Source organism: Oculina patagonica, chromosome 10 (genome assembly GCF_052425735.1).
Source record: "Oculina patagonica isolate OP01 chromosome 10, crgOcupat, whole genome shotgun sequence".
NCBI lineage: Eukaryota > Metazoa > Cnidaria > Anthozoa > Scleractinia > Oculinidae > Oculina > Oculina patagonica.
Window position 1 is genome coordinate 2,547,570 of NC_135767.1, and position 52,152 is coordinate 2,599,721.

Below are 52,152 nucleotides of genomic sequence, written 5' to 3' on the forward strand. Positions count from 1 at the left end.
TTACTTTGGTTATTTTTTAGTTAATTTGTTATTGACGTCAGCGGAGACGCCACGGTACAGCGAATGGGATCGAAGCTAGCAGACAAAATAATTTTACCATATACTGCTCATGCAAGAAGCTTGCCTGAACTGTGCGTGCGCGCATATTAATTAATTGTAGCTGGGATAAGATACCGCGTACGATTCCTATTAAAGCCCCCATCTACATCCTCCACATATAATCCCCCGCCACAGATCTAAGACGCAAAACTCCTTTCAACAATAATTACCCCCCCCCCCCCCATAACATAAGCCTTCAAACAGTTTTTTATGGGCTACATGTCATTACAGCCGTTATCGATACAGTGTGCTCGAAATAAAACTTCATCAGTCCGGGTAAGACGATTGTAGAACTTGCTTCGTGCTGCATACGCATGTCTGGAGAGTTTAATCATGTGTGGAAATGCAACGGAAAAAACGAACACAGCTTGGTATAATCTGTGGCAATAGACACGAAGCACGAAGCAGGCCAATGGAAAAACTGTTGTGTATGTTAACTTAGTGATAAAAAAATAAAGAACTATCAGGGACATTCATAAATTTCCCAAAAATACAGCAGACACGCGTCGCTGGAAAAATTCTGACGCGAGTAACTGTATGACAATATTAACTTACAGTCAAACCAGATGTTCTTTTGATGGGAACTTTGCGATGTTGTAGCGCAATGTTCCAATATCGATTGACAGTTTGCTCGTAGCCTGCGTAGCTGGCAGTATTGTTGGGTTTAAGCGCGCGCAAGCAAGCGGCGAAGCCGCGACAACGAGCGGCGCAGCAGCCGCGAGTGGATTTCAGCTTCTCTTCCCCAAGCCACTCGCGGCTGCGCCGCTTGCTTGCGCGCTCTTAAAAAAACCCAATACCTCCCCAACTAAGAGTTTTTTCTCTTAGTTTGAGTAAGGAGATCACCATTTCTCTGTTAAATGAATATACATTAGACCAATTTCTACTGCAAAAGAATAAATTTTCACTGAAATCGTGAACTTATCAAGTACTCGTAAATTCTGAAGATCTTGTTGTGGCTTCGAGAACAGTGAGTGCTTCAATATCAATTCAATTTACATGCCTTTATCATGAATCATTTGAATCAGTATAGTTCCTGGAGAACGTCTTTTGTTGTATTTCACGCTTTGCTTTTTCCTTATATTTCTGCACTCACAAAGCGCTAGTTCAGTGAACCGTGTTAAAAAAACACCTTTTCTGGAAACTCACAATTCAAGAAATTATTTGGTAGACAGTCAACTCTCTCTTAACGGACACCTCTATAAGACGGACACCCCTATAAGACGGACAGTGGCGATGGTCTAGTTCCTACCGTTTTTCAGTCATTTTACTGTAACTAAACTCCATATAAGACGGTCACCTCTTTAAGACGGACACCTGGTGTTGTTCCAGTCCCTGCCGTTTTTCAGTATTTTACTGTAACTAAACTCCCTATAAGACGGACACCTCTCTAAGACCGACAGCTGGAGCCAGGCCCGAAGGTGCATGTCCGTCTTAGAGAGAGTTGACTGTATATAAAATACACCTGTTCCTAAACGAATACGGTTCCCTCTTTTTTATTTCAAGATTTAGATAAATAACCAATAGGCAACGTTTCAGTGAAAAAAAAAAATGGCCTATGATATTCCAACAAAGAATCATTCAACTAGAATGTCAGTTCAAGTTTTTATTACAGCTCTAGCAAAGCATTTTTATCGTCGAATTTTACACAAAAGCTTATATGTTTTATTATTTGTCATGAGCTCTGACAACATGTACTAGTTTTAAAGCAGCGGAAGGGAATTAGTGTCCCTTGGTGAATATTTTCGACGAAAATACAAGTTGCATTGATTATATTATGCTATTATTAATTTGTAAGACTACCATGTCAGTGACTGGAAAAACTAGTTATTCATGACCTGTATTACCGGTTTGTCTATTTAGTTGCTTGCGTAAAACGATGGCGTTAGAGTATAGAGAAACATGCAGAAAAAAGAAATGATTATTTGATTTAAAAACTATAAGTGTGCGGGATAATGAAGCCTGTAAACATACTTCTTCTCTACAAGAAGAGTAGTTTTAATAAGAACGTGCTTAAGGCGCGGTTTTCTTGGTATCAGTAAAGATATCAACCCAGCAGTCTTCGCTGAATGTTCTCCAGCGCTTGTACCAAATCCTGTGGAGTGGATAATTCTGGTATTGACCTCTTTTGGAAGTTTCTCAGCTGAGAAGAACTGGGAGAAAATAACTGATTCTGCGCCTGTTGTAAAATCTGCAGCGTTTCATCTGTGAGACAAAAAAAAATCAATTTTTTTCCCCGACTGTGACTGGTTTGTGCGGGAACCACACACGGTACAGGACTAGACAGACGGACTACAGGACTACAAATTACATCTACAAAATAAATAACACAGAACGAACAAGCTTAAAGGGACACTGTCACCAGTTTCACTTCAAAAACTCAAGAGCCTAAAGACATATGGAAACTACGAATAGTGGTCCAATTTTGTTCAAAATCACCATGCAAGTTACTGATCGTGAAGCGATAAACAAGTGATATTAATATTAATGCGATGACATCAGACACTTTAGATCTCAACTTGAAAAAGTCAGGCTGATTTTTTCAAGTTTTGTTCTTGTGGACTGGAAAAACACCTAAAAATTATCATGGCTTCCTTCTTCCTTCAACAACAATTTACTTTATATCTCCATCTTGATGTACCAGGTGCAGTTCATGTACGACAAGACCTATTCGCCAATTTTAGTACTTTTTACCGAAAAGCATCAAAATCCCCGTGACAGTGTAAAGATGTCATCCCAACAATACTGGAAAAAAACTAGACAAAATATATCAAATAACTATGTTAACAAATTGACGTTTTGACTCCTATTGTCATGGTATTTATAATGGAATAGCTGCCCGTTTTCTCTGATGTTAGCTAAGTACATAGAAAACAAAATTGCTGGCTGATAATTGTCTTTGTTCTCACCACAGGTCTGTTTGACAATGTACTAATATTGTAAGGAGAAAATTAACTCTCATCACTCTCGCTGTATAATTTAACTACAAGTAGGTAACTTAGTGCAAGGTGTTCACTTACTTCGAAAGATTTCGAATTCAAAAGGAGAAAATGATCCTCCGAGAAGAGCTTGAAGCTAAAAAGAGAAAAGCGATTATTTAGTGAATGATCATGAGCGGCCAAAATAAACACGCGACTTTTACCGCGCGCTAAATAGACCTCTTTAGCTACGTATGTAAATTGTTTGCTTTGATTTGAGATTCAACCCGGGAAACCCTTTTTTTAAACTGTGTTAGGCTGTTAGGGCACTACTGCTAGGGCACCGTTACAAAATGATGCAGAGTTCAGACACTTGGTATCCAAGTACACAGGTATCCTTTAGGCCGTGTTAACTCTTAGTGCCAGAGCACTGGTACCTGAGCACCGACAAAAATAGCGTTGTGTTCACACACAGAAAACCAAAGTACCCAAGTACAAGTAAGTGCCCGAGTACAAGGTCGAGACCTTGTACTCGGGCACGGGCACCGTGCTTGAATTATGGCGTGAGTACTTGAAAAAAATAGATAGTATGTTCACATTAGTGTCCAGTGAGAATTGTACCCGGGCACCGTGAACACAGCCTTAGTGTTCAGCGTTAGTGCCCAGCGAGAATCATACGCGCGTACTAAGCGCAAACAAAGCCTTCAAATAAACCCACGTTTTGGGATAATAAGATCTGCCACTGCTAGCGCTCTACCTACTGGACGGCTTAGATATTTTGCAGAATAGACAATTTGTGTTCCAAAAACGAGTGTTGCTGGCACCGACACTACAATTCTATTCCTTACACGTCTTTCCTCTTGTTTGAAACATAATCGAATGAAATATTTACCCTCTGTATGAGTTGGATGAGAGATCGGAGTAGATCAACAAGTACCCTGAAAATTAAACGTAGATAATCCAGTTAATCCTCTCATGCTCATGAACTAGGAGGCATTAATAATAAACGTCCAGTCCTTAAGCTACTTAATCAGTCAATCGATCGATCTATCGGTTCATGGATCAGTAAGAGTTTGTCAAAGAAAAGCTTTTTACAGAAGAACGAACGAATAAACAAACCAATCTACCTACCTACCTACCTACCTACCTACCTACCTACCTTCCTACCTACCTACCTATCTACCTACCTACCTACCTACCTACCTACCTACCTACCTACCTACCTACCTACCTACCTACCTACCTACCTACCTACCTACCTACCTACCTATTAACCGACCGACCAACCGACCGACCAAACAAGCACAGAGCGGAGAAACGAACGAACAAACAAAATAAACAAAGAAATAAGTAAACCAACAATCAAATCAATTTATCTTTCATTGCACGATTGAGACTAATAAGGTTTTTAAAAGCACACACGCTTACAAACATCATGGAATAATGAACGTAGTTTCGCCTACCTTTGGATTTCAGGGGGAATGGTCACGGGTGGCACGACCGAAGATGACATCACTGGTGTACTGGTAACAGAGGGCTCCACTGTAAATATAAAAGAAAACGTTCAATGAGGCGGAAAAAAGCCCTTTAATATTTTCAAAATTGACATGCAGTAACAGTTGCATTGTCTGTAACTTTAGCTTCTTTAGCTTAAAGCGGGGGAACAGAGTTTCCAAATAAATTACTGAACTTTACCTTATTTAGTTTACCATTATTTTCCAGCTATTTAAGCCCAGGTGTCAAAGATTAACAAAAGAAAAGTTAACTTCAGACGGAGGGAACTTTATGCATTCGCTGTTTATATGTAATGATTTCATCAATATTTAACTAAATATATTTAAAGCATCTTTTGTTTTTGCACGTTGGTTTTTTTGAAAGTGAAAAGGTTAATTTATCGTGTTACATTTTACTCACCGACAGTAATGTTGTATTGAGCCAGGAAGCCCTGCCTTACGACAGAACCATCAGTGGTGAATCTGATGTTTAGCAACCGAGTTCTATCGCCACCAATTGTGATATTGAATCCCGACCTAGAACCATCAAGTCTCACTATTCTCCTGCCAAAGCTGTCGGTCAACTCAACAAAGTCAAATCTAAAAGAAAAAAAATACAATGCTGTTTACATATAAATGCAAGGAAAGAAACAGCCAATTACAACGACCATAAATCGACAAAAACATAGCGCTCAGAACCAAACAGAACAACGAGAGGATGGCCATCCTCTGTTATGAGAACAAGAAGAAAAAAGGTAGTCTGTGTCGAGAGCGGGAAAACATGTTAATGTTGCCAAAAGTGGAAAAATGTAACCGGAGTCAAACGCGGGAAAAAATGTAACCGCGGTGCCAAGCGCGGGAAAAATGTGACCGGTGCCAGGCACGGAAGAACATTCCTGGTCTAACTGTTGTCTACCGCTGAAAAAAAGTGCTAAGCAAGTCAAGGTTAATTACGGTTTTGAAGCACTTCCTTATATTAATGTCACAAGACTGAGAGGACTTTTAATTGTTAGGGTCCATCACTAGTCTAATTACGTCTCAGACTTACCCACGCTCTGTTTCGAATACTATAAACTGGAGCCTGAGAAATCCATTGGCGGGAATAAGCAACCTCCATAAACAGTTCAAGCGGTTAGTGTAAGACACGGGATATCCAGGAGAAGCAAATAATCCTGAAGTGCCGTTCAACAACCCGCCACATCCTAAAAAAATACGATAAGATAAATGTTTTATTATTATTATTTTAAAGAAAATTTAATGCTTTTCTGCTTCCACACCGAAATTTAGCAGAGACCAGTTAAGCAAATCGTGGGAATAATAAATATATCTCGTTTTGCAAAGCGCGAGCGCCATTCTTAGAGAATATAAGCGCTAGATCAAGACATTACCCATGTAGCTGACAGTTCTTACAGGAAAGACCAAGAGTCGACAAGAAACAGAAACTTGAACTCCAATCTGAACCATCTTTTCTTTTTTAGGTATAATTACTATTCCTCACATGTAAACACTGCATCATGGCACCAAACCTGCATTGGGGAGAAGGGGGAGGGGGGAAAGGACCTAAGTTTGTAAGCTTACAAGTCCCATTAATGATTTCGCTTCAGCCATCCAACACGTGGTACCCAAATAAGATATAAGATAAGAATTGAGCTAGCCATACGTACGCGGTAAATAATCAGATTGCAAGAGTCAACTGCAAGTAATCTTACCGATGAAGATTGGTGGCGTAGTCACGACCGATGATGTCACAACAATGGCTGATGAAGAGGGCGTGGGTGCTATCGATGATGATGGCGGGACTAAAGAAATTAAAAGGTTATAGTTGAAAATACTAATAAAACGTTTGCAGGATTTACGTAAGATTTCTACTATTTTCCATACATTGTTTTAAGATTTTCCAAAGGTTTAGCATGTTTCCGAACATTCTCCTAGTCACTTCCGAACCCTCTCCGAGTCACTTCCGAACATTCTCCGGGTCACTTTCGAATATTCTCCAGTTCACTTCCGAACATTCTCCGAGTCATTTCCGAACATTCTCCGGGTAACTTCCCAACAGTCTCCTGGTCACTTTCAAACATTCTCCGGGTCATTTCTAAATATTCTCCGGGTCACTTCCGAACATTCTCCCAGTCACTTTCGAACATTCTCCAGGTCACTTCCGAATATTCTACGGTTCACTTCCAAAATGTCAATTTTTCAACTAATAGGCGAAGAAATAAATGAAAGTAGGTAGGGATTTTGTTTGTCTGAATGAACTCACTTGTATTTGATGTTGATGTTTGTTTTATGGAAGTATTTAAATCAGATATTTAAAGTCTCAATTTTGTGTGTAGCTTAAATCTTAAATTCGCTGCCAATCAGTTATATTAACTTGAATATTACAGAGGTAATTAACTTACCAAAAGAAATGCTGTATTGAGCCAGGAAACCTTGCCTTACGACAGACCCATCAGAGGTGAATCTGATCCTCAGAAGCTGAGTTCTGTCACCCCTAACTGTGATAGTGAATCCCGACCTAGAACCATCGAGTCTTGCTAATCTCCCGCCAAGGATGTCAGTTAACTCAACAAAGTCGAAGCTACAAGAAAATAAACACAGTGCATATACAAATATACATTCGCTGTAATAAACATTCCACTCAGAGCCAATCATAACAAGGAAAGGATGATCATAATCTATTACGAGAACAAGAAGGAGGGGCCTGAAGGGTAAAATTGGAACTGGGATTTGCTTATTTATTTGTCACTGAGAAAATGGGACTAGGTCACTGGGACTGAGTCGATCACAAACAAAACAAATGTGAATGGGACTAGAATTTGGCAGGAGCTTGGCTGGGAAAAGGGTTTTAGACAAACGTTTGACTGGAAAATAGAATAATAGAATTTCTTCCCCATATTTCCCCACTTTTTTCAGAAGACGAATTGAGGAAGCATGTGTAAAGCCCGAGAAAACAGGTAAACTGCTGTTTACCTGATTTGAGTCAAACGCGGGAAAAATGTAACTGCGCCGGTGCCAAGCGCGGGAAAATGCTATTGGTCTCAAGTGCGGTTGATTACGGTTTTGAAGCACTTCCTTATGTTAGGGATCGTTCATTTTTTATGGCGTAGGGGGGGGGGGGCTGGTGGGATTTGATAGATAGTCACTGTTATATATGATGACCCCCCCTTCTTCATCGAAAATTTTTACCTGGCCCCCCCTCGAAATCCAAATTTTTTCCGATGACCCCCCCCCCCCCCAAAAAAAAAATTAGAATATGTCGAGCCTTGTGACTAAAGAATGTATCAGTGTACAATCCCCGAATAGCTGGCATTGCCTCAACTGTTTATTGTGGATGCCGTCTGTTAATATGGGTTCTCTGCATTTGTAACCAATAAGCTGTTGGGTTGAGTTGATAGCGTTTGGTACATAACAAAGTAGGGGGGTCCGGGGGCATGCTCCCCCGGGAAAATTTTGATTTTCAGAACCTCAGGAATGTCATTTTGGGCATTCTGGCAAGATTTTGTTTCTTACAGAAGCCTCGTTACAACACTTAAAAGTATAATTATTTTTAGTGACCCCCCCTTACAGACCATATTTTTTTGGCTGGCCCCCCCTTTGAAGCCAAATTTTTTTGGATGGCCCCCCTCAAATCCCACCAGCCCCCCCTACCTCATAAAAAATGAATTGTCCCTTACTGCCAAGAGAGGACTGTTAATAATGTCCATAAGTTAATTTTAATTACGTGTAGGACTTACCCCGACTCTGTATCGAAAACAATAAACCGGAGTGTGAGAGAGCCATTAGCAGGAATACGCAAAGTCCATAAACAGTTCAAGAAGTTTGTGTAAGACACAGGATATCCGGGAGAAGCAAATAATCCTGAAGAGCCACTTAATGTCCCGCCACATGCTAAAAAATAAAATGTCGTGAGGAAAAATGTGTCACTATGTTATATATTTTTTTTTAAAAATAAATGCTTTTATGCGTTCACACTGGAATTAGTCAGTTATTATAGGAACCAGTAAAGTTAATCGTGTAAAAATATTTCATTTGCATAGCGAGAGCGCTAGATCTCGCCATCACGCATAGAGCCTACCAACAGTCCTTACAGAAAAGACCGAGAGTCGACAGAGAACAGAAACTTGAACTCCAATGGTAAACAACTGTACTCTTTTTAAGCGTAGTTATTATTATTCTCATGTAAACGCTGCACCATAGCACATGACATGCATTTGTAAGTAGCGGGAACAGGACCTAATTTTGTAAAAGCACCTCTGGCTATTGCTATAAAACTCATGAATGACCTCGCTTCAGCTATCTAATAGTTTAACCCAGAAAAGATGTTGCATGAGATTTCAGCTAACCCTGGAGGTAAACAGTAAGAGTCAACAGCTAGTGTAGCTTACCGATGAAGATTGGTGGTGTTGATGACACGGCAACTGATGAAGAAGAGGGCGTGGGTGCTAGCGATGATCCCAGCGTGACTGAAGATAAAGGTTAATAGAGAATTAGTAGTTTAGTACACCATTGATGAGGTTTTTCATGAATATCTTTAGTGAATATTTAGGATTCAACAGCTAGCTAGCTTACCGACGGTGGGTGGTTGTGTTGTCCTTGGTAACACAGGCGTTGGTGTTGCAACAAAGGCTGATGAAGGGGGCATTGGTGCTAAAAGAAGGTTATAAACAGAGAATCAATATTATAACACTCCGTAAAATTCCCAAAATAAGCCCTGGGCCTATATATTTGCTCATTTTGCACCATTTTGGAATTATGAAAAAGATTACTCACCAAACGAAATGTTGTATTGAGCCAGGAAACCTTGCCTTGTGACAGAGGAGTCGGTAGTGAATCTGATCCTCAGAAACCCGGTACTGTCTCCACTGACTATGATATTGGATCTCGGCCTAGAGCCACTTAGCCTTGCAAGTCTCCGCCCAAAGCTGTCGGTCAACTCAACGAAGTCACAGCTACAAGAAAAAATATATAAGAAGTAGTGTACGTGTTAAATTTTGTTTGGCATCTGCAAGGTTCAAAAGGGCAAATAAAACAGTCATAAACACTGCACTAAACCAATCAAAATCAAGCAAGGAAATTGCAGCTGGCGGTAAAGCGCGGGAAAAAATGGACTGGGTGTCAAACGAGGGAAAACTTTATTAGCAAAGCATGGACATAATTACTTTCTAGTAAATGCCGTTATAAAAATTAAAACCATAATTAACATATCTGAATCAACACACGAATCGTAAATAACGCTACCACGGCTCAAAGCAAAACCACATTACCGGTGTAAAACGCTAGGAAACGCGTTTAGTAAGTCACGATTGATTATGACTTTGCTTTGTTGCAATGAAATATTTACTTCAGTTAATTACTTAGTTCCAATTATAACTGGTGCTTACCACGACTCTGTGTCGAATACAACAAACTGGAGCATGACAGAAGCCATTTGAGGGAATAAGCAAAGTCCACAAACAGTTCAAGTAGTTTGTGTAAAACGAAGGATATCCAGGAGAAGCAAATGATCCTGAGGAGCCAATTAATGTTCCGCCACATGCTAAAAGAGAAAATGTCGTGAGAAGAAATGTTTTACTCATTATTTCTAAAAAAAGAATTAAATGCTTTTCTACGTTCACACTGGAATTTGTCAGTAAGTAGGAACCAGTAAAGTTAATCGTGTAAATATATCTCATTTGCAAAGCGAGAGCACCAGAATTGGAAGATTATATTAGCGCTAGATCTGACTCGTTGACATTACGCATAGAGCCTACCAATAGTCCTTACAGAAAAGACTGAGAGTAAACAGGAAACAGAAACTTGACCTCAAATCGTAATCATCTGTACTCTTAAGCTTTACTTACTTTTTACCCTTTATTATTATTTATTTTTGATTTTTTTTTTTCTTTTTATTTTTTTTATCTTTTTTACGCGTTTTTTTTTTTTTTTGCATGGAAAAGGGGGTTTATAATTTTTTAATTTTTTTTTTTTTTTTTTTTTTTAATAAATATTTTTAAGTGTAATTATTAATCTTCACATGTAAACGCTGCTCTTTAGCACTTGACATGGATTTCTAAGTAGGTGGGAACAGGACCTAAGCTTCTTAAAAATGCCTCTAACCTTCGCTATAAAACTCATGGATGACCTCGCTTGAGCCATCTAACACATTTAACCCAGAAAAGATGTTAGATGAGAGCTCAGCTAGCCCCACGTGGTAATCAGTTAGCGTAAACAGCTAGTGTAGCTTACCGATAAAGATTGGTGGTGTTGATGATACAGCAACGGATGAAGAAGAGGACGTGGGTGCTAGCGATGATCCCAGCGTAACTGAAGATAAAGAGGTTAATAGAGAATCAGTAGTTTAGCACAGCATTAACGAGCTTTCCGTGAATATCTTTAGTGAATATTTAGGACTCAACAGCTAGCTAGCTTACCGACGGTGGGTGGTTGTGTTGTCCTTGGTAATACAGGCGTTGGTGTTGCAACAGAGGCTGATGAAGGGGGCACTGACGCAAAAAGAAGGTTAACAGAGAATCAATAGTATAACATACTGTAAAATTCCCAAAATAAGCCCCGGGCTCATCATATATTTGCTCATTTTGTACCATTTTGGAATTATGAGAAAGATTACTCACCAAACGAAGTGCTGTATTGAGCCAGGAAACCTCGCCTTGTGACAGAGGAGTCGGTAGTGAATCTGACCCTTAGCAGCCGGGTCCTGTCTCCAGTGACTGTAATAGCGAATCCTGACCTAGAACCACTAAGCCTGTCTATTCTCCGCCCTAAGCTGTCGGTCAGCTCAACAAAGTCACAGCTACAAGAAAAAATGTAAGAAAAGTTATAAATATTGCTTGGCATGTACAAGGTTGAAACATGCAAATATAGCGGTAATTAAAAACATTGCACTAAACCAATCAAACTCGAGCAAGGAGATTGCATTGCATTGGAATTGCATTGGAAAGCGTGTCAAACGCGGAGAAACTTTAATACCAAAGAATGCACATAATGACTTTCTAGTAAATACCGTTATTACAATTAAAACCATGTTGATCACATCTGAATCATCACACGAAACGTAAATAACGCTTCCAAAGCTTAAAGCAAAACTTTGTAACCTGTGTCAAACGCTAGAATTGACACTTTTAGCCGGCACACGTTTAGCAAGTCAAGATTGATTATGACTTTGCTTTCTCGCAATGAAGTATTTACTTCAGTGCCATCGATTATTAAATTCCAATTATAGCTGGTGCTTACCACGACTCTGTGTCGAATACAACAAACTGGAGCCTGAGAAAACCATTTGAAGGAATAAACAAAGTCCACAAACAGTTCAAGTTGTTCGCGTAAAACGAAGGATATCTTGGAGAAGCAAATGATCCTGAGGAGCCAAATAATGTTCCGCCACATGCTGAGAGAAAAAAAGTAAAGTATATATAGGATGAAGTACGAGACCAAGTATCATCATCATCATCATCATCATCATCATCATCATCATCATCATCATCATCATCATCAATCTTTGGTTTAACATGAAAATTTTATTTACAATAAAATAATCTTCCTAAGAGTCGTATTACTTAGTTGCAATACACTAAATACTACGAAACTACTAAATTAAGAATATTAAAATGCTATGATGTTATACTGCTTTAAACACTGATGTACTATAAATAATCTTTCCCATGCAAAGAGATATATTTCTGAGACATATTTGTAAACTTCGATAATATTCCATTTTATGTTCCATTTGGAGTAGTCATGAACAATCCTCTACAAATCACAATTGCACAAAGCACTTAACGTTCATCTTATTCGTTTCTTGATTCCGCTATTGGTTCATTCACTCAACTTACAGTAACCAAAGAAAGAGACAAATCCAGGATTTTTCTTATGAGGGGTGCAGTACTATCCTAGGAATGGCGTAGCTGACTAACTCTCCCCCTACCGCCCATGCAAGCTACGACCGATCAATAACTTTATGCCTTTGTAATGCCCTGGCTTTTATAAAGTCCCCTTCGAGTTGTATTAATGTCCCTTCCTGACATAAAGATCAACCTGCGGAGTGAAGAACTCAGAAGAACTGTGCTTGCCTGATGCGGAAGTTAATGTGTATTACAAACAGACAACGAGACTGACTTTGCTTACCATTAAAGGGTGGTATCGCGGGTGAGGACGTCACAACAACGGCAGATGAAGAGGGCGTTGGTGCAATCGATGATGCCGGCGGGACTGAAGAAAAAGGTTAGGTTTCAATAGAGAATCAAAAGTTTAGCACATATGTAATGAAGCTTTCAGGGTTTTTTTTTAAAGTTTTCCTACTTTTTCCTGAAAATATCTCCAAGACTGTCCATAGGTCATAAACTCTTCATGTACTCTTTCAAACATTCTGCGGACATTTCCGAATACTTACGGCCGCACAGGGGACAGATAAATATATTTACGAAGATTTCCAAAAAAAGAAACTTCTCGACCCGAAGCAAAATGTCAGCACACACCTTGACTAGTTCACATATGCTCAGATAAGATTTATATTAAATCCTCCTTAGTGAGAATTATGCAATGGCTAAGCTCCATGCACTATCGTGTTTTGTAAGCCTCTTTAGTTGCGGACCTAAACTAATTACTTTACAGTACTTTTTAGCTTTAAATGTCTTTAACAAAACTAAATGTAAGGCGTACTAAAATGTGAAAATGTAAATGTTAGGGGTTTATAGTAATTATGCACTAAGTTTCGAGATAGCTGGCTTCCAGGCATGTCACGGAAACAATGAGAATGAGTCCGACATTACATGGTTTAATATCGCAACTGACAGGAGAAAGGCCAGTTGGCTATTCACAAAGCGTGATGGAGGAGGTGAACTCGGGACGACTGAGAACAAATCCAGTAGTCACTCACCTACTTACTTATGTAGTTACTCACCAAACGAAATGTTGTATTGGGCCAGGAAACCTTGCCTTGTGACAGAGGAGTCGGTGGTAAATCTGACCCTCAGCAGCTGAATCCTGTCACCACCGACTCGTGAGAAAGTAAAGCTCGAATTAGAACCACTTAGCCTTTCAAGTGTCTGGCCAAAGCTGTCGATCAACTCAACGAAGTCACAGCTGCAGAAAAAAATAATCATTCAGTGTGAAATGGTAGCCGCCAGTAAGCGCGGGAAAAATGCAAAGGGTGTCGTGCGCGGGAAAACGTGTAACAGGTGTAAGCCGCGGGGAGACTTGTAACTCGTTCCGAGCGCGGGAAAATACAATAAAATACAAATCAATACAATCTTTATTTAATGTGTTCAGCACCCTTAGCTAAAGGGCTAGTTTGCAGGTGCGCCACGAATTAAAACTACAAGTAGAAAAATGAAAACTTCTTTAGAAGTGAATAAATTAAACAAGTTCCAAAATCAAAGAAACTTTCCAGTGACTGTTGTTATATTAAAAACATAATTATCCCATCTGAATCATCTAACGAAATGGTAATTTATGCAATAAACTGATCAAAACTTGAAGCATAGACCATGGAACTAATGTCAGATATGATACGATATGATATGATTGGTTATGATTGATAGTAGGGAAGCATTTACTTTCTGTTAGCTACTTAAATAAATTCTAGTTATTACTAGGGCTTACCAGGACTCTGTCTCGAAGACAATAAACCGCAGCCTGAGAATGGCATTTGAAGGAATAAGCAAAGTCCAGGTACAGTTTAAGTTGTTTGTGTAAGCCAAAGGATATCCAGGCGACGCAAATGATCCTGAAAGCCCGAACAATATTCCTCCACAGGCTGAAAGAGAGGTCGTGAAATATATGTGTTTAAGATAGCTTCAGTTTGAGGGGCTATGTCACGCAATTTTAGGCTCGGCACTGACTACTCGGTGATAGAATTAACTGAAATATCACAATTACGGCTTAAAACTGTAGAATAACTCAAAAGAAACACAGAAAGGCCAAAAAGGGGCATGGACGGGCAAAATTCGAGAAGAGTTAAAATGGATTGCGTTCGGGTAAACATGAAAAACTTCGGCCCAAATTTTTTAAAGTTTATCTCGATTTGTATGAAAGTGTCATTAACAATGCTCGAAAATCATCCTTGTTTGTTATGTGGCCGTGATGTTTGCTAATAAATAACTTTTGCTATGCCCAATTTACAGCTCTTTATTAACGAAAATAAATTGAATTATCTAATATACCTTGACCTAGCCCGTTTAATGCAGTTACTTTTTTCAGAGCTTAATATCCCTTCCTAACAAAACGGTAGCCAAGACCTTTGCTAGCCTAACATGCAGTATTTAATTTATAAGCGCCAATCCGATTACATTGCTTACCAGGTGGTGGTGTAGTAAATGATGAAGAGGGCGTGGGTATTAACGTTGGTGGTGCCGTCACTAAAGGCAAAAATGAAGTAGAGAATCAACAGTTGTACATAGCAATAAAGTTTTTAAGAATTTTATGAAGATTTGCAACTATTTTTCCAAAAATTTCCGACGATTGTCTCGAGGTAATCAGTGCGCTTTCGAATTCTACGAACATTTCTAAATTCTTCTGAATACGTAGTACATAAAAACAGATTTATGCAGATTATAAAGGAACGAAAATATTTTTAAATTATTTTTAACGAATTCAGTTCATGCATTCAGCATATTTTTGCAAGCTAGGTTTCTTTCGGTATCGCTTGTCAATACTTTTATGAGGTGATGTGATCAGATGTGATGTACGTATGTGGTACTGCTCTCACTTTTTCTATATTTTATGAATCTGAATGAAAGGTGTATTTTAATATTATACTTTTCTCCTCTTGGAATTATGAATACGTTTAATTACTTACCAAACGTTCTCCTGTATCGAGCCAAGAAACCTTGCCTTGTGACATTGGAATCGGTGGTGAATCTGATGATCACGGACCCAATATCGTCGCCTCTAAGTGTGATATTGACTCCCGACTGAGAACCACTTGTCCTTGCTATTATCCGCCCTGAGCTATCGGTCAACTCGACGAAGTCGCAGCTATAGCAAAAAAATGTTCAAGGTTAAGGTTAAGTGTAAATCATTGTGACATTTGCAAGGGTGAAAGAGCCAATCACTATCAGGCTGTAGCCGGTAGCAAGCGCCTAAAAAGCGTATGTTAACTGGGGAAAAACCTAAAACCGGCGACTAGTACGCAAAAACTTATTGTTACCTGGTACAAAGGCGGGAAATCTAATTGTAACCTGGTACCAAGGCGGGGAAACTCATTGTAACCTAGTACCAAGCGCGGGAAAACTTGTAAACAGTGCCAAGTGCGCCGCGAAATCATGTAACTGGTGCCCCCAAGCGGGGTACAATACATATCTTCTAGAAACCTTCGTTAAATTAAGGCTACAACCATAATTTCTGAAACATCATACGAAAGGTCATTTACACTGCCAATATATCAATTAAAGCTCAAACAAAACGATGTAATTCAAGTATGAGGTAGACTTACCACGATTGTGTCTCAAACACAATAGCCTCGAGAAACACAGAGCCACGACTGGGTATAGGAAGAGTCCATACACAGTCCAGGTTGTTAAAATACGGCCCAGGATATCCAGGAGACGCAAATAATCCTGAAGATCCGTTCAAAAGCCCGCCACATCCTAAAAGTAAATATCGTGAAATTTATTTTTTATTCTCATAGAACACATACGACCGCGACACTGGGATTTTGTTTCTCTGCTTTTATTCTAGCAATGCGGCTGGGTTCGCTAACCCCCCTTTAAAGGGACTGTGTCACGGATTTTAGCCAAATGTAGGCATGGGAATGATCATCTATTTCCTGTATAAAAATAACTCTAAAACAGTAAAGGTCTCCGCACACGTGGGGACAAGACGCAGGGACACGTCGCAGCGACATGTAGCAGCAACAAAATCATGTGTTGTTCACATTGTGGGGACGTGAAGCGGGGACATGTAGCAGAAACAAAATCACAATGTGTACACACGCAAGAAAATGTAGCGGGGACATGTTCCAGTGACATGTCGCAGCGACACTTCCCCTCGTGTGTGCTGATTATTTTTGGCACGTGCAACACGAGCTTTGAAGCTGTTTTGTCCCTGCGACATACACTATGAAAGGGAAGAAAAAAGAAAAAGGAAAGAAAAGGAAAAAGCGCGTGAAGACAATGGCCCAAAATGCCAAAAAAAATCAATAACTGTACAGAAAAAATGTGGACAAAGGGACGCGACGCATTCCTCTCTTCATGACCGATTGCAATTAGGTGTATGCATGTTGCACGGAATTCAACTCGTTGAACTTCGTGCAACATGTCGCAGGGACAAATGTTGCAGGAATTTCGTGTTGCACGTGCCAAAAATAATCCGCACACACGAGGGGACGTGTCGATGTGACACGTCCCTGGGGCATGTCCCCGCTACAGTTACTTGTGTGTGTACACATTTTGATTTTGTTGCTGCTAAATGTCCCCGCTACACGTCCCTGCTTCATGTCCCCGAAATGTGAACAACACATGATTTTGTCGCTGCTACATGTTGCTGCGACATGTCCCTGCGTCTTGTCCCCACGCGTGCGGAGACCTTAAAGGAACATTTCAATAGCACACCACATACGAAAGAAGGTACGGATGGCGAAAAGCGACGAAGATTGAAACGGATTGCGATGTGGGTTTTTGAAATAATGTGGGCTGAATAGTTTTCAAAGCAAATCGTGTTGCTGTAACACAACGCCGGGAGACACAGATCAATGAAGCAGGTGTCAAGCAAAAATCAGTAAGGAGAGAAAGCGGAACGGGACTGCCCGTGTCGGAAAAAATGAGGGCATTAAACAGTAAATCTGACAAGTAATCTTACCGATGAAGGGTGGCCGTGAAGTCGCTGGTACTGAGGGTGGCATTGATGTTGCATTAAAGCCGGAGGAAGGTCTTGATGTCGCATTAACTGAAACAAAAAGGTTAATATTAATCAATTAAGTACTTAGTAAGATTCCAAAGATTTCCAAGTACTTTTCCGAATATTTCCCGAAGATTGTTATTTGGTCAAGTAGGCGTTTCTGAACGTTTTCCGGACATTTCCGAATGTTGCCGAAGAGTGCTGAAGATTTACGAAGAGGGTTAATCAAAGACCATTGTCATTTCAACAAGCACTTATAAGAAATGGATAATAAGCTATTTAATAGAAGGAATTTTACTTCTATCTCAACTCACCTGGTGTAGATGTTGGGGCAATGCCTGGTATAAGAACTACAAGAGTGAAGCCTCTACTTGCAGATCCATGGAACGGGAATGGGATTGCAGACTGCACGTCACTAAATGGGTGGTAAGCCCATATGAGGAAAATTGGTGCACCTTGCTAGAAACCAAAATACAAAGGAATACAAACGAATTAAACACAAAGAAGTTGGACCGAATCGGTGATTCTTTGGCAAAGCAATCGTAAAGTTTTCGATTATTACTATTATCTAATCAAAACAACGCACGAGAGAGAGAAAGAGAGATCCCATTTCGCAATCAACCGTTTCTTGTTCCCGCGACTGAAAGAGCACAGGCAAAAACAAGCAACTATATGCCATGTCTTAAACCAGTTTGTAAAATTGTTTACTAATACTTTTCATTGTTGGTTAAATTTCTCTCCCCCGCTGGTAAATCGGCCACGTTTTTCCATGGTCTTCAGACTCAGACTCAGACTTCAGTCACAGGCTAGTTGTTTCATTGCAAAGTTTTGGACTCTTTACTGACGCCATTTCTGTGGTCTATAAGAGTGTAAACCATGGAAAATACGCTGGATTTGTTTTTTTAATAATAATAATAATAATATTTTATTATTTATGGGAATTGATTATGAGATAAATGCGCTATATAAATTTATTTTAAAAATTAAAAAGAAAAAAAAAAAAAAAAAAAAAAATTTAAAAATTTTTTTTAAAAATATAAAAAAAAAAAAAAAAATTTTATAAAAAAAAAAAATATAAAAAAATTTCAAATGACCAAAAATTCATCCGGGGAATAAGAGGGGAAGCAAGTGCAAAATTGTGGGCGCGTGCGGCAGCTCATGATCACAAGAACACAATGTCTGGACGGTTCGTTGGTTTTACAAGCTATGTCCTCTTTATGGTTTGTACTCTTCAGCCATTAGGGCTCGATCAATGATCGCGAGAGAATTCTCTCATTTGCTGTAAAAAGCATTTTGGTCGAGTTTTGATAAGAAAAAAAAAAAACAAAACAAATAATGTTCTCTCCGCTGTTAAAGCAGCGATAACATAAGAACTAAAAAGATTGTAGCAACAGGAACAACTAAGATTACCTGAATAGCAACATCATTTCGAAAATCAAACGTGTTTCGCTGGCGATAAAACTGTAACGTCGTTTTTCCGTTTTCTTCTCTGGAGTAAGTCAATACCCAGTCTTGTTGAGGATCCAGCGGTGGTTGTCGAAAACCAACGGTGTAATAATCCTGGTTTGAAAGTTAAAAATGAGTTGTTGTTAAAAAATGTAAATAAATAAATAAATGACTATATTTAGAGAGGATGCCACATCAGCGCAAGCTAGCACTGGTTTTCATGCGGGTCCTCTTTCCAGGTCGAATTGGAATATGGAAATGTTGATTTTTTAGGAGGGAGGAAAACCGCCTGGAGAAAAACCCTCGGAGCAAGACGAGAACCAACAACAAACTCAACCCTTCGGAATCGGCCGGAATCGAATCCGGGCCACATTGGTGGGAAGCAAGCGCTCTCACCATTGCGCCAACCCTGCTCCCTGTTTTTACTTCTACATTAATTCTGCAATCCTCGCAACATGCAAACAGAATGAAAAAAAAAAAAAAAACATTACCGCTAAGTAGCCAGTTCCATTATTGAAAACTCCTCCAACAGCCACATCGTATCCAATCATTCTATTCGGTGCTTGATTGGCAACTCCCAATCCAACCCATCCGATCGTCATGACCTCAGTCACAAAGTGTATCCTGTCTGTACTGCTGTTGTACATCCACGAGACATTGTACTTGCCATTGTTAAGGGAGAGAAAGTTTTCGAAATGCCCTGGTGGAGCCATGGACATCGGCGGTCTTGTGGTTGCTAAACAATTTAAAAGGAAGTTAGTAGTTAGAGCTGTGTAGGCCTGTTTGACAATTTTATTCGTTGCACTTATGGTTAAGGACACGAGGACACTTACTTACTAAGGTAATATGCAAGTTGTAAATTTTTAACTTCAGTAAAAGATGATGAGCTTACGTATACGACAGGCATAATATGACGTCATCTTAAAAAGACTGTACGTTGTCAATAGTTCCATTTTCTCTCGCATGGCTCGAAATAAACGATTCAAAAATTAATGGCGAACGTGGCCCGTGGAATGTCACAGTAGGACCAGCCTAATCTGACGGAGACAAGCTACAACGTTACACACAACAACATATGCAACAGCTAGTCAGCTTACCGTTGAACGTAACCCAATAGTTTTCGGAAATTTAAGCGTTTTTGTCAGGAAAAACAAAACTGTTCGAAATACGGTAAGCGGGTATCTGTAAAGCGGTGTTTCACTGTAAAGGAAATGTAAGGAGAAGAATTTGTATGTTGGTATCAGGGCTTAAAGGGTTAATACATCATCAATTTCTCCCAACTAGTACAATAAGAAATGTTTGGAGACCAGTAAGAAAAATTTGTATGTTGACATCAGGGCTTACAGGGTTAATACATCATCAAATTCTTCCAACTAGACTACTATAAAAAATGTATGGAGACCAGTAAGAAGAATTTTTATGTTGACATCAGGGCTTAAAGGGTTAATACATCATCAAATTCTCCCAACTGGTCCTATAAGAAATGTGTGGAGACCATTAAGGAGAATTTTTATTTCTATATTAACTCACCTGGTGTCGATGATGTTGGAATTCCAGGTATCAGAATCGTCTGAAATAAGCCTCTAAATGTGTGCTGCTGAAACAACTGGCCTGACTGCACGTCACTTGTTAAATGATAAGCCCATATAAGGAAAATAGGTTCTCCTTGCTGCAAACGAAATGAAATACAAACAAACTTAACGCAAAGTGTGTGCAAAGTGAAGAAAGCAATAATGACATATTAGAGTTGTTCATTTTTTTTTTTTTTTTTTCTGCAAATTTCGTCAACAATACACAACTATTGGAAGAAGTTGAGCAAAATATTGTGATTTGTCAGTGGCAAGTAGATAAATAAATTTTTAAACAATTTATCTGCGAGACACTGACAAATAACTGCGATATTTTATTTTATCATTCGATCACTATGCTTGTTTTTGGTGTAGCAAAAATTTCAAATTGTTCTCCGACATCTCTGGAAAACGAGTTGGCATTTTTTTTCTCGAAAGTGGTCACAAGTAAGTATTAATTGCAGCAAAATCACTGTCAAATTCAATGCACATGAACAGAACATTATTGGTAGACATTCGTTTCTCGTATAAAAAAAGTCATTTGTTCCACTGGTAAATGGTAGTATACATTTCCGAGCGAAAAAGAGTTTGATATAAATATTGAAATTATTATTGGTGTCAATATTTGTATCAATATTGGATCAATATTGTTATAGATATTGGAATTAATATAAGTATTAACATTGGCATCAATATAAGCGGGATAAGTATCGTGAAATTGGTATCAATTTTGGTACCAATCGCCGGCGTGCGAAGGGAAGTTAGATGGTTCCACGTCAAGTGTAGCGTGATAGGCCGAAAGGAGGCATCCCTGGCTGCGGAACCAATACACAAGAAACTCTACTAGTTACACCTGGTTCTTTAGCAGAATTACTTTACAATTAAGGCAAAAATTTTACCTTCATCCAACGACGATATATAACCATAGCTAAAACCACGAGATTATGGACACCGCCATAATGTCATTTATGTAGAGGCCGACATTAGTTTAGTAAACATTTTAGTATAGTAAACATTTTAGTATTATCTTATCGTAATTGCCATGTCGCTGTTCTGAAGGCTGGAATTCGGCATATATCCGTTCATCGTTAAGCAAATTGAATATCTTGAATTCCGGGGTTTTATTCCCATCATACAAGGAGAGTGTAAGACATGTGTTCGTCCTCATTCTTCTTAACCTTCGAGGAGTACACATCAGAGAATTTTCCCGCCTCCATCCCCAGTCATTCCTCCTTCATCAGTCACTGGCCTTTTGCTTACGGCTGGGCCTGTTTTCACGCCCACCTGCGCTAACCATCCGTCGTGTTTTTGGTAATTAAGCTGTCACTAAAGTTATTTTAGTCAATAAATCGCCACCCTCGTGGCCAAATTATTCCATCTTGGTTATCTCACTTTTAATCTGGGTTGTTCTCCTATAAACAACTGGCGGCTAACAATTAAAAGTTCTCGTAGGCATCTACATAAAATGGTGCATCAAAAACTATTACACTGGCCAAAGTTGATAAGACAGTGGTAGACACCTCTACAATATGGGTGGTAAGTCAGTGATGAACAAAGATTCTCAACTGTGTCGATGATGTCTCGTTATAAATAAAATGAGAACTTTGGAAATGTGATTTTTTACCTGAATTACGATATCATTTAGAAAGTCATTGGTGTCTCGCTGACGATAAAACTGTAAGGTTGTTACACCGTTTTCTTCTCTGGAGTAGGTCAACACCCAGTCCTGCTGTGCATCCAACTGGGGTTGTTGCCGGCCAATGGTCAAATAATCCTGGCAGGATAATTGAAATTAAAAAAAAAGAATTCTTAACCAATTTAAAGTTCAGAAGTACACTACCGTATGCATTTCAGAGCTATATTTTACTTATCTACACCCATTTGGTCAAATACAAGTTTTAATTCAAATATGCATCTTTCTATGACAATCACCGCAAATTAAACTTCTTTAAGAGTTATTGCTGCACGAAGCCGGCATCAACTAAAAAGTGGCTTTTGTTGATTTTACAGAAAAGTAGTATTTGTTTATTTAAAAAAAAGCATTGTAGAGCGAGATATTTTGTTACATGTACAAGCGGAAGGTTGACAACGGACTTGTGTGGAATAAAAAGCTGAAATCGAGTTGTTGTTGTAATCCTTCTATTAATTCTTCTATTGCAATATGTTGTAATTCTTCTATTGCACTCCACACAACATGCAAACAGAATAGAAAAAAATTACCCTTAAATAGCCTGTTCCGTCACTAAGAACGCCTCCAACAGCCACATCGTATCCAATCATGGCATTAGGTGCTCGAGTAGCAACTCCAAATCCAACCCATCCAGTCGTCATGACCTCAGTCACGAAGTGTAACCTGTCTGTATTGTTGTCGTACATCCACGAGACATTGTAGTTTCCATTGTTAAAGGAAAGGAAGTTTGCAAAATGCACTGGCGGAGCATTGGTTGGCGGTCTTGTGGTGGCTAAATAATTCCAAAAATGGTAAGATGTTAGGCTTTGTTGGTCTCATTCTTTGCACTCGAACTTACAGCATGCATTTAATGTCAGTTCATAGCATTTGTGCTTTAATAGATTTATACTATCATTCTAACGGTAGAAAAAAACAATATCAAGCAAATGCCAAACTAACGATCATCTTCTTGACGTCACATGCCACAATTATTTTATGCAACAATTAGCACCAGCATTTAACCTACCAAAAGTGCTTATAGCTCCAAAATGAAGTCGGTAACCCCAAATTTTATAACTGAACAATGATAAGCTTGACAAAATACAATTTTATAGTTTTGAGAGCCACCTTATATTTTGCTGCACAAATTATAACAGCAGAAGTATTAAAGTATTAATACTAGATAAAATTTAAGGATTATTAATGATCATGGAAATACACGGCTAAAACAAAGAGACGCAATGTGATGAGTCGGGTAGCAGCTTTCGTATTAAAGGTCTCGCAAGAATTGCTCGCTACTCAGGGTCGAGAGAACCGTTAAAACAAAAAACAGGAACAATGCCCTTAGCCGCAAAAACAATAGCAACTGTTGCACAAGAGGAAAGGTACAATTACATGCTTACGAGAGCTTACTGAATATGATAGGAGTAGTTTTGAAAACAGTACAGACTATAATACTAATGCTTATTAAAAATTTCGATGGGAAAACTGTTATATTTTCCAAGGATTAATGTGTTATCTAGTAACCTTACCGTTGAAAGGTGGTTGGGTACTCGGTGGCGACGAGGGTGGCGTTGCAGTAACAACAGAAGAAAAAACCGTAGGTCTAGGCGTAGTTATGGCTGAAAGTAAAGATAAATAAAGAATAAAAGCTTAGATAATAAAAGTTCATTCTAATCCTTTTTCCTGAAGGTTTTTTTTTCAGATCAAGTAAGCGTTTCTGAATATTCTACGAACATATCCGAACATATTCGAAGAAGCACGAAGCACGAATATTTCAGACTTTCCAGGGCTCTAACTAGCAAGAGGCAAGACGAGGCACGCGGCAAAATTAAATTTTTCTCAAGAAGGACGTCATGAAAAATATCTCTGAAAGAGTTTCAGAGCTTCTAGATTTCTAGGGCATGCACCCAGAGCCCCGGGCCCAGAGCCCCCTAGCAAGAGCTTGCCTCGTCCATGGCAAAGGTCTGGTTCCGGGTCTACTTTCAATATTTTCTTGACATTGATTCAGAAGGGCCATGCCCAAAATAACTCGCACATATCAAATAATAAAAAAGATTATATTTAAGTTCCTGACTTTTTCGTAATGTAGTTTTGCAGTCCTTGAAGATATCAGCTATTTAATTTCGAAGATGAATGCCCGATCCTTGCTCAGATGAGAATGTGAAAACTTTGCAATTTAACAAATTCAGTCTCTCATGTATCGACAATCGTATCATGTACCTGATGTGGTTTTTGTAAGTAAGATTATCGCGATCTGTACAAACAGGAAATAATTCTTCCACATATCTCTTTAGCTTTGCACTTCTTAAACTGATGGCCAGAAGTCAGACCATGTGGAGCAATGAAATCGAAAGTGATTGAAAATGGGTTTTAATGCTAGCCGAGAGACATTGCGGAAAAATAAGCGCTTAGTCATTTCATTTTATTAATTACCGTTGCCGTTTACGTACGCGTTTTCCCCCACCCCCTAGTCAGAATGTTTAACAATTGTTTTGTGAGAACGCTTGAAGTATCTCCAGACTTTTTGACGAGGTTGTGGCGGTGAATTAGCTAAAATCAGGCAACATTTCGCAAGATTAAGCACGATTATTGTTTTATTATTTCATATTTTACAGCTGGATAAACTCTTGTTCTGCATGGTGACTTTGCAAAGTATCGGACGAGCCATGGCTTGTTTAACTTCCAAATATGGCAAAGTACGTATATCACAGCATATTTGTCATGTGCGCATGACAGATATCAAGACCTTCTGACCATAAACGGGGATGATGACATTTTGTTGAATAAAACAAGCCAATGCATGCAGGTTTATATTGGATTAAGTCGACTTGAAGAATGCTGTAATTTCGTCCAAATGTACCTATAAATATAACTTGTATAAGCTTGGCTCTTACGTTCAAGCTTGTTTTATAGACACTATTATTTTGTTAAAGTGTGTTCATTGTCGTTGAGTGTTTACAAATCTGAAGACGATTGATCTTGTTTGTTGCTTTAGATCTTTGTGTTTAGAGAGTCTTGATGAGCAATGCGATAGTTTTACATATGCTGCCTTAGCGTGTTTGAAACGCGAAAATTGCTGAGTGGAAACTTTAGCGGAGAAACCTGACACGGATATAACTTATGAGAGAAAAATGGAATCACGGACGTGTCAAGATACTACAAAGTTTTGAATGTGTTTGCATTATTAAGATTATCCAAAGTTAGATTTTTATTTTCAAGTGTGTCATTACTATATATATGTTGGTTGACAATTGCAGAATTTGTTTGCGATACATTTCGTTATGTTCCGATAGTTTTGATGACAAGTGCGGTATTTTTCGACCGCGAAGTCTAATATCACGGTAATGATGACACGGCACAGTTTTGGGCCCGGGTGTGTTAATATCACGATTATCCAAAGTTATATTGCTTAGCTTAGACCGACTAGACGAGCAATATATACGAGGCAGTTCAATGGAAAAATTGTCGTGAACCTTGGTGTAATAAAGAATCAATAATTGTCAAACACATTTTAAAATGTCTCAAAAATGTATCAAGACAAGGCTTAACTCCTTGATTGAAAATGTTGGCATTCGCGACACATTAAAAAACTTATGATGAAGCAGTTTCGCTTCATGATTGATGACATCATACCATAGATTTGCTATCCGTCAGATAGAGCAATAAAAAGGGAGGCCACTTAAGAAAACAAATTATGATCAAAAATTGACTTTCAGAGCTTATTTTTCATCTTAGTATGCTTGGAGGTAAAACTGAAAGTAGTACATAGTTCTATGGAGTACAATGCATTCGTTACTGAACAACGAATTTTACCGAGCAAGTCTTAAAGATTTTTCTTGGAAACACGTTGGTGTAATTGTTTTATTCTTTTTTGTCGATCATCACAGCAATTTTGAAAGCCTCATAAATTTGCCGTTTAATAGTTATAAAATCATCCTAGCCTAAAAGTGCATAATTGTGGCCCATTTTTATTGATCAAGAAGTTAATCGTGCTTCCTAACTTTGCATGAGTTTAATCGCTTTTTGTTTGAAAAACACAACCTTGGAATTTTCTGGGAACGTTATCATGGGAGTTACAGCTAGTTGTGCGTGGTTTGGCCTGTCTTGGCGTGGTTCACAATTAAGTTCTGTTCAGAATTTTGTAGTATAGTCAAGCGTTAAAAAGAAGCGAAAAAAATTTTTTTTCAATCAAACAAATGATCATGTATTCTGTTTATATATAGCTTCAAAAGTATCAGAATTCCAAACCTAACTTCCGTGGCAATGAAACATGCATGTATGCACCGCGTTAGTACTAATATTGCCTTAACGTTTAAAAATTGCTTTATGACATGACTTTAACCAAAGCTCGAGACATTTTCTGTATAAAAAAAAACAATTGCGAGGCCCTCTTAAATATAGAAATCGTTAGAAAGTTCGAAAGCAGTAGAATGAATTTAAAATCCAAACTCGTAACGACGCGCGCTTCACCAAGGAGCTTTGGATAAAACAAGCTCGACTGAATCGTTTTAATGAACTGCGGCTTTTTTGAGGATATATTTGAAAAATTTTGAAACGGAACACAGTTGTGTCCCAATATAATCCGAGTATACAGATATCATGCGCTGTTTATATGTGTTTAATTTGCGTGGGTGATCTGTTTTAAACTTACCAATTTCACAACACGTTCCCTGATATCCTGGTCGACAGGAGCAACCTTTGCTTGTAGGAGTTCCTGCATTCTGACATTTGCCTCTGTTACATGGGCGAGTCTGTGATAAGGGGAATGGGCATGGTCCTCCACAAGAAGCAGCTACTGTTATGGTTCTCTTTCTCGTATACGTTCCACTTGTGCCACACTGATGACTGCAGGGACTCCATGTTGACCATGAGCTGACTTGACAAGTACGAGGTGTGCACGGCGGAGGAGAACGTCTTCTTCTGCGTCGCCGCCAAGATTCAACGCCTGAAACAAAAACTAGCAACAGCAGCGTAACAGCTAAGACTTTTACCTTCCACATTATTTTTGGATTCTACCACTGAACAGAAGACCTAAAAGACAATTGTTGCACTGTGTGCAACAAGAAGTCTCAATGAAATGATTGAAAAATACGACCAGCTTTAATATTAGAGGTATTGCGGAAAATAAACGCTTCATTTATTTTTCATTAAAATAATCGTTGACGTTTACATTTATTTCCCCTCCGGGTTATATTTGGAGTAAATATTTTATGATGTAATATCTTTCCATCACGTATCTATATTTATACCTTTGTTGAAGCCCCCTAACTGTAAAATAATGTCACTACATTATGTTAGTAGACGATTGATGTCTGTTTGAAAACTGTAAAACTTGTTTTGTGATTCATATCGTGATGTTTAGAGAGTTTTGATGGTTAATATACGGTATCACGTTATCACATAATAAGAACCAAAGTTTAGCGTTTTGGAACATAAACTTCCTAAGTGCGGTTAATTTGGCGGAAAGACCTGACAGTCAGATAACTATGTTACAATACCATGGAAGTGCTGAGGCCGCATAATATTTTTATACATCATAATTACCGAAAGTTAAATTACTTAGCTTCGTGACCAATATATGGTGTAGTCCAATGAAAGACCTGTTATGCACGTCAGAGAAATAAAAAAAACTGTCTAGCAAGCACATTAAAAGAAGAATGTTTCAAACATGTGGTGGACCACCACTTTAACTTCTTCACGGGAAACTGTCAGCAAAGACGCGGTATAAAAAAAACTTATCACACTCGTAGGCATTTTGAAACAAAGTTTTTGAGTGGAAGTTTTGGTGGAAAAATTGATGACAAGGGAATAACAGGAAGGTACTGCACATTTTCGAGTGTTTATCCAAGGGAGTGATTATTCATCGTTATTTTACTTTGTTTGTTAGTTTATTCAGGTTATTCTTTGTTTTATTTGCTATTGACGTCAATGCAGACGCCGAGGTACAGATAATGAGATCCCAACTTAAAAACAAAATAATCGTACCGCGCACGTACTGCCTAACTGCTTGAACTGTCCTAGCCTGCATATTAACTGTAAAAATAAAGTGTAGCAAGGATAAGGTGCCGTGCGATTCCTTTTAAAACCTTCCTCCAACAAAAAGTATCCCTCCCGAACACAAACCCCACCCCCCCCCCGAGTAATCTTAGACGCAAAAATCCTTCCATCAATAAGTCGCCCTCCCCCCCCCCCCCCGCCCCGAACATAAACCCCACGGGCTTGTAATAAGTTTTAGCTCTTAAATGCTTCCAATTATGACAATTATAAGCCCTTTGTTCAGAAATGTTTCTTGGCTTTATCCTCAGAAAGTATAACGATTGTTAGCCCACGAAAAAGCCTTTGAACAAATGTAAGTCCCGGTATACTAGTGTAGGTATCCATCTAATGTATAATGTCTTTACGGAAGTTAATTTAATATCTTTTGATGTTCCTTTGAAGACTAAAGGATTTGTTTTGTTATTCATATCGTGATATCCAGAGCTTTTTCATTGCAAAATACGTGATATTTCTACATTAGTAAGCACCAAAATCGTGAGCGTTTTTGAAGTGCAAACTTTCTTGAGTGGAAATTTGGCTGAAAATCTGACACGGGCATGCCTGAAAGACAATATCACCAAAATGATGACTCTGCACAATTTTAAAGAGTGTTAACATCATAGTAATTTTACTTGATTTATTTGTTTTTTATTTGCTGTTGACGTCTACGGACGTGTTTACAGATAATGAGATCAAGACTGAAAACAGTTTAATTAATCCTCTCATATGCTAGAGCTTCTTGAACTCCCTTCCACAAATTCTCCTTACTGGTCTCCAAACATTTCTTATAGTACTAGTTGGAAGAATTTGATGATGTGTTAACCTTTTAAGCCCCGATGTCAACATACAAATTCCCCTTACCGATTTCCATATATTTCTTATAGTACTAGTTGACCTTCGTGATGGTGTAACTAACTAGTAACCGACTATCATCAACTCGGGCCAAACGAGAACGAGAGTCAGTCAAACTCTCATCGACTCTTATGAAAAGTTTGAGCACGTTCAAAGTCGACGAGAGTGCATGAGAGTTTTAGTCTAAACAAGAGCGAAAGTATGAACTCTCATTAACTCTCATCCTCGTTTGGCCTGGGCTTAACTATGTATTGGTTTTGTAGGTCGCACTTTATTCGTCAAGCAATTTCTCTGATATAAAGAACTAAATCATACAATTACTTTATACTGTCGGATGGGGCTGCTGGACTCTTAGTTATCAGGCAAATTTAGTTATCGGCTATTTCTCATCAATTAGCTAGAATTTCAATCCATTTCTCGGGTCGCCCACTACCTCTCGGAACGAGTTAATTTATTGGTTCTTAAAACTACTGCATTTCTCAGCTACAGTTGGACTCGATTACTCGCCCTCAGTAACTCAAACCTCCCGCTAACTCAAACCTTTCGAATTCCCACAGATTTTTTTTTAACCTCGATAACTCGAACTCCCGATATCCCGAGCCTTTTTCGATTTCCCTTGAAGGTTCGAGTTATCGGGATTCAACTGTATCAGTACATTTTTGCAGATCTGATATCTCAGCTATCAGTTTAAAAAAGCGCGTCATTTCTCAGCCGACAGTTAAAATTATGATCTATTCCAGGCTATCAGTTCAACCGCATCCAGGAAGTCATTTTGAACGTCCGGAAACGCATAGTGTAGAAAAAAAAACAAAAACAAAACAAAACAGAAACATACTAAATACCGTTCCCTTTTCAATCACTTTCGGTATAAATACAAATAATTTTGTTCTTAGGTATTAACTTAATATTCGAAATAATTTGAAAAAAAATTAATCGCAAAATTCCTGACCGGAAGTTTGATTCAGCGGAAGACATATAACTGATTGACGTACAATATGAAGGAAATTAAAGTGACACCGCATAAATTGTTTCAAGTGTTTTTACCTTATAATTTATATGCAAAGTTATATTGGCATTTCAGCAGTAACAGAGCGTCTAATGCATACTTTTGTTTTGATATGTCCTTCCTTTAAAAACAATCTTTATTACTCTAATAGAATTACATCTACATTTACCTACATAAAAATGTCCCAAGAAACAGACAAAGTATCTGCAAAGTTATAAAATGAATTTTTATTACAGCTCAACGTCAAGGAAGCGTAAAATTTGTTACCCATTAAATTTATATACAAGTTTTCCCGCAAGTTTACATTTTATTTGATAAGTTGTGAGCTCCTGGGAGCGGTGCAACGATTATTCATTTCTTAAACGACAATGTTTGGGACTGATTCAACGATACATCAATGATCTCTAATTTATTCGCAGTGATTTTATTTCAGTCACCTGTGAAACAATATCTAATTGTCAGTGTCTATTAGACACAAACGCCAAACAAAAAGAAAACAAAAGATTCGGAAGTTAATACGTTCAAGGATCTGTTTCACTGGTTAAGTAAAATCACTCCATTTGACTATGACGCTATTTGCCCTTATTAGGACGGGTTTAACAAACAATGCGCGTGGATCGAGATATTGCTAGTTCTCGCATCCCTTATGTTACATGATTAAACAGATAATACGTGTAGGTATCTACTTCGCCGGTGCCCGAAAAAATACAACCGGCATTATATGCCAGGAATTAGGAGTGGTTTGTGGAATAGATTTAGAGGATATGACACGCTACTACTACAAATTAGTCAGATTAGTATTTTACTGGAAACTAAACCACTCGTAGATTCCATACGCCACTCCATCCGGGGCCCGAGTGTCGTATTTTTCCTATGTCACTCGTGCATATCGCTCATTGTCACACCTTTTCTACTATGCTAGGTAGCGCGGGAAAGCATGCGTGGTGTATCTGTTGTTAAACGCTGAAGAAACGTGCTATCAAACAAGTCAAGGTTGGTTAAAAGAAAACCAGTAAGGGATTTTGTTTGTCTGAAATAACTGACTTGCATTTGGAGGATGGGGAGTTTGAGTAGCCAATCAGGGCGCGCAAAAAACGCTATCTGTTTGACAATATACTAATATGGATTATACGAAGATAAAGGAGGCGAGATATAACAATGTAACACCATTTTATTTAACTCCAAAATAACGAAAAAGTTTACAGAAAAGAAATAAAAACACAAAAAGGGCACGTGACCATTACTGCCAGTCCCACAACACTCTGCGCGCCATTGAACACTCTGCCATTTTTTTGAGCGACTGAAAAAGCAAAGGAAGAACAAGGTTACAAATGAACAACATAACTGAGGTTCATGAGACAACTGCTCCTATGGGGGGGGGGGGGATGGAAGGGAAGGGACACTCTTATATATTTTGTATAATTCATATTAAACCTTAGGCCACAAGGTCCCTTGAATAATCTGCAATTATACTTCAGAACAGTTGTCTCAGTATAACAACCATGGTAAGTTGAAAGGAACTCATGAACCTTTTTAACTATGTCCAAAAACTTGCCGGGCAACTGAGGGGTTAAAAACTGGTCTATAGTAAAAACCGGAACAAAAGTTGAATGTTGCTAAAGCCAACATGTCTTTGACGGATATTCCTGTGTCTATAGGACCTTACAAGAGAAAATCTTATCGTAGCTGCAGATGAAGCAGCTTACCGATGATTGGTGGTTGCGTAGTCATTGGTAACGCAGGCGTTGATGTCACAGCAACGGCTGAAGAGGAAGGAGTGGGTACAAGCGATGATCCCGGCGTGACTAAGGATAAAAGTTAATAGGGAATCAGTTTAGAATGGCAATAATCATGTGTTCAGGGACTTTCAAAGATTTCTGACTGTTTTTTTTAATTTTGCCAAGATTGTCAGTACATCTAGATCTAGATCACGTTGCTTTCGAATATTCTTCAACATTCGAATACTTCTGAAATGTGTAAATTAAAGGATTTACGACGATTCTAAAGAGAATAAATTATTTCGAACCTTTGCCAACATCTGAACAATGTCCTGGCATAGAATCCCCTGTGAGTTATATGTAAAAGTGAAGGCGACAGGCCAATAGCTTAACGTCTCTGCTGAGAACTGAGCTACCCTTAACCCGTGATGGAGCAAATAATGAATATCAGTGAATATTTAAGATTCGACAGCTGGTCAGCTTACCGACGGTGGGTGGTTGTGATGATGAAGAAGGCGTGAATGCTAAAAGAAAAGGTTATCAGAGAATCAATATAACATACCGTAAAATCCTCAAAATAAGCCCTGGTCTTATGTTTGGTTACCCTGACGTCCGTTTCAGATGGGCTTATCTTAGGGGAGGGCTTATATCAGGGGTCTTGTTTTCGGATGGAAAAATATACTTAGCGTTTTAAAAATCTTTGGGGTTTTGGAAATTTCTTGGTGCAAAAAAGAATACCACATATGTATATAATTAGTTCTACAATAGGGACATATTATCAGTAAAGTTTTTTATTTCTATTTGGGGGGGGGGGGGCTTATGTTCTGAGAGAGGGAAATTTTTGTCGGAATTTTGCAATAACTATAATTAAGTTTTCAGGAGTTTTTGAAAATTTCTTACATTTCTTTCTACATTTCTAAACTATTGTCCATAGGTTACGCTTACTTTGCCACATTCGCCGGACAGCTCCCATGAAACTTTCGATGGTGCAAATAAAAAGATTTATGACGGCTGTAAGATTCCAAAGGAAAGAAAATGTTTCGAACTAATGCCAACAAATTGTGGCTTATTCAGCATTTAAAGGCCTGAGGCAACATTTCGGCAAACCTTGATAAGTTTCTAGCTACATGCTCAAGCAAGATTATGAACCCTATAATCGTGGCAAGTTTAGTTTAGATCGGAGCACTTTGCAATTTCGGCAAAAAATGTGCATCGGTGCCCACCCAAATTTTGAAGGGCCATAACTTCAAGAGATATTGATCGATTTAAAAACTTTAAACGGCACGTCATAGCCCTGGTCGACGGAACTCTATAATCGTGCCAAGCTTAGTGTCATTGCATAGAGTACTAGACAATAACAGGTACAGACGAATCTTCCGTAAGCGGAAGTCAGAAAGTGTCCGCTTAGGAGAGGTGTCCGCTTATAGGAGAATAAAAATGAAGTGTTTGCCTGTGGTTGGGACCATGCCTAACCGTTCGTTTACGGGAGGTGACCGTTAGTCTCCTTTGGTGGGAACTTATTACTTATTTGCACTTTAATGTGTATATCTGCGTTCCTTTTTATATATTAGTTTAACTGAGTTGTATTTTCATTCGGTGTGCGACAAATGCAGGCTGCTGACTAGCACATCACACCGGTTAGCCTCATTTGCGCTCCAGTTAGCCTGAATAACGTTCCGGTTTACCAGCCTGTTTGTAGTTAGCTCTCAACAATGGTAGTGGATGCCGCGGTGACTAAAGGTGAAGGTTAATAGAGCATCAATAGTATAATTAACCGTAAAATTCCAAAAAAGCCCTGGGCTCATATATTTCGAGTGCTGTAGAAGCAAAAGCACCAAAGCTAACAATCCGTTTAAGATCCAAACGAAATCAGCAAGAATTAACGCATTTGAGTATTCCTATTTTGTTAGAATTATTAAGGAATGGAACAATTTGCAAAACCATTTGTTCGGACACGACATCAATGTAAACATTTTTAAATCAAACCTTAAAAAGTGGATGAACATTCATTAATTATATGCCACAGTACCAGATATTATAGATAGTTTAGATTTTAAATTTTAGATTGTTGTTTATTTACGTAATAGTTTATTGAATTTTTAATTTTTTAGATTGTTAATTATTTACTTAATAGATATTTTAAATTTTTAAATTTTATCTTTTATTATTATTATTATTATTATTATTATTATTATTATTGTTGTTGTTGTTATTATTATTATTATTATTATTATTATTCGCTTCAAATGTCTAACTTTAACTACAACAAAGGTAACTTAGGGACGGACCATTAGAAAAGTGATGGGGGGGGGGGGGGGGGGGGGTGGGGAAAAAACCAAAAAAAAATTCATGCAAGCCAAAATGGCAAGAAAAAAAAATCGTGCAAAGGGGAAGGTAAAGAAAAAAAATTCTTGCAGAAGGAAAGGTCCTATTAATACCTGAAAATACCTGTCATCATTTAACACTTGATGAGATCTATTATTCGACGAAATATATGGTGGAGAACGCTGAAAATAGCATTTCCGAGCCTAGAAATTTCAAAATTTTCTGGGGGAGAATGCCCCCACACCCCCCTATATGGATTGTGATCATAACATTCCTTTAGCTTGTCTCTCTCTAGCCTGCGTAGATTGCTTACCAGTTAACTCATTTCTCAAACAGATTGCAATCATGAATGATACGATATACAGTGGTCTTGGTTTCTGTTGTCAATTCCTGTCAAATAGGATTTCTGCAGTAATTATTTATGAATTTCTATTACGTATTGTTTCAGTTTTTGCATATGTTTATGTCTAAGGGCGCGTTCGTTTGGGAATATTCCGGAATAAGAATGTATTCCGGAATATATTCTGGCTATTCTGCTCCTGGGAGCAGAATAGCCGGAATGGAAATCCACGTATTCCGGAATAGGAGGAGCAGCCAAACGAACGCTAAGTCGCATTATTCCAATTATTCTTATTCTGGATTGATCCCAAACGAACGCGCTTTTAGTTTTCCCACGGACTTTACACAGAAATATATGAAAAACACAAATCTATTATACGAAGTGATCGAGAAATTCATCCTGCTTTGGTGTGTTAAGAAGCGAAAGAAGATGTGTTAGAAACTACACATAGAATTACAGTGTCCATTAGGGACAATTATGGTGGCGTATGATTGGGATCGCACTTTAAAAGCTGATATCGATTCAAAAACCTCTAATCCATTACAGACAATCAAAAAGACTTTTTCCTTATTAACTATTTTTTGTAGAAAGGGGTGGATCATGTAATTTCCAACCCTCGACCAGGGGTGGGTGTTTTGAGCTAGAGGTACCCTTGGTACTTATTGACAGTCCCTAAAGGATGAAATCAATGAACAACAGCATTTTTAAAATATTCAAAAAGGAACATTTGTCAAAAAACAAAGGGAAAAAGTAATAAAACATGGCATTTGTTTGAAAAAAAAAAAAACAGTTGTCTAAAAAAAAATTCGAGCGGAGGGTTTCACCCGAAAAAAAAATTCCTGCACAAGAAATGGACAGAAAAAAAATTCGTGCAAGCCAAAAATTCCCCACCCCCCCCCCATCACTTTTCTAATGGTCCGTCCCTTACTGAAGGTAATGTTTTATTGAGCCTGGAAACCTTGCCTTACGATAACGTCGTCAGAGATAAATCTGATCCTCAAAAGCTGAGTTCTGTCCCCCCTAACTGTGATAGTAAATCCATACCTAGAACCATCGAGTCTCGCTATTTCCCCGCCAGAGATGTCAGTTAACTCAACAAAGTCGAACCTACAAGAAAAAAACATGCAATGAGTACAATGTATATACAGATATAAAATCACTGTAATAAGCATGGAATAAGTCAGAACCAATTATAACAACGAGGGAATAATCATCCTCTATTACAATTACAAGAACAAGAAAGAGGAGCCTGAATGGTAAAATTGGAACGGATTAGTGGAAAACACGGGGCCCGGGACTCCGCGTTTTCCACACCCCGTATTTTCCATGCCCCGGGACCCCGGGACTCCGTCCCCGTGTTTTCCACTAATCCAATTGGAACTGAGATTTGCTTTTTTGTAACTGAGAGAATCGATGGGAACCGATTACAAACATTTAATGTGAATGGGGCTGGAATTTGGCATGGGCAGAAGCTTGGTTGAAAAATAGGATTCATCTTCCCTTTCATGACCCTCAAGAAGAATTGAGGAAGCATCGGGAAAGCGAGAGAAACTGGTAAGGGAAAAAGGTACGTAAACTTGTGTCACGCGTGGGAAAAAAAATATAATTTGAGTCAACGCGGGAAAAATGTAACCGCGCCGGTTGTAAGCTCGGGAAAATGCTATTGGTCTCAAGCGCGGTCGATTATACGGTTAAGCACTCCCTTTACTAATGCCAAGAGAGGATTTTGGTTAATGTCCATTACTTAATTATAAATACATCTAGCACTTACCCCGACTCTGTTTCAAAAACAATAAACCGGAGTGTGAGAGAGCCATTAGCAGGAATACGCAGAGTCCATAAACAGTTCAAGAAGTTTGTGTAAGACACAGGATATCCGGGAGAAGCAAATAATCCTGAAGAGCCATTTAATGTCCTGCCACATGCTAAAAAAGAAAATGTCGTGAGAAAAAAAAAATGTTCAGTACTGTTGCTTTTGAAGAAATTTAAATGCTTTTCTGCGTTCACACTGAAATTTGTTATTAACTAGAAACCAGTAAAGTAAATCGTGTAAAAATATCTCATTTGCAAAGCAAGAGCGGCGAATTCGAACTGGGAGCATCAGTTAGCGCTAGATCGCAGTTGACATTATGCATCGATCCTACCGACAGTTCTTACAGAAAAGCCTGGGAGTCGACAGAAAACAAAAGCTTGAGCTCCAATCGTAACCAACTGTACTTTTTAAAGTGTAATTACTATTCTTTACATGTAGGACCCCAGTTTCTTGGGAACCAGGGCATGTAGTTGTGTTTGTTCCCAAGGGTCTTACAGACTAGGACCCCAGTTTCTTGGGAACCAGGGCATGTGGTTGTGTTTGTTCCCAAGGGTCCTGGAGATTAGGACCCCAATTTCTTGGGAACCAGGGAATGTGGATGTGTTTGTTCCCAAGGGTCCTGGAGATTAGGACCCCAGTTGCTTTGGAACCAGGTTGATTAAGTTATTGGGATGAGGACCCCAGTGAGAGGATAAGGACCTCTTTGTAGCCCAGGAACTAGGGCTCCCCGAAAGAGGGAGAGGATTCCAACCTCTCGTTGCCAACCAACTAACCTGTGATACCCTGCATGATTCCTATTGGCAACTCGAGCACTTCATCCCTTACCCCTTTTCTCCCACTGAACTTGTTATCTTGTTTGATTTCATGGGTTGGGAACATTTATTGAAGGCGCGAGCGCAAGAATAACACTTCGGCTTTTAGCTAAATTGAACATTGTCAAAAACAACTCCAAAATTATGCAAGTATGTTTACGTGTGCTAAACACTGCCCTGTGTTTCATTTCGCTGGCCTTTCCTTCGTTTTCGAAAACAAAAACACATGCAAAAAGACAAGACTTTTGCTGGCGGCATCTTTAGGAATTTTCTTTGACAAACGATAAAAAAGGAAACTTTTTGTTCTTAAAAAAATGAAACCAGCGAACGTTTAAGGGATTTTAAAAACTATAACTCTTACAACCCTAACGCTAAGGTTAGGGTTAAAGTTCCAAGTTAGGATTTAGCGACTTAACCCTGAGGCAAAAGCGTTGGGGTTAGCGGCTTAAATCTAACGCAAAAGCTAACCCCAAGGCTTAGGGTTATAGTCTGCGTTTCAAGTTAGGTTTATCGTGCTTTTCTTGCAGTTAGCTTTCACTCCAGTTTGCTTGCGGTTAATTAGCCTTCACTGCAGTCTGCTTGCGGTTAGCTGTTTTTTGTTGTTTCGGGCAAGACTATTTTAATCTGTTACCGTTACCTGTAATTTGAGGTGAAAGTGAAATAAAGATTGATTGATATGATAGACTAATTGATTGAATATGTGTTCTCTATTTGGCAGCCAGTACACCTTACTTCTGTGACAAGTTCACGCTCGAGCTGGTGTTTTTACTTCATATTAGTCTTGCTTTCAGTTAAGTACCGCTTGCTCTCACTTCTATCTCCACTCCTTACATCATCACAAATCTCAGTACAAAATCCAGTGAAATCAAGAGATAGACTTCTTAGGTTTTCGTTCACAAGAATCGATTGATTCGGATGAATATTTAATGAGGCACAGAAAAAAAAGAAAAAATTTTGGCAAGGGAAGGCCCCCTGCGAAACAACTAAAACCAGCTCGCTTGTAGGCAACTTTGTCGCTGCAGCATCCAAGCAGACACTGCAAAACTCACGCTGACATAGTTCCCGACAAGAGATCTGTGTTTTAGACTTTATTATTACCGCTTGGTTCCAACCGGCCGTTATGTCAAGACAACATTTACAAGCGCCTAAGAAGCGCTATTATACAAAACACAGGCCAAACATCTCTCACTTCTTCGAGAAATGCTGTGACTTACGGGTTTCCATTCTTAATGATGTCCTTCAACCGCCAAGCGGACGTACTTGTGTTAAAACTATAAACAGCAACGTTTTATTTTCAAAGTCGCCATTTTCAGTCAATTCAATTCTCTAGCCCCTAACACGTGACCTTACATCACAATGCAGGATCCAGTCCTATACTCAGTCTATAAAAGAAAATCGACAAGAAAACGTGGTCGCGAGTCAAGACAGGTTTTTGGAATGGTTTCTCGCCTGCCGTGGACGCTTAAAAAACCGTACAAGGAAAGATTTGCATGTTATGCGTTGGAAAACTCATACTGCTGGCTGACTTCGGAGAACGTAAGCTTTCAAAACGCCTTTTTTGCATACATAATTTCTGAAAAACGAAGCAAAGTAAACGAACTTGCGTGCGAAATTTGGAGTTGTTTTTGACAATGTTCAATTTAGCCAAAATTTGATGTGTTGTTTTTGCTCTCACGCCATAAATTATAACTTTTCAACGGTAAAAAGAGATATTTTTCTTAACTTTATTTCAAATCCATGCAAACTCTCAAAGCACACTTTGGTTACCTGTGATTGCAGTAACCAAAGAACCAGTTATGGCTCAGATCAAACCACACTGACCAAGAACTTTATACCCTGGTAATGCCTAGGCTTTTATTAAATCGCCCCTTCGAGTTGATAACGGATTCAAGAACTGTGCTAGCCTGATGCAGAAAATGATGAGTATTTCAAAGAGACAATCGGACGGCTTTGCTTACCAGACCATATTTAACAAATTGACGTCAGTTTTTATGCGCCTGTCCTGTTATTGGTGATAAATTTCGTCATAACGTTATCAACGTGTTGTAGATCTGTTCGATTTACAATATTTGTTTCCTCAGATTTACAGTGTCAGTGGATGAAGAGCCACTTTGTGGAAATGCCACTGCAAAATCCAATTATTTATTATTATTATTATTATTATTATTATTATTATTATTATTATTTAAAGAAATAAACACGCGCCCGAGTGCATTATTGAGTTATATAAGCACGCGGGGAACACGAGAGATGTGCATAGAGTGCTTCTCGCACTTCTCGAGTGTTCTTAAAAATTCCTAAGTGCTTATATAACTCAATAATGCACGAAAAGAAAGTTTTTTATTTCTTTTATGAAATGTTAAAAAAATTGCGCGCGCTAGAACTTGTGACGTAAGCAGCGTGCATTATAACTCCATAAAGCACGCGCGTGACGTATGCAACGTGCTTTATGGGACTATAATGAGTTCGAATTGACCAATCACAGCGCGCGCAATTCCTCGACCATTTTATAATAATTATTGAGTTATTTTTTCAAAAATAGCTCTTTAGTCGTCGTGTCCTTGTAATCAGTCAGTGGGTCAGTGAAGTATGTGTGTTTGTCACACCAATCAGATTTCAGGTACTATCAGAACCAATAAAATTGCAGTTTATAAAGGGGAAGCAATCTGACGTAGTCAGCAATTTCGTTCGAAGTTTTTAGGCTACGTTTACACGGACACGGTTATCAAACAACGCGGTTTCATGACCTCGAAACCGCATCGAAAACGACACGGTTTCAAAGTGTTTACACGGAACCTATTTAACCATTTTCCGACTGTTTTCGAATGTGATTGTATAAGCAAGCGCTGCTCTCTATGCGTGTTTCACCATGTTTACCCTTCGTGAGCCAGCCAATTCGTGCCAAAATACGTTGCCGTTTTCAAATCGATGCGGTTTCGTCGTTTTTGACCGTTTACACGTCCAACGAAACCGTATCGTTTTGAAAACGCTCCACTTTTGACAGCGTTTTCAAAACGACCCGGTTTCAGTAGTGGTCTCGATCGCGCCGTGTAAACGAAAGGCGTAACCGCATCGAAAGCGATGCGGTTACAAATGAAACCGTGTCCGTGTAAACAGTTAGATTAGAAGGAGGCGGAATCGGTAAGTTGTGATTTAACCCTGGATTAAAAACGTTTTTCGTAACGCCCGCCTGCTTACAACGCACACGCCGTGAGCAAAAGGCCCAACACTAACTTGTTATTCGTCTTATTGGAGCGTACGTTTGGAGAGGCTAGCTTTCCATTTGCACAAAGCAGATTTGAAGAATAATGTGGTCATTACTTTTGCCATCCGCTTTGCGAAGTTCGTTGGGAAATTGGAAAGTTTGTAATGAAGTTGCCAAATAGGTTGCGAGTTTTTGAATCAAATTGTGAGCTTCGATACAAAGTTCCCAACTTCGGCCCGAAATTAATAAAACCTTCTATAATCATGTTATCAAAAAGGGCTTTGCTACGCTAAACTGTTGGAAACAAATGTCATAAAAATAAAAAACTTTTATGTTCAGCGAGCCGTAAACACGTTGTCTCGAACAAATTAGTCTGTCGCGTCGCGTCGGCTTCAATTAAAATCAATAAACCATCCAGTTTCATCCGGTTTACAAACGCAGAAGACTTGAAATTGAAGACAGTGAAGATTATGCCTCATAGAAATCGTTAAATATGTGTTTTCATACAAAAAAGTTAAAATTTGACCAAATTTCTACCTGCATAAAATTTATTTATCGCCAAATCACTTGCGTGATCGCTGATGCGAAACGTTGTCTTGCACTTCAAGCTACTTCAACTTTCCTTGACAAGCTCTAAAATCTTCGAGTTCAGAAATCGCCATGACTTTCGAGCAACATGTCTTGTTTCTCCTCAACAACCAAAACTTCGAAAGTTCAGTCGGGCCGAAGTTGGGAACTTATCGAAGTTCGCAATTTGATTCGCAAACTCGCAACGTAATTGGCAACTTCATAACAAAGTTTCCAATTTCCCAACAAACTTCGCAAAGCGGGCGGCCAAAGTAAACTGAAATCAACTGTAAAACATCTCGTTCAAACATTTAATGAACCGGTACAAGTATTAACTTTGCTGTTAAAAGCAACTACGATCGAGAGCAAAAACAGAATAAGAGCGTGCCATTCCTTGACAATTCGATAACTCAATTAGTTCTTGTTTGTTGAATAGAATTTAGGTTGTGAATGAACAAAAATCTTTGTCGAACAGTTCTGACAGAAAACAAATACTCCAGGTGTACTGCGCTTTAAAGAACTTTCCCGAAGAAAGTAGTTTTTGATTTGATGCGTTTATTACTTCGTTTATTATAGTACTTTTCGTTCAATGTCTGTATGGAATCGTGGCTTTTTCGAGAAAAACAAGGGTATCGTGTTACGTTCGTTTTTAAAAAACAGAGGTCTCATGTTACAAAAGTGAGAAAAACAACAAGATCATGTTTCAGTGTTTGGCAAAAAGCCAAAAGTATTCCGTAACAAACAAAAGTAACACGTTACGGTTGCAACAAAGCTAGCAACAAAATAACCGCTTAAACAGAATAAGAACGTGCCATTTTGTGACATTTTGATAATTGAATTAGTTTTTGTTTTTCAATTAAATGATGAAAATTTACATATTGAATAAAACAGTTCTGATGTATCAAAATGCACGTAAAAGTTATTTTGTTTGCAAGCAAATTTTGTGCAAAAAGTGACTTCGTGGGCCGCCATACACAAATAGCTCAACCCATGGCATAAACCATCCCAACAGGACAATCACCCAGTTTCACCCCAAGCCACCCCATAAATTGAAAAAATAACTCCTGCACGCTTAGCGTGCCTATGTTTATTAAATGCCCCTAGTCTCCAAAACAATAGCACCTGCTACACTAGAGGAAAGGTACAATAACATGCTTACGAGAGCTTACTGAATCTGATAGGAGTAGTTTTTAAAACAGACTATGATAGTTTACATATAATACTTAAGAATTTCGATGGAAAAACTGTCATGTTTACCAAGGTTTAATAAAAAATGTTTGAATGTTATGTAGTAACCTTACCGGTGAACTGTGTAGTCGGAAAAATTTCAGTAGTCGCGGTAGGAGAAGACGTAGACGTCGCAATAGCTAAAAGTAAAGATAAATAGAGAATAAAAGCTTTGCAAACTTAATTAAAATCAAGTTTTCGACAATTTTGCGGAGATTTCTGATCGTTTTGCCGAGTCTTAAGTAAGCATTTCTGAATATTCTACAAACATATCTGAATATTTCCGTCGAGTGTCGAAGAAACACGAAGATAACAAACTTTCAATATTTTCCCAACATTGATTCAGAATTTAGCCGGCTACGTGTTTTAAATGCCCCAAATAACTAACACACATCATATAATCAAATAGGATTATATTTAAAATTTGGCTTTTTGTAGTGTAGCTTTACAGTTCTTAAAGGATGTTAGCTACATTTGATTTCGAAGACATGCACTCGATCATATCTCTGCTTAGATGTCATTCTAAACTATCAACCGTATTGAGTCTGCAAGTACCTGATGAGGTTTTCGTAAGTAAGATGACCGTGAACTGAACCAACAGTATATATTTCTCACACATTACTTCAGTGCTTGAACGTTAACATATGACGAGATCAAACTTGGACCATTTATGATGTACAGAAATGAAGTCGAAAATGATTGAAAATGGGCTTTAATACTTAAGACGTAGCGGAAAAATAAGCGCTTATAATTAGTCATTTAAAATTTATTTCACTAATTACCGTTGCCGGTTTTGTCTTCCTCTACCCCCCAGTCAGAATGATTAACAATTATTTTTCGAAATCGCGTGAAATATCTGCAGACTTTTCCAACAAGATCGTTGGGCGAATTGGCTAAAATCAGGCAATATTTTGCATGATTAAAGCACGATTATTGTAGATCAATATTGAGTCATGTACAGGAATAGCAATAAAGTCGAAAATGATCGAAAATGGGCTTTACTACTAGAGACAGCGGAAAAATAAGCGCTTATATTTAGTCATTTTATCCACTATAGCTAATTCCCGGAACTAGTTACCGTTGCCGTTTTCGTCTTTTCATTCCAGCAGAATATTAATAATGACAATGATTAACAATTATTTTGCGAGATCGCGTGAAGTATCTTCAGACTTTACCGGACAAGATCTTAGGGCAAATTGGTTATAATCAAGCAATATTTCGCAAGATAAAGCACGGTTGTTGTTTTATTATTTCACATTTACAGCTGAGTAAACTCTTGTTCCCCTGGATCACTTTGCAAAGTATCGGACGAGTCAGCCATGGCTTGTTTGGCATCCAAATATGGCAAAGTACGTATATCACAGCAGATCTGTCGTGTGCGCATGGCAGATATCAAGACTTCCTGACGATATATGAGGATCATGACATTTTGACAATAAAAATAAGCGATAGAAAGACACAACGTTTCGATGTCATCCTGACATCATTTCAGGATGACATCGTATCGTTGTGTCTTTCTGTCGCTTATTTTTATTGTCAAATGTTTATCTAAATTTAGTCTTATTCGAATCATGACATTTTGTTGAATAAATGTAGGTATATATTAGATTAGGTCGGCTTGAAAAATGCTGTAATTTCGTCCAAGTATAACTACCGAATGGATATAAATTGTATAAGCATGTCTCTTACATCGAAGCTTGTATACACTATTTTTTCGTTAAAGTGTTTTTATCTAGTCGGGTATGAATTGGAGGGTCCACATGTCAGTAGTCAGTTAAAATTAATTGCAATCAAGTTCCGTTTAGATTTTTGAAGTAACGACAAGCGTTAGAATACTAGAGCTGGCCTGAAATTTTCAATCAAACTACTGATCATGTATTCTGGGCAAATATAACTTCAAAAGGACCGGTAAATGGCCGTGCGTGACAAGAAAGACTAAAATTGCTGTATGATATGACTTCAGCCAAGACTTGATACATTTTTCTGTATCGAAAAAAAAAACAATACGAGGCCCTCTTCAAAAGGAATCGAAATCCAATCGAAATCCAAACAAGTCACGACGCATGCTTTACCAAGAAGGGGCTTTGGATGAAACAAGCTCGAGTGAATCGTTTTAATGCGGCGGAGGAAAACGTCTTCTTCTATGTTGCCGCCAACATTCAGTGTCCGAAACAAAAACTAGCAACAGCAGCGAATCTATTAGATAAACAGGCCAAATTTTTTTTAAACAAGAAGAGCTAAGGTTAACGTTAAGGTTTTTGGAACGTATACACTTCCTAAGTGCAGTAAATTTGGCGGGAAAACCTGACACAGCTAGCTTATTATAGGCCGCATAATATTTTTAGATATTATAATTACCGAAAGTTAAATTACATAGCTTCGTGACCAATATACGGTGTAGTCCAATGAAAGACCTGTTGTGCACTTCAGGAAATTAGAAAAAAACTGTCCATATGAAGCACATCACATAAAAAAAAATGTTCCAAACATGTGACAGACATCATTTCAACTTCTTTGGAAAATACAGTACATGTACCGGCGTACTGATAGCTGAGTGGAAATTTGGCGGAATAACTATGTCAGTCTACAAATCAGTAACAAATGGAACAATTTTCTCTTTTTTTGTCTTTACAAAGAATGTTTAGTGTGAAATATTCGATTTTGAAGCGTTTTATTCAAAGGAAATTCTAAATTTCCATGCGTCGAAAGAAAAATATATTTCAGCGGGCCAGAATCTGTGAATAAATACCATTACGTTGGTGTAAAAGAATGTGCTGACATGACAAGTTTCACTTTCGATCGGCTAGAGCTCAAGTCACGTAATGTTTTAAAGCTATTATAAGCTACCTTTCAAATCTTTGCGAATCCTTTGGTCTTTACTAAACAAATTTATTGCAAAGTATTTCTCTTTTTAGGGTAATCTATTTTTTTTGGGCCTGCGTCTTTGAAAGGATTTTAGAGATAAAAAGAAAAATTCCCTTCGCAAACATGCCCTGACTTGTACCGCTTACGTCATTCGGTATGCTAGGGAAATACCCTCTGTTCTAAAAACAGCTTCAGCGTCCGCGCGTGGGAATTCGGCCAGAATTTGCATATAAGAAAAATTATTAATCGCGGCTAGAACAAGTCAACCATGAAATGTCACACAAAGTTTGTCAGACGCTGCATTTCTACAACCGCCTATTGTAATACGAAAACCGAAACAGGGTCAAATAAATTTTGAACTGTTGAAGAGGCTCAAAAATAGTACTAACTTTATAGAAACTGCGAAACATTGTCATTGGGCCAGTTTTCAGTTTTATGTCAATAAGGAATACTGTCGAAATTCTCGCGGATAGTTACGTTCCTGGCGTGAAGCCAGACGTTCTTATGAACTGATCTTGCAGACCCAGGGGCAGTAGTTGTAAACTTTCGCCCGAAAAATCCCGTCGTCCCGATAAGCGATTTTTTTGGTTTCACGGATCAGGATCGTGGGAATTAAATTTGGCCAGCATATAGCATTAGCATATAAGAAAAATATTTAATTGCGGATGGAACTTGTCAACCATGAAATGTCACACAATGTGTTTTCTTACCATTTTGTTTGTCAGTCGCAACATTATTAGACGCAGGCAAAGGGGATAATGGGGGGAGGGGGGTGGGTGCATTTTTTGTTCCCCCCCCCCACATGGCTCCCCTAAAGTGCTCACGAGACCAGCGCAGTTGTAAGCTCTAAGAGCTCTTGTTAACTGCGCTGCGCAGTTCTTGCTCTGCACGGGGTTTATTATTATTATTTTTTAACTGCGCTGCGCAGTTCTTGCTCTGCACGTCCTTTTTTTTTTTTTTTTTCTCAGTGACCAGACTGATGCCCCCGCTCGGCCAGGCTGGGGTCACGCAAGGTTTAAAAGCTAGAAAACACTTACTAATGGGAAATTTTCAAATGCTTTGGTCTTAATAAGCATGTTTAGCGTGAGATGTCCGATTTTGAAGCGTTTTATTCAAACAAAATTCTAAATTTTCATGCCTCGAAAGAAAAATATATTTCAGCGGGCCAGAATCTGTGAATAAATACCATTACGTTGGTGTTAAAGAATGTGCTGACATGACAAGTTTCACTTTCGATCGGCTAGACATCGAGTCACGTAATGTAAAGGGAATCCTTTGGCCTTTCTTTAAAAAAAAATAAGTATTTCTCTCTTAAGTGTAATCTATTTTTTGGCTGTACCATTGAAAGGATTTTAGAGATATGAAGAAAAATTCCCTTCACAAAAATGCCCTGACTTGTAACGCTTACGTCATTCGGAAGGCTAGGGAAATTCCCAATACCATTACGTTGTTGTCAAAGAATGTGCTAGCTGACATGACAACTCTCACGTTGACAGCTTTGCGTATCCTCTGATCTTTTTCTCCTTTTTTGTCTTTACAAAGACTGTTAAGTGTGAATTATTCGATTTTGAAGCGTTTGACTCATGGAAAATGATAAATTTCCACGCTTTCAAAGAGAAATATAATTTAGCGGGACAGAATCTGTGAATAACTACAAATACGTTGGTGTAAAAGAATGTGCTGATATGACAAGTTTCACTTTCGATCGGCTAGACATCGAGTCACGTAATTTTTCATAGCTATTATTAGCTACCTTTCTTATCTTTGCGAATCCTTTAGTCTTTACTTAAAAAATTAAGTGTGAAGTATTTTGAAGCGTTTGAATCAAAGAAAATACTAAAATTTCATGCTTTAAAAGAAAAATACGCTTTAGCGGGCAAGAATTTACATTTATTTACATTACGGTTGTGTCCTGGAATGTGCTGGCGTTAGCAAATTTTTAATTTCACAAGGCACTGATCGGCAAGAATCACGCAATGCTCTGAAAGCTTTAAATCTGCTACAAATGGAAACTGAACAAATCCTTTGAACCTAGCATGTTAAGTGTGAAATGTTCGATTTTTGAGCGTTATGTAGTTTTGAAGCTGTGTCATCTAGAGGATTTCTGAAATCTGAAGGAAAACCACTGAGACAAACATGTCCTGACTTGCAAGATTTACGTCATTGGTAAATTAATTCCCCGGGGAATTCCCATTCAGCAAAAAGCAGCTCTGGTGTTCTTCCCAAATTTGATTTAATTGTTTGCTCCAATATTCGGAGCGAGTTTTTCAATCTTTAAACGGGAATTCAATACAACACTGGGTGTTGATTTAAAAGATCTTTTGGTTTCACGGATCAGGATCGTGGGATTTAAATTTGGCCACCATTAGCATATAAGAAAAATGTTTAATTTCGGATGGAACTAGTCAACCATGAAATGTCACGCAAGGTGTTTTCTTACTATCTTGTTTGTCAGTCGCAACATTGTTCGACGCAGGTAAAGGGGATAAGGGGAGGGGGGTGCATTTTTTGTTCCCCCCACATGGCTCCCCTAAAGTGCTCACGAGACCAGCGCAGTTGTAAGCTCTAAGAGCTCTTGTTTTTTTTTTTAGTTTTGTCGGTGACCAGACGCAGACCTCCACTCGGTCGAGGTTATGTCACGCGATGTTTAGAAGCTATAAATCAGTAACAAATGGAAGCAAATGGTTATTCTTTGTCTTTACAAAGAATGTTTAGTGTGAAATATTCGAATTTGAAGCCTTTGACTCATGAAAAATACTAAATTTCCACGCTTTCAAAGAGAAATGTAATTCAGCGGGCCAGAATCTGTGAATAGATACCATTACGTTGGTGTAAAAGAATGTGCTGACAAGACAAGTTTCACTTTCGATCGGCTAGACCTCGAGTCACGTAAGTTTTCAACGCTATTATCAGCTACGTTTCAAATCTTTGCGAATCCTTTGTTCTTCACTTGACAAATTTATTGCGAAGTATTTCTCTTTTAAGGGTAATGTATTTTTTTTGTCTGTGTCATTGAAAGGATTTTAGAGATATGAAGAAAAATTCCCTTCACAAACATGTCCTGTCTTGTACCACTTACGTCATTCCGTATGCTGGGGAATTACCCACTGTTCTAAAAACAGCTTCAGCGTCCGCGCGTGGGAATTCGGCCAAAATTTGCATATAAGAAAAATTATTAATCGCGGCTAGAACAAGTCAACCATGAAATGTCACACAAAGTTTGTCAGACGCTGCATTTTTACAACCGCCTATTGTAATACGAAAACCGAAACAGGGTCAAATAAATTTTGAACTGTTGAAGAGGTTCAAAAATAGTACTAACTTTATAGAAACTGCGAAACATTGTCATTGGGCCAGTTTTCAGTTTTATGTAAATAAGGAATACTGTCGAAATTCTCGCGGATACTTACGTTCCTGGCGTGAAGCCAGACGTTCTTATGAACTGATCTTGCAGACCCAGGGGCAGTAGTTGTAAACTTTCGCCCGAAAAATCCCGTCGTCCCGATAAGCGATTTTTTTGGTTTCACGGATCAGGATCGTGGGAATTAAATTTGGCCAGCATATAGCATTAGCATATAAGAAAAATATTTAATTGCGGATGGAACTAGTCAACCATGAAATGTCACACAAGGTGTTTTCTCACCATTTTGTTTGTCAGTCGCAACATTATTAGACGCGGGCGAATGGGATAAGGGGGGGGGGGGGGGTTGCATGTTTTGTTCCGCCTACATGGCTCCCCTAAAGTGCTCACGACACCAGCGCAGTTGTAAGCTCTAAGAGCTCTTGTTTTTTTTAGTTTTGTCGGTGACCAGACCCAGACCTCCACTCGGTTGAGGTTATGTCACGCGATGTTTAGAAGCTATAAATCAGTAACAAATGGAAACAAATGGTTATTCTTTGTCTTTACAAAGAATGTTTAGTGTGAAATATTCGAATTTGAAGCCTTTGACTCATGAAAAATACTAAATTTCCACGCTTTCAAAGAGAAATGTAATTCAGCGGGCCAGAATCTGTGAATAGATACCATTACGTTGGTGGAAAAGAATGTGCTGACATGACAAGTTTCACTTTCGATCGGCTAGACCTCGAGTCACGTAATGTTTTAAAGCTATTATAAGCTACCTTTCAAATCTTTGCGAATCCTTTGGTCTTTACTAAACAAATTTATTGCGTAATCTATTTTTTGGCTGTGTCATTGAAGGATTTTAGAGATATAAAGAAAAATTCCCTTCACAAACATGCCCTGTACCGCTTACGTCATTCGGTATGCTTGGGAAATTACCCTCTGTGCTAAAAACAGCTTCAGCGTCCGCGCGTGGGAATTCGGCCAGAATTTGCATATATGAAAAATTATTAATCGCGGCTGGAACAAGTCAACCATGAAATGTCACACAAAGTTTATCAGTCGCTGCATTTTTGCAACCGCCTATTGTAATACGAAAACCAAAATAGGGAGGGGGGGGCAAAAATAATACTAACAGTATAGAAACTACAAAACATTGTCATTGGGTCAGTTTTCAAAGAGAAATATAATTCAGTGGGCCAGAATCTGTAAATAAATGCCATTACGTTGGTGTCAAAGAATGTGCTGACATGACAAGTTTCACTTTCGATCGGCTCGAGTCACGTAATTTTTCAAAGCTATCCAGCCTCCTTTGAAATCTTTGCGAATCCTTTGGTCTTTACTTAAAGACTGTGAAGTATTTTGAAGCGTTCGAATCAAAGAAAATACTAAAATTTGATGCTTTAGCGGGCAAGAATTTACATTTATTTACATTGCGTCTGTGTCCTGGAATGTGCTGGCGTTAGCAAATTTCTACTTTCACAAGGCACCGATCGGCAAGAATCACGCAATGCTCTGAAAGCTTAACTGCTACAAATGGAAACTAACCGGTAGCATGTTAAGTGTAAAATGTTCGACTTTTTAGCTTTACGTATTTTTGGAGCTGTGTCATCTACGGATTTCTGAAATCTAAAGGAAGACCACTGAGACAAACATGCCCTGACTTGCAAGGGTTACGTCATTGGTAAATTAATTCCCCGGAGAATTCCCATTCAGCAAAACACAGGTCTAGTGTTCTTCTCAAATTTGATTTAATTATTTGCTGCAATATTCCATTTTCGAATTCGGAGCTGGTCATTCAATCTTTAAACGGTAATTCAAGACAACACTGGATGCTGATTTAAAAGATTTTTTTGTTTCGCGGATCAAGGATCGTGGGAATTAAATTTGGCCACCATTAGCATATAAGGAAAATGTTTAATTTCGGATGGAACTAGTCAACCATGAAATGTCACGCAAGGTGTTTTCTTACCATCTTGTTTGTCAGTCGCAACATTGTCCGCCGAAGGTAAAGGGGATAAGGGGAGAGGGGGGGGGGGGGGGTCACATGGCTCCCCTAAAGTGCTCACGAGACCAGCGCAGTTGTAAGCTCTAAGAGCTCTTGTTATTTTTCGTTTTGTCGGTGAGCTGTCCCGAACCTCCACTCGGTTATGCTGCAGGTCACGCGATGTTTAGATGCTACAAATCAGTAACAAATGGAAAAAATGTTCTTATATTTTGTCTTTACAAAGAATGTTTAGTGTGAAATATTCGATTTTGAAGCGTTTGACTCATGGAAAATACCAAGTTTCCACGCTTTCAAAGAGAAATATAATTCAGCGGGCCAGAATCTGTGAATAAATACCATTACGTTGGTGTAAAAGAATGTGCTGACATGACAAGTTTCACTTTCGATCGGCTAGACCTCGAGTCACGTAATGTTTTTAAGGTATTATCAGCTACTTTTAAAATCTTTGCGAATCCTTTGGTCTTTACTAAACAAATTTATTGCGAAGTATTTTTCTTTTAAGGGTAATCTATTTTTTTGGGGCCTGTGTCATTGAAAGGATTTTAGAGATATGAAGAACATGCCCTGACTTATACCGCTTACGTCATTCGGTATGCTAGGGAAATACCCTCTGTGCTAAAAACAGCTTCAGAGTCCGCGCGTGGGAATTCGGCCAGAATTTGCATAGAAGAGAATTAATTAATCGCGGCTGGAACAATTCAACCATGAAATGTCACACAAAGTTTGTCAGTCGCTGCATTTTTACAACCGCCTGTTGTAATACGAAAACTGAAAGAGGGGCAAAATTTTGAACTGTTAAAGATGTTCAAAAATAATACGAACAGTATAGAAACTGCGAAACACTGTCATTGGGCCAGTTTTCAGTTTTATGCAAATGGGGAATACTGTCGAAATTCTCACGGTTACTTACGTTCCTGGCGTGAAGCCAGACGTACTTATCAATTGTAAAGTTCATCCTCGGAGACCCAGGGGCAGTTGTTGTAAACTTTCGCCCGAAAAATCCCGTCGTCCCGATAAGCGATTTTTTGGTTTCACGGATCAGGATCGTGGGAATTAAATTTGGCCAGCATAATTAGCATATAAGAAAACTATTTAATTGCGGATGGAACTAGTCAACCATGAAATGTCACACAAGGTGTTTTCTTACCATTTTGCTTGTCAGTCGCAACATTGTTTGACGCAGATAAAGGGGATATAAGGGGGTGGGGGTGTATTTTTTATTCTCCCCGCATGGCTACCCCTAGGGTGGTCACGTGACCAGCGCAGTTTTAAGCTCTAAGAGCTTCTTGTTTCATAATGAAAACGGCCCCGACGCAAGCACAAGCACAAGCGCAAGCGCAAGCACAAGGATCAAAATTTTTCCTTTTCTTGTGCTTGCGCTTGTGCTTGCGTTCGTGTGAAAACGAAACATCGCACAAGCACAATAACATTGTTTACGTCTAGCCGTGTCTAGCCAATTAAAGCACTCGTTCCAGTACTTGAACAAAGTCGCAGAGGCCGCGGATGATTTTGAGAAAATCAAACCGAGTAGCGAAAGAAATGGAGATGAATGCTTTCTTCTATAACCCCAAATGCTTCGTTTTCCGCGTTTTTAGTAGTTGCTTTCGCTTTCTTCGTCACAGGAGTAGAGTACTAAACAAAAGAAAGCAAAAGATTTAAAAGTTAACAGGTTATATTGCTCTAAGTTCTGTTTCACTGGTTAAGTAAAATCACTCTATTCAACTATGACGCTATTTGCCCTTATAAAGACGGGTTTAACATACAATACGCGTGGATCGATATTTTGCGAGTTCTTGTACATCCCTTATTTTATATGATTAAACAGATAATACGTGGAGGTATCTACTTCAGTGGAGCCTGGAAAAAATACAACAACTGGCATAATATGCCCGGGTATAATACTGCAGAAAGGATTAAGTGATACACATGCGGGACTAATATTTTTACAAAATGTCGACAATAAATTTAATATATTTACACGCAAATGATGTCCTTTTTATCCCAAATCCGA

General features: G+C 38.6%; 2 protein-coding genes across 7 annotated transcripts; both read right to left on the reverse strand.

Moving 5' to 3' along the window:
- Window positions 1–1,682: 1,682 nt before the first annotated feature.
- LOC144628588 (scavenger receptor cysteine-rich domain-containing protein DMBT1-like) lies at window positions 1,683–19,478 on the reverse strand. 6 transcript variants are annotated; one of them, XM_078486702.1, is made up of 23 exons: window positions 19,276–19,478; window positions 18,749–18,898; window positions 17,653–17,797; window positions 17,300–17,386; window positions 15,936–16,089; window positions 15,300–15,478; window positions 14,800–14,859; window positions 14,105–14,258; window positions 13,404–13,585; window positions 12,629–12,712; window positions 11,738–11,891; window positions 9,278–9,456; window positions 9,077–9,154; window positions 8,893–8,970; window positions 8,242–8,395; window positions 6,907–7,085; window positions 6,217–6,306; window positions 5,556–5,709; window positions 4,929–5,107; window positions 4,478–4,556; window positions 3,907–3,952; window positions 3,117–3,171; window positions 1,683–2,301 (listed from the first exon to the last, which is right to left on the reverse strand). In XM_078486702.1, the coding sequence occupies exons 1-23, from the start codon at window positions 19,429–19,431 to the stop codon at window positions 2,144–2,146; spliced, it is 2,934 nt and encodes a 977-aa protein (XP_078342828.1). In that variant the 5' UTR covers window positions 19,432–19,478; the 3' UTR covers window positions 1,683–2,143. The 6 variants fall into 6 exon arrangements, with proteins under 6 accessions (XP_078342828.1, XP_078342827.1, XP_078342829.1 ...); XM_078486701.1 differs by lacking the exon at window positions 9,278–9,456 and adding an exon at window positions 11,119–11,297; XM_078486703.1 differs by lacking the exons at window positions 8,893–8,970; window positions 9,077–9,154; window positions 9,278–9,456 and adding exons at window positions 10,733–10,810; window positions 10,918–10,989; window positions 11,119–11,297.
- A 322-nt stretch (window positions 19,479–19,800) lies between these two features.
- On the reverse strand, window positions 19,801–27,067 carry LOC144628816 (uncharacterized). The gene is made up of 6 exons (XM_078486931.1): window positions 26,676–27,067; window positions 23,554–23,643; window positions 22,573–22,814; window positions 21,977–22,126; window positions 20,315–20,453; window positions 19,801–19,835 (listed from the first exon to the last, which is right to left on the reverse strand). The coding sequence occupies exons 1-6, from the start codon at window positions 27,022–27,024 to the stop codon at window positions 19,801–19,803; spliced, it is 1,005 nt and encodes a 334-aa protein (XP_078343057.1). The 5' UTR covers window positions 27,025–27,067.
- Between the last annotated feature and the right edge of the window lie 25,085 nt (window positions 27,068–52,152).

Excerpts from the sequence above, each read along its gene's own strand:
- LOC144628816 (XM_078486931.1), bottom strand. The coding sequence starts at position 27,024 with ATGTGGAAGGTAAAAGTCTTAGCTGTTACGCTGCTGTTGCTAGTTTTT. Across the intron at positions 23,644-26,675 it reads GGGAACGTGTTGTGAAATTG|CCATAACTACGCCTAGACCT; the intron begins GTAAGTTTAAAA and ends CTTTACTTTCAG. Across the intron at positions 22,815-23,553 it reads TACCCAACCACCTTTCAACG|CCACCACAAGACCGCCAACC; the intron begins GTAAGGTTACTA and ends GGAATTATTTAG.
- LOC144628588 (XM_078486702.1), bottom strand. The coding sequence starts at position 19,431 with ATGTACAACAGCAGTACAGACAGGATACACTTTGTGACTGAGGTCATG. Across the intron at positions 9,457-11,737 it reads GTATTCGACACAGAGTCGTG|CTGTGACTTCGTTGAGTTGA; the intron begins GTAAGCACCAGC and ends TTTTTCTTGTAG. Across the intron at positions 2,302-3,116 it reads TGAATTCGAAATCTTTCGAA|ATGAAACGCTGCAGATTTTA; the intron begins GTAAGTGAACAC and ends TTTGTCTCACAG.